The sequence below is a fragment of the Dama dama genome, chromosome 4, assembly GCF_033118175.1.
Source record: "Dama dama isolate Ldn47 chromosome 4, ASM3311817v1, whole genome shotgun sequence".
Taxonomy (NCBI): Eukaryota; Metazoa; Chordata; class Mammalia; order Artiodactyla; family Cervidae; genus Dama; species Dama dama.
The window spans coordinates 30945943-31017623 of NC_083684.1; the positions used below are offsets into that span (position 1 = coordinate 30945943).

Consider the following 71681-nt stretch of genomic DNA (forward strand, 5'->3'; position numbering starts at 1 on the left):
GTAGCTCATCCACAACTGTTTGAATCTAGTTACACTTTCATTCGTCCCAGTTTTTTAAGGTGGGACCAAGGAATGCCCAGAAATGCCTGTGGCTTGTTATTCAAAGCATGTTGTGCTGTGGTAGGAAAATAAGCTCAGAGGGACCCCCTCTCTCTGCTGCTCCCCCTTCTCTCTACTGTCAGCTCCACACACTAAGCACCTCAATTATCTGATCTCTGAACTTCACAAGCTATCAAGGTGGGCACATCAACCGATTGTTTGAATCCTCGGATGTGAAACCCACAGATACAGAGGGTCAACTGTACTGACTTAGGTTGCGGCTTCCTGGTGTTTATAAGCATCTCTAACTATGATTCCCCAACATCTTTTCCAAATAAGTTCTTCCATCTTTATTTTTGTAAAAAACAAAAACAAAGTTACCACCAAGCATAGGGCAACTCAGCAGCAAGGCCTTACTTTCCCTCCCGTCCCAGGTGCCTAATTAACAGCATCAGGGAGGCAGTCAGCATTGATGTTGGTTTCCCCAAAGGGAAAATGACAAACAAGGGCTTGGGAAAGGGAGGGAAACCTGGATCAGGTTTTCATCATTGAGAGTCACTTAAAACTGATTTGTTTTAAATAACTGGTACGTTCAAAGGGCAGGAAAGGAAAACCATGCTGTCAGAATCATAACCCTTTCTACATGTTTCCCTACAAGTGACATGTTGGCTTGGGGGAGGGTCAGACCAGAATTAATGTTTTCAGGAATCAGAATGGTTTCATGAGTTTGCTCAGCTTTCCCAGAACAAAAACTAGGATAAATACTTGCTGCTTGTTAGGCTTATTCTATGGTGGGTCAGGGGCTGCGGGTGTGGAGGTCACTGTTAGTGTATTTAGTGCTGGCGAGAAGGCTAGTTCTCAGCCTTGGACACGAAGTCCTAAGGACAAAGCAAGAGAGTCCCGTATCCCCCATCACCTTCTGAATATGGAGGGCAGAGAGGACAGTCTTGGCTGTTGGCCTCTCTCCAGGCCACATGCCTGCCAGAGGAAGAGTCCTGATTCCTTGGGTGTGTCGGGTGAGCCCGAGGAGCCTGATGAGCAGAGATGAGCAGCGTGGTCCCTTCCAGGCTGACTCTGTACAGGGCGCGCAGACTTCAGGCTTCTGGAGCCACCTGCACTGGGAGCAGACTGTAGCCTTCAGCCCCGCAGTGGCCCATGGCACAGGTGGTTTAGGCATAGCCACCAGCCATTTGACTGGTGGCTGCGTTGCTGCCTACTCCTCGCCAGGCCTGGAAGCTGAGGAAAGTGCTCACTCCATAGGCAATCATCACTAAACACGAAAAGAACTGAAAGAGAAGACACAGAGGTGAGCCTGTCTGAAGCATGGCACGTGGGGCTGGTGGCCACAACAGTGAAACAGAGGGTAGGCACAGACAGGGAAACCAGAGCCCCTCAATTAACCAAATGAGCCACACCAACTCCTGCTTACCCTACTGTCATTTAATGACTATCGGGCTGATGGGTACCAGGTTTTGGGTGCTAACTTTGCATTAACCATGCAGGCAAGGTGTGTCGGACCGATAAGGAAGCCTGGACAATATGCCAAAAGTGACAAAAAGGTAGGAGCTGCTTTAGACACAGCTCCTGGGTCTAGTTTTTTAAAAGGCAACATTCAAAAGCTGCCCTAGGAATATTATGTAATTCACATTCCAGAAATCTCCATGTCTTTTTTCTGGTGACTAAGTTCACAGATTTCAAAATCATCCTCACCGGGAAGAATGAGGAAGCCCAAGTCCGGGTCTAGCCCTACCCGGGGCTCAGTCCAGGTGTATCCCTTTCACCGCTCTGAGCCTCAGTTTCTTGGTCTGTCTGAAGGGTTGGCAGTCCCTCTCCCCACGACCCTCCTGTTTTCACACACACACAGGGAGTGGAAGAACACTCATGGGTGAGGCATGCCAGGTGTGTGGGGTTCTGACACTTTACCCGACATGGATCCCAAGTTTGGGTTGCCTAGGAGAACCTGAGAATCTCCCAGATAGTTTAAACCAAAAGGTTTTTGCCTGTGCCTTTCTCAAAGGTGGATGATAGAGAGCTCCTAACAGACTCCAAGGAGACATACAACCCTAGATCAGTGTGGCACAGCCAAGTTCAACAGGTAGCCCAAGCTACATTTGCCAGCCCGAAGCATTTCCCAAGTATTCTGGCTCCTCGGGGTTTTGCTGTTAATTATGGACACCTGGTGGCTCAGTGGTCAAGAATCCACCTGCCAGTGCAAGAGACACGGGTTCAACCCCTGGATCGGGAAGATACCCAGGGAAGGAAATGGCAACCCAGTCCAGTATTATTGCCTGGGAAATCCCACGGACAGAGGAGCCTGGCGGACTGTGGTCCATGGGGTCGCAAAGAATTGAACCCGACTTAGTGACTAAACAACAACATGGACACCTGTGAGTCCACTGGGAGCTGGAGGGTGATTGAGCATGTGGCAGGTGCCTGGCCTGGGATCTGGAAGCAGTGGGAGTCCAGGGGCATAGACCTCGCTTTGACCCGTCTGCCCTGTAACTGCCGAGGGTGCCCCAGGGAACCATACTCACGGAGGCTGCTGCACGCTGGTTATACGGCCGGCTGCCCTTCAGGGATGTCGGCTCAACCGAAGCAGAGCAGGTGATGAAGGCCGTGATGTAGAGAACAGTGGCACCCACGTTAAATACCATTAACTGGGGGTTGGGAGAGTGGAAAGAACAGGCTTAAGACATGAGACTCTTACAGTAACCATGGAACTTCCTGTTCCCACTGACACACCCTTCAGTAGCCCGAACAGGGACTGGGGCTTGAGGAGGAGGATGGAGACCATGTGGGTTTTTCCTACTAAAAGGGCCTCCAGAGACAGAGGTCTACACAGGGCCAGCCCAGAGGCCCTATGAGCAGAGAACATAAACATATTGAAGGCTGGGAGATGGTGGGGGCCTAAAGTGATCTGGCCAAACATCAACAGTTCCATGTGGTAAAACTCACTTCTGATAGCAAGAGGCCAAACCGAGCCTGTCTCTGAGTGCTCCAGCTAAAGGGCCTGCTCCTCTGCAGTGGCTCCTCGCCAAGCCTGGCCCTTCCTGTGGCCCCTGAGGGCTTGGCGCTGAGGCTGACCCCGGGGGTGGGGGGGCAGTGGGGGACCCTCATGTCCCTACCTCTGCCCCCAGTGGAAGGAACCTATGTCTGCCTTCTGGCCACATCCTAGGCTCTAGGCCCCATATCAAATACCACGGTAAAGACCCTCAGCTGGCTGGCAAGGAAGGGCCCTGGGCTAACAACCAGTTCCAGGCCCCATTTCCCCAGTGCTAGGTCCCTGGAGTCAGTTCTTAGCAGATCTCTTAGCCCAGCCAGACAGCAAACTGATGGCCCTCAGGCATGTTTGGTTCATCTCATATTTTTAAAAAAACAATTACCAACATTCTAAAATTAGATTTCATATAAAAACTAAGATTTCATATAAAATTTTCAATCTTAAAATATCAAGATTTGGCACCTGCATTCCCACTATCAACAGAGCTGAGTAGAGGCGGCTTCCTCTGCACAGACAGGTTCTCCAGGACCCCTCCTGATTTACTTCACTCGTATGTCTCTACTTTAGGGCCTCTTGCCTGGGCCCTAAAGGGGGCTCATGGTCCCCATCCAAGAAAAGCCCGATTTGGCAATCCTAAATCCGCCTTATCTAGGAGTATGAGGAACTGCCCTGCCGTCATGGCCTGGGAAAGGAGCCTCTCCCATCAGCAGCTGTGAGTGGAGCCCCACAGCAGTGCTGAGAGACACCAAGGCCCCTCCATCTCCGGAGATGTCTTTCTTCAAGGCTCCTAGGACACAGGGCAGGGGCTGGACCCTGTCCAGGAAGTCAGGCCGCCCCCTCGTCACCCCAGGATCTTCCCTCCAAGCCCAGTGCCCACTGCAAACACCACCTGGCTCCTATCAGTGATGTCAAGAGCTAACAAACCCAGTCTGTCTTGAGGATGACTCACGTTTCCTCAGCTTCCAAAAGTCATTGAATTGCAAACAATGCTGCCTAGTCCCAGCCTTGCTTGTCTGACAATCATGTGCCTCTCTGCTCGCTGAAAGCCTCAGACCCCAGCTGCAGGGGTTTTCCGGGCTGGAGAAAAAAAAAGCCCCAGCAGCTTTCTCTATGTCTGCCAGGGTACTTCCCATAGACACTCTCAGCTCTGTGTTCTAAGGAGACTGACCTGGGCAAACCGAGGACACCACCCTCTGCCAGGCTGCGGGGGCCTCACCCTGCGCCCAGCCCATCCTGCACACACCAGGCCCGGCCTCAGTGACTCCTGCCAGCTCTCCCCAGCCTGCAGGCCCAGGGCTGCCAGTCTGGGCCCAGCCAGAGCCACAGCACCCACAGAATCAAATCCTGGCTGCCCACCCCCCAAAAAGGAAAAATATTTTCAAGATCCCAAACAGCCCCTCACTTGTACTCCCTCCGTGGGATTAAGTCAAGCCTGAGTCGTCCTGGATTCAAAGCTCTGAGCACTCAGAAAAGCTGGGCACCAGAACCATTCATCCTCCTCCCCCCACCCCCACTCAGTTCTATAGGCCAGCGAGGACTTCAGTCAACCCCCAGCCACCACTTCTCACTTGGGGAAGGTCACGTTGTCACAGCCGGCCCAGAGGCAGAGGGGTCAGCCCAGAGCCACCCCCAGGGCTCCTATCCAGACTCACCACCAGCGGCCAGGGCACCATGTACAGCTTCATGTGTAGCTGAAACAGGTAGAGGACGAAGAAGACGATTGTCACCAGCCAGAGGAAGACAGCGACGAACATCACCCAGCCGTAAGACGGATACAGGTGGTACGGAGTGTCAGCAATCAGGGCCCACACCAGCAGCCCCAGCACCTGGAGGGGATGGGACGGAGCCAGAGTCTCCCAGAGCCCCCAGTGCTCAGGCTAGAGGCCACAGAGCGGAGGCTTCCGGGCCTCCACCGTGGGGCGCCCCCTGCAGGACACATTTCTCATTGGCCCGAGAAATATTTACTTGGCTTCTATCACACGTATACAAAGCCCTGGCCTGGTAACTTAACTCCTCCTTCAGACCCCAGCTGAAATGGTACGTGCTCCAGGGAACGTTCCCTATTCCTCCAGTCTGGGTTCCAGAGCCCTCTTCTGGGCTCACATGGCCCCTCAGGCACCACTCACCCAAGATGAATTGTTTCCTTCCCCAGATCAGAAGCCACAGCAGCACTGCCATCCACTCGGCTGCCTCCAGGGTGAGACCCCTGCAGCCCTGGAGAAGGTGGTCTCCCAGGCTTGCCCAGTTCCCCAAGACAATGACCGTCTCATTCATAAGTGCATGCTGGCACCGAGGACAGAACCCGAGCTCGGCCAGGGGCTTAGGAAAAGCTACTGAAAGAAAGATGAAGTCACCAGCACATCCCTGAGGCAGGGACACAATCACAGAGCCCCAGAGGTACGGTGACATCTGCCTGGAGCCCCACCAAGCCCCCTCCACAGACCTTCTCTGACTCCTAACTGCCCCTCAATACAGGTGCTACCATCCCTGCCTTCCAGGTGAAACTGGGCCTCGGAGAAGCGAAGGGACTAGCACACCATCTGTATGTGGCAAGGGGGGCCCCAACACCCTGTAGTGTGCAGAGTAGCTAACACCACGGCCTCCAGAGCCGACTGCCTGACTTAAAACCCACTCCTCTTGCCGGCTGTGTGACACTGGGCCACCCACAGCCACTCTGTTGCTGTGCTCACATCACCGGTCATGTGAGTATGAAGAGCATACTTACTCTATAAGGTCAGCACCCATGGGCGTTCATGTATATAAGGGAACTATTCCCAGCTGAGGACGCCGTGCTACAGGGAATTCTACATGGGTAGGTTGGCTGACCCACCTCAAGGGCATCGTGGGGAACTTGGCAGAGTGGGACCTTACTTGCTCAGGAGCAAAACCCACCTCTGCCTGCTGGTTTAGAGGACAAAAATTTCCCCAGCTTCCCAGACAAGGGAGAGCTGTCACTCACCCCAGAGCAGCCAGAAAGTGTCCCCTAAAAAGAAAGTCGTTCAGTCATGTGCGACTCTCTGAGACCCCATGGACTGTAGCCCGCCAGGCTCCTCTGTCCATGGGATTCTCCAGGCCAGAGTACTGGTGGGGGCAGCCATTCGCTTCTCCAGGGGATCTTCCCAACCCAGGTCTCCCACATTGCAGGTGCATTCTTTACCATCTGAGCCACCAGGAAAGCCCCCAGAGAGAGTCCCCTGCCAAGGACCAAAAGGGAAGTTTCTGTATCAGTCCCCCTCCACGTGTGGGGCAGGGCAGGGGTGACCCTAGCTGAAGCCCAGAGTCCAGGAGCCCCTTTGACAGCTTTCCTTTCCCCCCACCACCGGAAGTGAGAGGTAGAGCCCTGGGCGTGGCAGTCAGCCGCTGGGCTTTCACCCTGCCTGTGTGGTGGGACGCCAGGCAAGTGCCCCCACCTCTGTGTGGCTCCCCAGGGCACCTCTAGTCCACCCGCTAGAACCCAGGCCCCTGGGTTTGGGGCATCGCTGCATCTCCAGTGCCCTGCAGTGCCAAGCACATAGTACCTGCTCAGTAAACACATGCTCAGGCGCTAACCGGCCTCAGCTTCCTTATCCAGGAAATAGGGGCCAGACACCCTCCCAGCACAGGTGCTGTGTGTTATAGGACGCAGGTCTGAGTCGATAAATGTGCTCCCAGCCTTGCCTCCCTCTACCCAGGGGTGGGAGTGGGAGACTCAGGAAGGCATCCTCTCCCTCTTCTCTCCAGGGGTTTTGCACCCGCCCCTCTTCCTCTCTTGGGGGGGAGGGGTGGGTTCCCAGGGGTGCCCGCCTGGCACTGCACCCCGCCAGCCTTGCTGCCTCACCTCCAGCCTCTACTGCTCTCCTTCAGCCACCACCAGTAGACCAGGTGACCCGTGGGGCCCAGTGTGCGGTGAGGAAGGTGGGACAGGGAGCAGGGCCTTGTGGGCAATCACACCACTGGTGGGGAGTCCTTATCCGTGAGGACCCGGAGTAAGGGTGTCTCAGCCCAGTCCCCCGAGCTTTTACCACTCATCCTTCAGAGAGACACTGTGCCTGAAACAGACACATCAGTGGGGCCAAGAGCCCCCAGACCCGAGGGAGTCACTGCTCGAAAGGAGAACAGACACCCCCAAAGCAGCAAGGCACAGGACCCTTCCAGGGGCAGACAATTATCTCCTTGTGTTTTTTTTTGGCCATGCCACTGGGCATGCAGGATCAAACCCATGCCCCTGCAGTGGGAGCATGGAACCCTAACCACTGGACTTCCAGGCGAAGTCCCTAATTATCTCCTTGCTTTAAAGCAGGGTCCTTATGGGCCTCCATGCCATCGTGTTGCCTGGTTCCAACTATCTGAAAGGAAGTTAGAAAATGCAGTGAATTAAAAATCACGAAGGGAATGATTTGGGTTAATGTACACTTATCAAATGGTGGCATTATCACTCATGGGCTTGGTCACAAATAACCCCATAATGCCCTCCGGCTCATAATGTGCCAAGACTCAGGTAAGCACCTTCCCTTTTATTTCACTGATTTTCCCATAACCCTCTCATTAGTCAGTCTTATTTATTAGCCCCATTTTTCAAACAGGAGCTCAGAGGAAAATGTGCCCATGGTGATCTGTGGTCACCCATGAGTCAAGGACAGGGCAGGGCAGGACTTGAACCCAGATCGACCCTTCCCTGAAACCCGGTCTACTAAGAGTTACTTAGTGATGTACAAAAAATGAGAACACTTGGGCTGGCTCCGCAGGGCGAGGCCCAGCTGGCATCCTGGCTCCCTGGTCTCTGCCTCTCCCTCCTGCTCAGCCCTGATTTCCAAATCAGCAAGTGCAGCCTCTGGGAGACGAAGCTATTGGAATAAGCAGTGAGAGTTTCTGGCATCCCTCTGGCCTTGCCGCCCTGGCCCTGTGCCCAGGGAGCTGCCTCGGTTTCTGCTCTCCGACAGGGAAGGTCCGTGTGAACCTGACAGACTGGTTTTTCCCATCCCCTCACCCCCAGCCCCAAGAATCTGCAGGAGCACCCCAGTCTAGGATAGGGCACCCCCGCACGTGCTGACCCTCTGCTGGGCATGGGAAGCTGGGCCCAGGCCTCATCTCTAGAATGTGCAGGAGCCGCTGGACCCTCCCTCCTGCTGCGGACCCACAGTCCGGCTGGAAGAGGCCAGAAGACTTGTCTTACAGGCCAGTCCAGAACAGTAAACCCCACCGTGCAGGGGAAGCGGGGAAGCGGTAGGCGGAGAGCAAGGCAGACAGCCCTGACTCTGCCACCTGCCCGCTGGGCTTCGTCCAGGTCCTCCTGCGATTCTAACACCCCCTCTCTGAGCACAGGCCCCACCATGTGCCTCCCTCTGGGTTCACTCATTCAACAAGTATCTGTTGTGGGACTTCGGGTGGTCCAGTGGCTAAGACTGTATGCTGCCAATGCAGCAGGGAGCCCAGGTTCGATCCTGGGTCGGGGAACCAGATCCCACACGGCACAACCAAGAGGTCCCATGTCACAACTGAAAATCCTGCATGCTGTGACTAAGACCTGGTGCAGCCAAATAAATAAGTAAAACTTTTTTAAAAATTGTAAAAACCAAACATCTGTTGAGCACTTACCACTGTGTGAGGGGTAAACACGGGAAGCCCTGCTCTCCTGGAGCTCTCACTCTACAGCTGGGTTGGGGGTAGGGGAGTCAGATAAAACCCTAGTACACGAGGGAAGCACAGGAAATGTGTTATGGGGAAAAATTCAGCTGAGAAGGGATAAGAAGGTCAAGAAAGATCGCACTAGGACAAGAGAGCAGGGGTTGGGGGGGTGCGTGGAGTTGGCAAAAGGAGGGAGCCAGGTGAGGAAGAGCAGAACTCTGAGCTTTAACAAACTCTTGAGGTCCCTGTCTCTTGCCCCCATGTTCCTCTGTCCCCATGCTTCTCTACATATACATCTGTTTGTCTTACTCTTTAAAGACTGACACACAGACATACACACACATAAAAACATGCACAGAATGAAACCTCACCCCTTGGCCCTTCCAAACTCTGAGGCCCCTGCCATGCCTCCTCAGGCACCCCCTGCAGATGAACCAAGAGAACTGTCTGGAAATCCTGAAGGAAAAAAAAAAAAATGCCCTTTTCTTCCTGAAAACCTAAAGATTTCAGATGAGGGATTTTGTCTTTAAACAATAGCTCCCCTGGTGGCTCAGATGGTGAAGAATCTGCAGGAGATGGAAGTTCAATCCCTGGGTTAGGAAGATCCCCTGGAGAAGGGCATGGCAACCCACTCCAGTATTCTTGCCTGGAGAATCCCATGGACAGAAGAGCCTGGTGGGCTACAGTCCATGGGGTTGCAGAGTCGGACACGACTGAGTGACTAACACTGTCAAAGCGGTCACGTTCACACATGCTCCAGGACGTTTGCGCTTCCAAAAAAGTTTTCTCAACTGGATAACAGAGATTTCTGTTCAAAGCACCTGCTGAGTCAGAGAGGAAAGGGATTAGTCACAAATGCCTGACCATGAGGCATTTCTCAGTTGAGGGGTGACAATCCAGGGGCTGAGGTTCTTATAAGAGGGAAACTAGACATAGAGACACACACAGAAAGAACACCATGTGAAGACAGAGGCAGAGATCGGAGTGATATGTCTCCAAGGCAAGGAAAACAAAGGATTCCTGGCCGGAAGCATGGGACAGACTCTCCTTCAGGGCCTCCCGAAGGAACCAACCTTGCCAGCACCTTGACTTTAAATTTCTAATACTGTGAGACAATAAATTTCTCTTGTTTTTTAAGTGACCTAGTTCGTGGCAATTATGGCAGCCCTAGGAAATGAGTACCTTTCTTCGCTACTCTTTGAGGCTGTGAATGGCTGTTATGATTTGCTTTACCTGGGAGATGTTGGCATTAACTGATGAAAAGCTGGTCTGTTGACTCCCTGGGTTCAAGCTCTGGCCCTGCCAACTTACAAGCTGTGTGACCTCCAGCAAGTTGCTGAACCTCTCTGTACCTCCATATGCTCATCTTCAAAATGTGCCGACCTTACAAGCGTAGATGTAAATGAAGTAATGCACTCAGACCAACACCCAACAGTCTTGACACTCAGTACATGCCCTAATGTCATCACTTGGAGAGGTTAGAACCTGGGTTTTCCAGTCTGTTCTCTGTGCCTGGTTTCCTGCAGTAGATAGGGTAGGAATAGCATGTGCAGTTCCTAGGAGTGTGAGGCTTGATGAGATGAATGTATTTAACCTTAAGCACCAAGCATAGTTCTGGCAGATAAGGGTCACCTCCCCACCCCACCCCACCCCCACCCATCAGTGCGGCCCCGCCCACCTTTCAGATAAGGCAGCTGGGCTTATCCAAAGGTGATGGAGGTGCGGAGGTGAAGAGGAGCAGAATGCAACCCAACCCCACCCTAGGACTCCTCCTGCAGCTACACTCCCTCCACTCCTCACAGGCTAAGGGCCCCAGGGCAGAACCTTCACCTGTTTAGACTTCAGTCTTCCCCTCTGTACAGCAGAAGCAGGGAGGTCTGCTCAGCAGTCTCCAAGGCTCCTCTCAGTCTGAGGCCTGACACTCCTCAACTCAGGCCTCCTCCAGGGCTACCCACAGCCTCTCCTCCCTCATACTGACGGAAGGGACTCTACCAACCCCAGGAGCACTCACTAACTCCTCTCCTGCCCCAAGACAGTCACTCAACTCTCCTTTTAATACTCTCCATTCCCTGGGCCGAGTAGCCCTTGAGATTTGTTGGGTGACCTTATTGCTGTTGTTCAGTCGCCAAGTCATGTCCGACTATGCGACCCCATGGACTGCAGCGTGCCAGGCTTCCGTGTTCTTCACTATCTCCCAGAGTTTGCTCAAACTTATGTACATTGAGTCGGTGATACCATTCAACTATCTCATCCTCTGTCGCCTCCTGCCCTCAATCTTTCCCAGCATCAGGATCTTTTCCAATGAGTTGGCTCTTCACCTCAGGTGGCCACAGTATTGGAGCTTCCAATGAATATTCAGGGTTAATTTCCTTTAGGATTGACTGGTTTGGTTAGGTAGTTAGAATAGGGAAAACGAGTCCAGAATGGCGGTGGCTAAAAGACCTGGAAGGGAAAAGCCGGCGAAAATAGAACAAAGGAAGGTCTGAGGACCGGAGTGAGAACCTCAGGTAAAACAAACAACACTCCTGCCTGGCCCAATTTCCATAAGACAGGCCCAGAGACAGAAAAATATATAAAAAGAGGAGCCAAAGCCCTCTTCTCTTTCTCTCTCCCGCGTGACGGGGCGCTCTTCTATTCGAGTCTTTGGATCGACGTGCCCTCACGCCTCGAAGATGGGTTTTCCTGCTATTATCTAAATAAATTGAGCTGTAACACTGATTTATTTAAGATCTATAAAACGGTCTGTCCTCCGAGAGCTGTGACCCGCCAAGGGGCTTTAAAGTCCGTCACTCCAAATTTTTGTTGTGACGAGACAAAGAACCGAGGAGCATATACTCGCCTGACAGTTTGATCTCCTTGCAGTCCAAGGGACTCTCAAGAGTCTTCTCCAATACCCCAGTTCAAAAGCATCAATTCTTTGGCGCTCGGCCTTCTTTATGGTCCATCTCTCATGCCCGTACATGACTACTGAAAAAACCATAGCTTTGACTTTGACTATACAGACCTTTGTCGGCAAAGTGAAAGCTCTGCCTTTTGATACACTGTCTAGGTTCATCATAGAGTCACCTAACCTTTTTGGCTTGTTTTTTCATCTGACACATAAGAAGGTTGGGAACATACCCCTATGCTGGTCACCTTGTTAGGGGAAACACACCGGCTAAAACCAGCCACCCTGGTCAGGCACCGCAGTGTCCGTGTGTGGGAGTTATTTTACAACAGGAGGTCCTGGTAAGGAACACAGGACTAACAAGCCACCACTAACCAGAATTTGGGAAGGGTCAAAAGCAGATGTCACCTCTCAGTGTCCTACCACCTCCCAGAATCCTTCTCGCTGGCACCCATCCTGGCTGAGCAGTGCATGCACCACCAGAAAGGACCCTGAATCAAGAGTGATTGGCCAGAGACAACGAATTGGCCTAGAAACGAAACCCGTCACCATCAAACCCAAGACTGCAAGCCACGTGGCAGAGCAGTTCTGGGTCCCCTTACCCTCCTGCTCTCCTCTCGGGCACCCCTTCGCAATAAAGTCTCTTGCTTTGTCCACACGTGTGTCTCTTCGGACAATTCATTTCTGAGTGTTAGACAGGAGCCCACTCTTGGGCCATGGAAGGGATCCCCCTTCCTGCAACCACCTCATAGGTATGTCATACAGGAAAAATAAAGCAAAGGAAAAAGTGAACAGTTGTAGAGGTTGTGAGTAGCTAGGAAGGCTGTTAGACAGCCTGGGGCTTAGAGGGAGTAAACCCTAGAGTTGGGGGGTGGGTGGAATGAGGGGGGACATTGTGCCCCAGAGCTAACATTGTGCTTTCAAACTCAGCAGCCCGCTATGGAAAACAGTGTGGAGATTTCTTAAAAAACTGGAAATAGAACTGCCATATGACCCAGCAATCCCACTTCTGGGCATACACACTGAGGAAACCAGATCTGAAAGAGACACGTGTACCCCAATGTTCATCGCAGCACTGTTTATAATAGCCAGGACATGGAAGCAACCTAGATGCCCATCAGCAGATGAATGGATAAGGAAGCTGTGGTACATATACACCATGGAATATTACTCAGCCATGAAAAAGAATTCATTTGAACCAGTCCTAATGAGATGGATGAAGCTGGAGCCCATTATACAGAGTGAAGTAAGCCAGAAAGAGAAAGAACATTACAGCATACTGACACATGTATATGGAATTTAGAAAGGTGATAACGATAACCCTATATGCAGAACAGAAAAAGAGACACAGAAATACAGAACAGACTTTTGAACTTTGTGGGAGAATGTGAGGGTGGGATATTTCAAAAGAACAGCATGTATACTATCTATGGTGAAACAGATCACCAGCCCAGGTGGGATGCACGAGACAAGTGCTCCGGCCTGGTGCACTGGGAAGACCCAGAGGAATCGGGTGGAGAGGGAGGTGGGAGGGGGGATCGGGATTGGGAATACATGTAAATCCATGGCTGATTCATATCAATGTATGACAAAATCCACTGGAAAAAAAAATAATAATAATAAAAATTAAAAAAAAATAATAATAAAAAAAAATAAAATGGATTGCTACTTAAAAAAAAAAACAAAAAAAAACTCAGCAGCCACCAAGACAGGCAGGTCACAGAAATGACTAAGGTGGGCCAGGGGAGGTCTATGGAGCTGAGAGCAACCAGCTGATGTCTGGGGGAACGCAGGCCTGGGATAGCCAGAACTTACTTTTTTTTTTGGATTGCACCCACCACACAATATGCAGGATCTTAGTTCCCCAAACAGGGATCAAACCCATGCCCCCTACAGTGGAAGCACAGATCCTTAACCACTGGACCACCAGGGAAGTCCCAAGAACTTCTAATTTTTAAAGAGACATTAGAAATCCAAACTTCTACATGAAATCTTCAGTTTTTAAACATTAGTAATAAACCAAATGCTTTGGGAACAATTTGAGGGCAGGGCCCATCCAACAGCCCCCAGGACTCTCTTCTCCCCATTGCACCTTCCAGAAAACTGAGGTCCGGGGGACCACGTGAGCCCTTCCCGGGGTTCCCCCACACAGGGACACATCTGGGCAGCTCAGGACACTCAGAACTTGGCCTGGCCCAGCCCGGCCTCCACCCCCGCTCTGGCCCTTCTCCCTGTGGTGAAAGGGACTTTATGGGGACAAAAAGCCACCCATTGTGTCACAGGAGACAAAGGCGCAGGGGACAGAGGCGCCGGGCGGCGGGATGCCACAAGTCCACACCCCACCTCCTCCCCGTGCAGAGGGTAAGGCTCCTTGGAATTCCCACTGTGTATCTGCAGGCCACGCCAGGGCAGGTTCATAACCCAGCCTGGAGCCAACTGACCGGGTCTGGGCTGGAATCTTAACTCCGCCAAACCTCCCTTTTGTCACCTGAAAAGCAGGCATGTGAGTTACCACATCGAGTCACTGAACAAACTCTCCCCCAAGGGCCTGCTCTGTGCCAGGCGCTGTTACAGGCTTCAGGGAGTGCGGGGTGGGGGGAGCCAGGCAGCCGGGGTCCCCACCCACAAGCATGCAGCTCCCAGCCTGGGTTGCCAAGGAGGAGGGGGAGGAGGGGAACACTGGGTCACCTCCAGGGCTTTCCAAACAGAGCCTTTATCACATTGCTTCTTATTCCTGAGTCCTGAGTTACAGAATTAAAGAGGAAAGAGACTTCTACACCCCTACCCTCACGGCCCTGCCACCCCTAGAGTCCCCTAACGGGGACCTCCAGCCCCTGTGTGCAGACAATGTCAAAGAGCCCACTGCCACCATCTTCCTCTGGGGTCTCTCTCGGGGTTCTAGAAAAACCTCCTCAACCCGAAGCTCAAGCAGCACTCTGGGGCCAGAGACTAAGCAGGTCCCCTCCACAGACAGCCCCAGGTGTGTGGAGGCAGGTGGGGACCCCCTGAGACATCCCCAAGGCCTTCCCTGGCTCCCAGAGGCAGCAGCAACACAGCCCCTCAGTGAGGTTCCAGAAATTTAGACCCTACCTGCCTGCCTTCCCACCCTCCTCCCCTCCCTCCATTGGGGTCTCCTTGTCTCCCCAGAAGGCCAATCTGTGCCTTCTCCCCAGCACAAAGACCCTAACAGCCATACAGAGCTACCCCAGGAAGGCCTTAGGCCCCTTGAAAGCCCAGGTCAAGTGCAACTCATCTCCAACCCCTCCCCCCACCCTGCCCCAGTGCTTCACTCCCAAGAAGCCCAACTCTTTACATAAAGCATGTGGCCCATTTCACAGAGGAGGAAACCAAGTCACTTGGAAAAGATGAACCTCGCCCAAGGTTATGTACAGTTAATGGTGGGGCCAGTTCTGTGACTCAGCAGATAGAACAGGGGGAACAGAATTCCAAATCCCAGAAGGTAGAGACACTCCCTGGAGACTAATTGGGAGAGAAAATCAGTGCCCTGGAGGTAGAAGCAGAGAAGGGGCAGGGGCGGTCCTTGAACCCTGAGGGGATGACAGAAGCAATGTTTTAAACACCCTAGGCTGGTCCCTGCCATTGGCCCTCCAGAGACAGCTGGCTGCGGGGGTCACATGCACTTCATTAGCCCCATGAGACCTGGCCTCTCTGCCTGCTGGGAATAGGGTTGGGGTGAAACCATTTACCAGACTGGGACTTGAACCCCTGTGCTGGAACTCAAACCCAGCCAAAACCCAGCTTGGGACTTGAACCCACATGGCTGGGACAAGGGACGAGGGAGGCTCCTTGTTTTAGTCTACAAGGGCTGAACTCCCCACATAGCCATCTTGATGTAGAACTGCTGTAACTTGTTCCTTAGCCTTCCTATGTATCTTCTGGATGATGAAGCATTTTTTGAACCATCACCAGTGTACATAAATATGTATAAATGACAAAAGACTCAAAAGGCAGGGACAAACATCTGTTTACAGTGTACGATAAAGTTGGTCATGATAACCAGAATTACAAATGATCACATTTAACATAACATACCAAATAACCCTAGTTAAATATTTCTCTTTGAGATAACAAAGGAGCCCTCTAAAACATCCCAAAGTTAGTTTTTAGTTAGATAAGATCATAAGTCACAGGGAGACAATACTTTTTCCCTAACCTAAAGGTTTTTTTCCCTAAAGATCTCAAAAGTGAATACAAATCACTTATAGGCAAAGAAACTCATCTCAAGCTGTTTGTCAAAAGAAGCATTTCAAGAATACTTTGGAGGGAGAAATCAAATCCAGTCTTATTTTATTTTAGCCCATTCCTAACAAAATTCATTTACCCAACTAAATGTAATTCAGTCTTAGAAAATCCTGATCATGTGTAACTCTTTGCCTATATTAGTCAAATCAAAAAAGCTTAAACCACTTCCAATACCAGATATCAGTTTTGTCCCGAGTATTTTTCAGATAACATGAGACTGAAATTAATTCTGGCTGGATTATTTTGTATTTTTGAGTATTTATGTGAGTATTTAATTTGTCAATTAAATAGAGTTCTTTTGTGAGTTAACTTTTGGCAATATTATACATCTAGAACACACATATAGATGCATGTGAACACACACACACAGAGACCTCATAGTTTCTGTTTCAGAATTTTAGTCATGATCTTGAGAACCCAAACCATTTTCCCAAAATAATTCCTAAATCTGGGAGAGGTTCCTTATCATTTTGTATATACTGAGGTAATCTGAGGTGGGATTATCTTTTTAATCAAATTCTTTGTGGCTCTTTCAGTCCATGTGGGAAAATTCTCTAGCCATTCAGTGAATGTGTCTACCAAATACTTGTTTCTTCTGGACTTGGGCATCTGAGTAAAATCAATTTACCAGTTCTCCTTGGTGTTGAATGGGTCTAAATAATGGAGGCTGCTGCTGCTGCTAAGTCACTTCAGTTTTGTCTGACTCTGGGCGACCCCATAGACAGCAGCCCACCAGGCTCCCCCATCCCTGGGATTCTCCAGGCAAGAACACTGGAGTGGGTTGCCACTTCCTTCTCCAAAGCAGGAAAGTGAAAAGTGAAAGTGAAGTCGTTCAGTCGTCCCACTCTTCACGACCCCATAGACTGCAGCCTATCAGGCTCCTCCACCCATGGGATTTTCCAGGCAAGAGTACTGGAGTGGGTCGCCATTGCCTTCTCCAATAATAGAGGAGGGGGTGGCATTTTTCTAGGATTATTTTGTAAACATGTGTCACATGATTTGGTAATCTTGGGCCACCACCATTTTCAATTCTTTACCCACAAGCAATCTTTGTAGTAAATTCCAAAGAGCTTCACATCCATAGTGGGTAGTTTCATATAAAACCTTGATTACCTTCCATTGCTGAGCTTGTGGAATCACAGTATTTTCATCTAACATATACCATCCCCTTTGACTTATTAACCCCCTATTTTTAGCCCAATTTTTCCCCTTGGTATAGCAAGGTTGTGGCAGTTCCTCTATCAAGCCTAGGACTTTCAAAATTGCCTGTGTATTATCTGTTGGTGTGTAAGCTAAGGTTTCCAATCCTTTGGGTTAAGGCTGAGAAGGTTGCACCAGTGTCTATAAGAAATTCTACCAAGCCACATCAATGATCACCTGAGGCTTGACATTAGTTATATAGATGGTATCTCTAGGCAGAGCCTTGGGTCCCATCGGTTTTCTGATTGCAAAACCATCAATGGTTGTGGGGCCTCTGCTCTCTGGTGTCTGGGGCATTCCCTCTGCCAATGCCTGGCTACTTGCAAAGGACACATCGACCGCAGTGCTTCCTCTAGTGTCCCTTTTGTCCACACAGGCTACACTGGCCTTGTATGGATACCCATGGGTCTTGTGGTCCACCAGGACCAGATTGGCCAAGAAAGCGCATCCTCCTAGTTGGTGGTCTTTGAGCAGACAAAGCCACTGCAATCATTTGGGTCTCTTGCATATTTCTCTGGGTGCATTCAGTCTTTTCAACCATATCCCCACTATTGAAATTCAAATAAGCCAATTGGAACAAATCATTCACTGGAGTCTGAGGACCAGCAGTTGCTTTCTAAATTTTGTGCCTGATGTCTGGGGCAGACTGGGCTATGAAATGCATGGCCAAAAGGGACCATCCCTCAGAGGAGGAGGGATATACTCCTAAAAGCTTAGGTATCCTTCCTAAAATCTTCCACTAATCTCCTTTGGAAGACTGCAGGTTTTTCATCCTATCCCTGTTGGACCTCTTTTCATATTTAACAGGTTTTACTGTACTCCTCATACCCTCTATTAAACAGTTAATCATATGGTCTCATCTATCTATTATCAATAAAATTCAGCTGGTAATTCCATTGCAGATTTGCCTCAGGGACAGCATCATTCCCCACCCAGTGCACTGCATGGCCCTGTTGGCTTGGGCTGCCAGTCAGCCTTCATGGGCTCTGGCTGCCAGTATTATATCCTGCTTTTCCTCAGGAGTGCAGCAAAGGGATAGTAAAATCTGTTAAGTCCCCCCAGGTGAGATCAAAAGATCTTACTAGTGGGGTAAATTCTTTTGTAAAGAGTTCAGGATCCTCAGAAAAACTTCCCAACTTGTCCTCTGCCATACTTAGATCAGACCTTGAGAAAGGTACATAGACACATATTGTTCCTCAATTTCCATCAGGAACTTCTCTCAGAGGCAAAACTGTAGGGGCAGTTGGTTATATCATTGACAGTGCCAGTAGAAAAGGCCAGTTTTCATTCCAATCCCAAAGAAAGGCAGTGCCAAAGAATGTTCAAACTACTGCATAATTGCACTCATCTCATATACTAGCAAAGTAATGCTCAAAATTCTCCAAGTGAGGTTTCAACAGTACATGAACTGAGAAGTTCCAGATGTTAAAGCTGGATTTAGAAAAGGCAGAGGAACCAAAGATCAAATTGCCAAAATCCGCTGGATCATAGAAAAAGCAAGTGAGTTCCAGAAAAAATCTACTTCTGCTTTATTGACTACACCAAAGCCTTTGACTATATGGATCACAACAAACAACAAATTGTAGAAAATTCTTCAAGACATGGGACTACCAGACACTTAACCTGCCTCCTGAGAAATCTGTATGCAGGTCAAGAAGAAACAGTTAGAACCAGACATAGAACAATGGGCTGGTTACAATTTGGAAAAGGAGTATGTCAAGGATGTATACTGTCACCCTGCTTATTTAACTTAAATGCAGAGTCCATAATGCAAAATGCTGGAATGGATGAAGCACAAGCTGGAATCAAGACTGCCAGGAGAAATATTAATAACCTCAGATATACAGATGACACCACCCTTACGGCAGAAAGTAAAAAGGAACTGAGGAGCCTCTTGATGAAAGAGGAGAGTGAAAAATCTGACCTGAAACTCAACATTCAAAAAACGAAGATCATGGCATCTGGTCCTATCACTTTATGGCAAATAGATGGGGAAATAATGGAACCAGTGAGAGACTATTTTCTTGGGCTCCAAAATCACTGCAGATGGTGACTGCAGCCATGAAATTAAAAGATGCTTGTTCCTTGGAAGAAAAGCTATGACAAACCTATAAAAAACCTATGACAATTGTATAAAAAAGCAGAGACATTACTTTGCCAACAAAGGTCTAGCCAAAGCTATGATTTTTCTAGTAGTCATGTATGGATGTGAGAGTTGGACCATAAAGAAGGCTGAGCACCAAAGAATTGTTGCTTTTGAACCGTGGTGTTGGAGTAGACTCTTGAGAGTCCCTTGGACTGCAAGGAGATCCAACCAGTCCATTCTAAAGGAAATCAGTCCTGAATATTCATTGGAAGGACTGATGCTGAAGCTGAAACTCTAATACTTTGGTCATCTGATGCAAAGAACTGACTCACTGGAAAAGACCCTGATGCTGGGAAAGATTGAAGGCAGGAGGAGCAGGGGTCGACAGAGGATGAGATGGTTGGATGGCATCACCAACTCAATGGACATGAGTTTGAGTAGGCTTGGGGAGTTGGTGATGGACATGGAAGCCTGGTGTGCTGCAGTCCATGGGGTTGCAAGGAGTCAGACATGACTGAGTGACTGAACTGAACTTGGGTAACTCAGGGTACAAAGAAGTTCCTGAATATGAGTGGGGCCTCTTTTCACCCCTAGTTGTGTCTTCTCCTGAGGTAATGGTTCCTCCCAGCAGGCAAGGAGTAGCTCTGGCTCCTCCTTAAATCCTCCAGAGGACTTAACCTTTGGATGGCTCCACAGGGTAGGTCAGTTAAAATGTCTTCTGTCTCCTTACTAGAATGATCTTTCGGAAATATATACACAGTAAATTCCTTTTGGGTCTCACTGTCTAAATACATGGCCATGAAAATTTGAACATATGGAAGCTCACTCCATTTAAATTTCCTTCTACAATATAAATCTAGCTGCAATATAGTATCATAACTCAGAGACCCATTTAATGGCCATTTTTCTTGGCTTCTGGCTCAGACAGTAAAGTGTCTGCCTACAATGCGGGAGACCCGGGTTCAATCTCTGGGTCGGGGAGATCTCCTGGAGAAGGAAATGGAAACCCACTCCAGTATTCTTGCCTGGGAAATCACACAGACAGAGGAGCCTGTTAGGCTATAGTCCATGGGGTCGCAAAGAGTCGGACATGACTGAGTGACTTCACTTTCACTTTTTTCACTTTTCTTGGCTTCCTAGCTCATATCGTGACCAAATATGATTATATAGCCTAACAAGTTTCTTTGTTTTTAATCCCAGTAGTCTGAATCTTTCCCAATCCTGGAGGATAAGACTCAGGGGGTATTGGTAGGGACTAATGCCTCCTGACCCATTTCAGACCCAAACTGAGATAATGTCTCTAACTCCCATTCTATCCAAAATTTTATCCTTAAGTTAAAATCCACCACACAATTTGGTCAAGATTTACACTTAGAATTTTAGATGCCATTCCTTCCAAGATAGTCTCCCAAATGGCTGTAGTGCCCAAAAGCTGTTGCAAAGAAACGGCACAAATGTCCTCAATGGTGTTGAGGATGAGCTGGAGTTGGTCCAGTTATAAGTTGAGAATAAAGGGTCAGCACTTGTAAGGGTTAGAGGGAGGAGAATAAAAGTAATCTCCTGGGATGGTCTGCCAGTGGCTTGGGTGAGATTATTCACTGTAACAGAGCGTGGAACAGCAAGAGTGGAAAACCAAGTGTCTGTCAACAGAGGGACAGGCCACACAACTCACACCACAGCGGCACGATGGGCGGCTCCAGAAGCCTCAAGAGAGGTGATCAGGGTTCACACACTGAGACAAAAAGACCTTCACGACAGGGACTTCCCTGTTGGTCCACGGGTTAAGAATGCCCCTTGCAAAGCATGGACAAGGGTTCGACCCCTGGTTGGGAACTAAGATCCCATGTGCAACAGAGGAATTAAGCCTTCACTCTGGTGCCTGCACAACAACTAAGACCCAATGCAGCCAAATAAATAGAGGTTTGAAGGGGCAGGGAGTAGTGGGGGAGAAAGAAAAGACCTCCATGACATTTTTAAGTGAAAAAAGGAAAGCGCAGAAAAGTGGACTGGATAGACTGTGTGTATGTGCTCAGTTGCTTAGTTGTGTCAGACTCTGTGACCCCATGAACTGAGCCTGACAGGCTCCTCTGTCCATGGGATTTCCCAGGCAAGAGTCCTGGAGCCAGATTGCCATTTCCTTCTCCAGGGATCGAATCCAAGTCTCCTGCAGTGGCTGGCAGACTCTTTACCACTGTGCCACCTGGTTAGATGACAGCCCTGGGGTGAAGTGGGGAGAGCTTGGGGTACACACAGGAAATGGAGTAGGCATGGAGGAGGTCAGCTCTAACCACAGGGGACAGAGATTGCTCGTGCTGCTCTTTCCCATTCTACTTTATTCTGGACTGTTGTAAATATATTATCTGTTAAAGAAATTAAGAAAAGAAAGGATTAAAAAAAGAAAGGCACATGTAGTTCTCTGTGCAATGATACAGGACATCCCTAGGTATATTGCCAGGAGCAAAAGACTGGAAGGGAACAGGTGTGGTGTACCTGTGTTTTGTGTAAATAACCCACTGACTCACCCTGGAATGTCACACCCATAATGCCTCAGGTGAGGGCCAGGGATGGGGGTGTGGGCAGTGACCCAACCAGGATGGGAGGTTATATATTCATTGATAACTCTTTGTATTCATTAATAGCCCTTTGGACTGCTGAAATGTTTTTGCTATATGTCTGTGTATATTTTTAAAAGAATAAAAGCATTTTTAAAAAAATGGGCCCATCTGGAGAAGGAAATGGCAACCTACTCCAGTATTCCTGCCTGGGAAATCCCATGGACAGAGGAGCCTGGGGCTACAATCCAAAAGTTAGCCAAGAGTGACACAACTGAGTGACTAAACAACAACAAAAAATGAAAAGTAAGTGAAATTTTATATTCTTTAATGTGTGTATTTTAAGTCATTTATTAGTTCCTCTTCTATTAGTAAAAATACAGAAGTAATGCATTTGCACCGAAACCAATGGAACAATGCCAATAATAAAAAAAAACTTAGTATTTCTGCTTCTCTCCATTCCTCACTGCCTCCTTCTGTGTCCATTTCCTTTTGAGTAATGTCTGCACCTCGTGTATCTCCCCCGTATATTTCTTCATGCTTAAACATTAACACAAATTATTTTAGTATATTTTTTGCCCAAAAAGTGGATGATACTTTATACATTTCTCTGTAATTTTCTTTTTTACATACAACTGTACATTTTGGATTTTCTTTTGAGTCAGTAAATGAAGACTGAACTTAACTGTTTTAATGGTTGGAGTATATGCCACACTCTGTTTGTACTGATAACCTATTCAACTACAGTATTTCCCCAGTTGTGATATTTCAGACTGTCTCTTTTCCATTTAAAATTTGTGCTGCAATAAACAGTCACATATTTAAAAAAAATGGGCCCATCAACATTTACACAGTGCTACATATAAAATGGATAACCAACAAGAACCTACTATATAGCACTGTTATGCCATATCAATGTCATACGGCAGTGGGAGGGGACTTTGGGGGAGAATGGATACATGTGTATGTGTGGCTGAGTCCCTTTGCTGTTCACCTGGAACTATCACAACATTGTTAATTGGCTACACCCCAAACAAAATTAAAAGTTTTAAAAAAACAAAGAATAAAAAAATAAAGTGAAGTGAAAGTCGCTCAGTTGCGTCTGACGCTTTGCGACTCCACGGACTATACAGTCCATGGAATTCTCTAGGCTAGAATACTGGAGTGGGTAGCCTTTCCCTTCTCCAGGGGATCTTCCCAACCCAGGGATCAAACCCAGGTCTACCGCATTGCAGGCGGATTCTTTACCAGCTGAGTCACAAGGGAAGCCCAAAATAAATAAAAAACAAAACAAAAACCAGGCCCATCAATAGAGAAATAGCTAAATGAACTAGGGTCCAACCAGTGACATTCTGGAATAGCCTGAATGGTTAAGAAGGAGGGAGACAGCTTGAAGAGATGCAGGTGCCCTGGGTATAATACAAGCAACTGAACAAAGGATACAGAATTAAGCCATCAGTGTTTTTTTTTAATGCATGGCGAAAAGAAACAGAAACACTCCAATACAGCAGTTCCCTTGGGGAGACAGGCAGGGGATCCAAGGATAATTTTAGTCTTATCTGTAATAAGTTTTTGCTTTTTAAGGAGAACGTGTCCATATATTGGTTATATAATTACAAATTGACTCCAAACATTCAAGAATCCCACAACCACAAGTGGGGCGTGTAGGCGGAGCTAACAATACAGGAACTGGTCTGCTCCATACAGTGGAGCATGGAGGAAGGTGGGGAGGACGCAGCATCAGGAATGCTGCCCTAGGGAGATGGAACCCACAAAATCAAAGCTAAGGAAAACCCTGTGAGTCCCGAACACTGCGATCCCAATATGGCCAACCTCTCTCGCACCTCTCAGACCTCAACAACATTGTCTTAGCAGGCTAAAGAGCTGACTTTCCGGTTCTGTCCTGCCTCCAACCTGGAGAGGAGCTGCCATGCCTTGCGGGGCTGAAGAGAGATCCAGGATTACCAAGAGGAAGAACTTTCTCATACTCCCAGGTGCACAAGGAGGTAGCAGGTATTCTTTAGAGAGACTGGGCTCCCTGTCCTTGGAAGCATACAAGCTCTTGTTGAGGAGACACCCGGGGACCTTTGAGAGCAAGCGTAAGAGCCTTAGATTTCTATGACCCTGTGAATCCTAATAATTTCCCTTCATTCTAACACCCACTGTGCTAAGCCCTCTGCAGGCATCAGCTTCCACCTCCCCCACAATCTCACCATCACCATTTCACAGATAAGGAAAGTGAGCCTTAGGGATATTAGGGAACTTGTCCAAGGTCACAGAGCCAGGATTTGAAATCAAGCTTCTCTGCTTCCTCCAGTCCTCTCACTACTGCCCATGGATCACTGTGATCAAGTGGCAAGTGAAGCTTCCAATCTGTTTGTTCACTTGCTAACTGGGAATTGTGTGTGTGTGTGTGTGTGTTCACTCAGTCATGTCCCATTCTTCATGTTACCCTATGAACTGTAGGCCGCCAGGCCCTTCTGTCCATGGGATTCTCTGGGCAAGAATATTGGAGAGGATTGCCATTTCCTCCTCCAGGGGACCTTCCCAACCCAGGGATTGAACCCACGTCTCCTGCATCTCCGCATTGCAGGTGGATTCTTTACCGCTGAGTCACTGGGGAAGCCCCAAGGATAGGATAGAAGCTTCTAAACACAAATGGCCCTACTGTCATAGACCATTCATAGGGCTTCTATTTCCCAAGCCTTCTGACTGCTGGGCCTTTATATGAGATATTCCAAGGTTTGTCTGCTCTGTACTTCCTTCTTACTACCCCTTTCACATAACTAAACCTTTCAGAGCCCATTTCTATCAGGAGGCCTTCCCTGGTGGCCCTGGCCTCTGATGAGTTTCCCATGCTGAATTTCCTCTTCTTCTCCTCCAAGGCACCCCATTTCCCACCAAAAAACAAAACAAAATCCCAAAAACAAAACAAAAGGAAGCACAGCTAGAGCCAAGCTTTGGATTCTCAGACCTGAGTGCAAATCACAGCTTGGCCACTCTACCCCATGTGTCCTTGTACGAGTCCCTCAACCTCTCTAAGTCTGTTCCTTCATCTGTAAACCCACATGAGGCTTCCCAGGTGGCACCAGTGATAAAGAACCTGACTGCCAATGCAGGAGACATAAAAGACATGGGTTCGATTGCTAGGTCAGGAAGATCTCCTGGAGGAGGAAATCATAACCCACTCCAGTATTCTTGCCTGGAGAATCCCATAGACAGAAGAGCCTGGTGGGCTACAGTTCATAGGGTTGCAAAAGTTAGACACGGCTGAAACAATTTAGCATACATGCATGCAAACCCAAGAGATCACCTTTCTCCCCCGGGCTGGAGGAAGATTAAAAAAAATGAAGAAATGTGCACTTCACTTTATACTTACTCTGTGTAAGTCTCTGGGATCAGCCAAGTTAACCACAGCTTCCACAAAGTTCCTCCACCTACTAGCCAAAGATCTACAGCATCAAAGCTTCCAGGTTTTTAAGACCAAGGGTTATCTCTAGACCAGGCATGCCTGCTTCCTTTTTTATTTTATTTTTCTTTCTTTTGAGATGCTATCTGCATAAATTCATGCTTCCCTTTTTGCCTAGGCTGCTAGGAAACTCCACAAAGAATCAACAGCCTTAAATTTGTGACAGAGTCTAGATTCTTTTCAACTCTCTTTAAGTCAGCCCCTGCCCCATCTCCACTCACACACACACTACCAACTTTAAAAAATATATTACTTTAACTCTTCTGTCATATGTGACTTAATATCATATCCCATCTCATATTATTTCTGGAGCTAGATGGCGTAGGGGAAGTGGCAAGTCAGTGAACACTGAGGTTGGTTCTTCAGGACACATTTAATACTGAGCAAAGAACACATCTCCTTCTCAAGAAGCTGAGGCCTTCCTACCCAGCCCCTCTTCCTCCTCCCACATCTGGAACCCTTCACCAGATCTTGGGAAACATGGATGTCTGATACCTTCCCATGTACTGCCTCCTCCAGGCAGCCCACCTGATCCCTCCATAGGAAGTTCATCCTTTGAGCACCTCCCTCAGAGACCAAGAGTTCCAGAGAGCAGGCATTGGACCTGGGGTCTCCATTGCTCCCACAACAGCACCACACCCAGTGCCCAGCTGAGGAGGAGCCCAGCTGAGTGTGATAACAAAGTGCAGATCAGAAAAGTCAGGCCACTGGGGGCTTCGATCCCAGCTCTAACACTCTATGAGCTCTTGGGCCAAGAACTGACCTCTGAGCCTCAGTTTCCTCACCTGTAAAGTGGAGGAATATACGAAAATATGAAGCTCTTAGCAAAGAGCCTGGAGCCTAGTTGGCATCTGAGTGGTGGGAGCCACACTGGCTGCCCAGCAGACGTGGTGCCTGTTGAGTGGAGCCCCCTTTGTCTCATACCCCATGGAACTGTCCATTGCCAGAGAAACAGCTCAGGAAGCAGCTTCTCCCACAAGCCAATTGGTGAAGTCACGAAAAGGTGCAGGTCTTCAGCACTCCAATGGGAGACTCTCATCGTCCCACCCTGGGCTCCAAAATCACTGCAGGGAGGGTAAAGGAAGGCCATCCCACTCACAGCCCGTCCCTGGAGTCTAAGTGCCAAGCTCCCCCACAGCTCTCTGGGCCAGTCCTACATTCCATGGACATCTCTGTCTACATCTGTGTGCAATGGGAGCCAGATGCTCAGGACTTGGCTGCTAAGCCCACAGGGACCCCCAAATCAAGAGACACTGCCTCCTCCAGCGGAAGCTACTCCAGTTCTTGGAGACAGAGCAGGACCCTCCTCTAGTTCCTGGAGACACAGCAGGACCCTCCTCTAGTTCCCCTTATTCTAAGTCTCATTGTTCAAATGCAAAAGGGGCTGATGCTCAGGTCCTGTCTACCAACAGTGAACCCTGGGGGACCCACTCCACGGCCTCCCCGTCCTCAGCCCAGCTTAGAGGCCCCTGCGGTTCCAACCCCCCTAAGGCTGCGAAAAGAAAACCGTCATCACTTATCTCCCTTGGCTTCTGGCTACCCAGAAACAAGTGCTTCAACTTTGGTGTAGGGGAGCAAAATTTACCATCCCCAAACTCATCTTTCTGGCGTATCAATTTTAAGCTGGTTATTTGCTAAGAAAAGCAGGCAAGGGAAAAGCTGAAAACCAAGGCTCCTTATGCTTTTGTAAGAAATACTTACATTTGTAAGGATGTCTCCCTCACAGTACCAGGGAGAGGAGGTTGACCAAATCTCTAGAAACACATCCATGGAAAAAGCAACTACTTAAATCTGCACCACAACCTTACCCTTGTTTCTTGTGCTTTCCCCAGTCACATCCCATAACTGACCTCACATCCTCAACATCCTCTTTTTCTTTAGCTGAAGATGTGATCTAAGGGGAGGCCTTTGGCCATTTTTTGAGTTTCTCAGTTTTTCTGGGTCTCTCCCATGTGTACATAGCATTAAACCTTGTTTGATTTTTCTCATGTTCATCTCTTTCAGTGGCTCAGACAGTAAAGTGTCTGCCTACAATGCAGGAGGCCTGGGTTTGATCCCTGGGTCAGGAAGATCCCCTGGAGAAGGAAATGGCAACCCACTCCAGTACTCTTGCCTGGAAAATCCCATGGATGAAGGAACCTGGTAGTCCTTGGGGTTGCAAAGAGTCTGACAGGACTAAGCGACTTCACTTTCACTTTCATCTCCTTCATGTCAATTTAACTCTTAGACCAGCCAGAAGAACTCGATGGGTAGAGGAAAACTTCTTAAACTTCTTCCTCCCCTCCACGGGCTAAATCAACCTGCTGGCTACTCTCCCCACGTGTGTATGTGTGTTCAATCACTCAGTCATGTGCGACTATTTGCGACCCTATGGACTGTAGCCCACAGAGCTCCTCTGTCCATGGGATCTCCCAGGCAAGAATACTGGAGTGGGTTGCCATTCCCTTCTCCAGGAGATCTTCCTGACCCAGGGATCAAACCCGGGTCTCCACCATTGCAGGCAGATTCTTTACCATCTGAGTCACCAGGGAAGCCTGCTCTCCACTTCTCTTCCACTTCCCTAGCCCCAAGCCTTGGCCTGCATGGTCACCTGACCTTTTAGTACCCTTCCCCTACTTCTGCCTCAGATATCAGTGAAGTGAAGTGAAAGTCGCTCAGTCGTGTCCAACTCTTTGTGAACCCATGGACTATACAGGCCAGAATACTGAAGTGGGTAGCCTTTTCCTTCTCCAAAGGATCTTTCCAACTCAGGGATTGAACCCAGCAGGTTCTTTACCAGCTAAGCTGCAAGGGAAGCCCAAAGGGCAATGTCAAAAGCCACCTTTCTTCCACAAGCCTTCCTGAACTCAGAACTGATTCTCTGTCTCTTCTGTGCTTCCACACCCTTGGGTCGGGGACTTCCTTCGTACTTGGCAACTGCTCCCTTCACAAGCGGCCAGAAGCCTAGCACTCAGCATCGCTCCAGACAGGCCCTTCCTACCAGCAGATTTAAATTTGGGGGAACCTCTGCTCCTCCCCCTCCCTTCCCAGAGAATCTGCCAGACAACTCAGAGGAGTTTAAAATGCAGATTTCTGGGCTGTAGTGACTGAGATTCCAATTCCACATTTTTTCTTGGGGTGGGGACCAACACCTACAAGCTCCTCCAAGAGAGCCTGAGGGTGAGGTTGGGGACAGGGCTCACAGGAAGAGATCTGAGGAATTCTCAAAGAGATAGCAATAAGGAGTTCACGATCTCAGCCACAGTCAGCTCCCGGTCTTGTGGTCTTGTTTTTGCTGACGGGATAGAGCTTCTCCATCTTTAGGAAAACCACTAGATCATTCAGGTATGACCTAAATCAAATCCCTTACGAAGATACAGTGGAAGTGACAAATAGATTCAAGAGATTAGATCTGATAGAGTGCCTGAAGAACTATGGATGGAGGTTCGTGACATTGTATAGGAGGCAGTGATCAAGACCATCTCCAAGAAAAGGAAATGCAAAAAGGCAAAATGGTTGTCTGATGAGGGCTTCCAAATAGCTGAGAAAAGAAGAGAAACTAAAGGCAAAGGAGAAAAGGAAAGATATACCCATCTGAATGCAGAGTTCCAAAGAATAGCAAGGAGAGATAAGAAAGCCTTCCTCAGTGATCAATGAAAAGAAATAGAGGAAAATAATAGAATGGGAAAGACTAAAGATCTCAACAAGAAAATTAGAGATACCAAGGGAGATTTTCATGCAAAGATGGGCACAATAAAAGACAGAAATTGTATGGACCTAACAGAAGCAGAAGATATTAAGAAGAGGTGGCAAGAATACACAGAAGAACTATACAAAAAGATCTTCATGACCCAGATAACCATGTTGGTGTGATCACTCACCTAGAGCCAAACATCCTGGAGTCCAAAGTTAAGTGGGACTTAGGAAGCATCACTATGAAAAAAACTAGTGGAGGTAATAGAATTCCAGCTGAGCAATTTCAAATCCTAAAAGATGATGTTAAAGTGCTGCACTCAATATGCCAGCAAATTTGGAAAACTCAGCAGTGGCCATAGTACTGGAAAAGGTCAGTGTTCATTCCAATCCCAAAGAAGGGCAATGCCAAAGAATGTTCAAACTACAAATCAATCGCACTCATCGCACACACTTGCACAGTAGTGCTGAAAATTCTCCAAGGGAGGTTTCAACAGTATGTGAACCAAGAACTTCCAGATACTCAAGCTGGATTTAGAAAAGGCAGAGGAACCAGAGATCAAATTGTCAACATCCATTGGATCACAGAAAAAGCAAAAGAATTCCAGAAAAACATCTACTTCAGCTTTACTGACAACGCCAAAGTCTTTGTCTGTGTGGGTTACAACAAACTGTGGAAAATTCTTCAAGAGATGGGAATACCAGACCACCTGGCTGCCTCTTGAGAAATCTGTATCCAGGTCAAGAAGCAACAGTTAGAACCGGGCATGGGACTGCAGACTGGTTCCAAATTGGGAAAGGAGTACATCAAGGCTGTATATTTTCATCCTGCTCATTTAACTTCTATGCAGAGTACATCATGCTAAATGCTGACTGGATGAAGCACAAGCAGGAATCAAGATTTCTGGGAGAAATATCAAGAACCTCAGATATGCAGATGAAACCACCCTTATAGCAGAAAGTGAAGAACTAAAGAACTTCTTGATGAAAGTGAAAGAGGAGAGTGAAAAATTTGGCTTAAAATTCAACATTCAGAAAACAAAGATCATGGCATCTGGTCCCATCACTTCATGGCAAATTGATGGGGAAACAGTGGAAACAGTGACAGACTTTATTTTTGGGGGCTCCAAAATCACTACAGATGGTGACTGCAGCCATGAAACTAAAAGACTCTTGGTCCTTGGAAGCAAAGCTATGACCAACCTAGACAGCATATTAAAAAGCAGAGACATTATTTTGCTGACAAAGGTCCATTTAGTCAACAGTATGGTGTTTCCTGTAGTCATGTATGGATGTGAGAGTTGGACCATAAAGAAAGCTGAGCGCCCAAGAATTGACGCTTTTGAATTGTGGTGTTGGAGAAGACACTTGAGAGTCCCTTGGACTGCAAGGAGATCAAACCAGTCAATCCTAAAGGAAATCAGTCCTGAATATTCATTGGAAAGACTGACGCTGAAGCTGAAAACTCCAATACTTTGGCCACTTGATATGAACAACTGACTCATTTGAAAAGACCCTGATGCTGGGAAAAATTGAAGTCAGGAGGAGAAGGGGATGACAGAGGATGAGATGGTTGGATGGCTTCCAACCATCCAACCTACTCGATGGACCTGAGTTTGAGCAGGCTCGGAGTTGATGACGGACAGGGACGCCTGGGTGCTTCAGTCCATGGGATCGCAAATAGTCGGACACGACAGAGCGACTGAACTGAACTGAAAGAGATAGCACTGGTCTAGGAGGAAGTGTGATCACCTGGGTAAAGAGGGAAGCTTGATCTGGGCCCCTGCCTTCTGTGCTGACCCCTGGCATTCTTGCTAGGACCCAGCAGTGGGACAGCAGGAGGAGCCCTAACAGGAAAATGGATCTTGACCCGCTTCCATCTTCCCGCTAGTCCCCTGAAAACGCAACAAGCCCCTCCCACAGGGCAGCCACCCAGCTCCCAGACTGGCACCAGAGGGTACCGCGGGACGGGGCGGGGGTGGGCGGGAAGCTAACACCTCCACGCCGGAAACTGGTGCAGAAGAGGGTGTGCCCACCTATCCGTCTCGGCAGGGATCTACAGAGGGTATTGGATACAGGATTCCTGCCTCTGCCCTCCCACCAAACCCTCCCCCAACGCTGGGCGTGGTATCTTGGCCCCCAGGGGCCAAACCGGCCCGAAAGCGGCAGGTTACCCAGTGGAAGCTAGATGGGTCGGGCTCCCTCGCAGGGGTCCGTAGGGCCCGCTGAAGAGCCTGTGTTGCCCCCGGATGTGCCCGCTCGATTAGACGAGGCGTGTTCTGGGGTGCTGCCACCGGGAGCAGCTCGGAGCTCGGCAGAGGATCAGCTGAGATTCGACTTTGCCTCAGACTGGGTGCTGGAGGCCTGAGGGCATAGTCCCGGCAAAGCGAGAGCCAGAGTCCGGGAGAAACAGTCGCGCGCAGTGGTTGTGCGTTTGTGACCGCTTCTGTGGATGACCTCTTGGTGACCAGCGGGGACGGAATGATGGGGCGCTAGTGATGGGCACTCTGACATTGGTACACCTTACGTGCAATCTAAGAGACGGCAACTAGGGTGAGAGGGTACCAAGGAGATCTCGGGAGCGTCAGTCCTACAAGCGTCCCCCGAGGAAGGCAAGGCGCACTGGGGCGCATGTGAGCCTAGGTTGGGGGTGTGCGGGGAGCAAAGAAAAAGGGCAGCTCCGGAGTCCCCGACCCCTCCAGGCCCGGCCGGGACCCCCCCTACACCACCACCCTAACCCGGTCCCGGGGCCCAGGCCCCGCGAGCGCGCTCACCAACTGCAGGAGCATGAGCGCACCGAGGCTGGAGCGCACGAAGCCCAAGTCGGGGCTCAGCGTCGACACCGCGGCGCCGCCTCCCTGCGCCGGGCTGCTGGTCCGCGTGTTCACTTTGGACGGGAACTCGGCCATGGCGCCTCCGCTCGCCTCCCGAGGTTGCTCCGGCCGTCGTCGCCGCCCCTCCCGCGGCAGGTGCCGGCTCCTGCGCGGCTCCTCCCCGGGGGGCTCCGGCTGGCGCTGCGGCTCCCAGAGCTACGCGCGGCGTCTGGGCGGGGAGGCTGGAGCCGCCAGGTGCTACGGGAATCCCGGCCCGGCCCTCCTCACGAGACCCGCCCCTTTAACCCTTCGCTCACCGCCGGCCGGTCCAGCTCCGAGCCGCACACGAGGTCGCCAATTCTTTACAGACGCGGAAACTGAGGCTGCGGTCAATGAGATGGTCCCACCAGAACAAGCCTAGACAGCTGCACCTGTCTCTCCCCGGAAAGCCGCCTGCTGGCAATTTCCCCCGCATTCGGGGCGGCTTTGATCGCCCCGCGCCCTCCTCGCCGTTGGCTTCCGAGCCTCGGGATAAACTGCTGGCCGCTTGCAAAACTACCCACATCCCTCCTGGATGTCTCCCTAGCGCTGTGTGCTCTTGGGCGAGCCCCTGCACCTCTCTGATGTCTCCCCTTAAAGCGGGATCGTCATCGCCGTGTCGAGACTCCCAAGGAGTCCCAGATGACCGAGCATCCTTGAGGGGAGGGTCTGGGTGAAATGCGGGAGTGCGTGGAAGGAGGAGATCCTTTTATGACTCAATTGATCTGGTCTTCTCTTCTGAAATGATGGGGCGGTAACTTAGAAGATCGCTGAGCTTCAGTTTCCTCGTCTGTAATACAGGGAGAGGAATGAATCTCACTTCACAGAGCCTCCGGCAGAATAAATGAAATATTGCACGGAAAGTTTTTGCCATTGGGTGCGGGGCGGGGAGTTTGTCAGAAAGCGGGAGATGATGTTGGAGTTACAGTTTCTTTGCTCCACTTGCACCCTGAAACTCACTTGGCGCGCACACACACACACCTCTCAGGCTATAGAGACCTGCACAGACAATTATTTCGTTTATTCATCAACCAGAGATTGTTGAGACCTTACTATATTGTCAGACCCTATCCCACCCAGGCCATGTGAATATAGCAAGCAAAAAAACCACACAAGGCCTTCTCGGATCCCACTTCCTACTGGAGGTGACAAGTATAAACTGGAGAGAAAAAATAACTTCAGATAGTGACAAGTGCTATAGCTAAAAACAAACAAACAAAAACCCAGGAATTCCTTGGCGGTCTAGTGTTTAGGACTTAGGGCTCTTACAGCTGGGATGGGTTCTATCCCTGGTCAGGGAAATCAGATATCACGTGGTGTGGCCCATAAATAAATATATAAGTAAAACAGGAGTGTGACAGAGATGAGGAGGTAACTTTTAGACCGAGTAGTCAAAGACGACCTCTCAGAGATTTCCCTGATGGTCCAGTGGCTCAGACTCCATGCTCCCAGTGCAGGGGGCATGGGTTTGATTTCTGGTCAGGAAGCTAGATCCCACAACTACAGACTCCACAGGCCACAAGGAAGATCGAATATCCCACCTGCTGCAGCTAAGACCTGGCGTACCCAAATGAATAAATAGATATTTTAAAAACAAAAAGAAATCAAAGATAATCTCTCAGAGAAGGTGACACTTGATATTTACTCAACTGGATATTCAACCCCACCCCACCCACTTCCCAATGCACCTGGGACCCTCTTTTCCACCCCATGCAGGCAGTAGATACTCAGGGAATGAGAAATGCTTCTTGGTAACGGCAAAATCGTTACCCAGAGCCCAGCCTCTCTGCAGACTGCTCAAGGCCAAGTGCAGAACAAAGCTGTCGAGCAAACCCTTGATTTTAGGATGACACAGAAAACAGTAAGACAATTGTTTCTGAGGCAGATTCTAAAACAGTAGAGTATTTTTGTTTTGGTTTTGGTTTGGATTCTGTGTTTTTGCTTAGTCCCACTTTCATTCCTTTCAAATGGCAACAAGCAAGACTCAATCACTGTACTGTTTTTTTTTTTTCCTTCGACCTTTTCTTCCAAACCAATTTCACTCGCCTCCGGTCAGAAAAAGTGGGAAGGAACCTGTCCCCAGGCTGGAACGTGACGCCCACCCAGAGCCCCCACTTTTGCCAAGAAAGCCCTGGGTTCTTGGGACAGGGGGACAGAGAGCCAGCTGAGGTTGTAGAGGAGAGGGTCTCTCTGTTCCCAGGGTGAGTTCCCCTCCTGTCCAAACAGGCTGCCTCCACACATCATCTGGAGCACCTGTCTCATCTTTTGCATGCTTAGTTGTGTCCAACTCTTTGCAGCCCCATGGACTGTAACCCCCCAGACTCCTCTGTCCATGGAATTTCTCAGGCAAGAATATTGGAGTGGGTTGCCATTTCCTACTCCAGGGGATCTCCTCAACCCAGGGATAGCACTCACATCTCCTGCGTCTTTTACACTGGCAGGCAGATTCTTTACCATTGAGCCACCAGGGAAGTTCTCCTTAATTCTACAAAGTCTCCCTAATCTGATCAAGCCCCTACTGTGTGCAGGGCCAGTTGTCCATGGGGTGGGGATGGAGCATAATTGGAGAGGCTGTGGGGATTCCAGCACTGAGCAGATGTTTGGTGTGCACTAGGCAGAGACATTACTTTGCCAACAGAGGTCCATCTAGTCAACAGTATGGTTTTTCCAGTAGTCATGTATGGATGTGAGTTGGACCATAAAAAAGGCTGAGTGCCCAAGAATTGATGCTTCTGAACTGTCTTGGAGAAGACTCTTGAGGGTCCCTTGGACTGCAAGGAGACCAAACCAGTCAATCCTAAAGGAAGTCAATCCTGAATATTCACTGGAAGGACTGATGCTGAAGCTGAAGCTCCAATATTTGGCCACCTATTGTGAAGAACTGATTCATTAGAAAAGACCTGGATATTGGCAAAGACTGAAGGCAGGAGAAGGGGACAACAGGGGGGCGAGATGGGTGGATGGCATCACTGACTCAACGGACATGAGTTTGAACAAGCTCCAGGAGATGGTGAAGGACAGGGAAGCCTAGCATGCTGCAATCCATGGGGTCGCAAAGAGTCAGACATGACCGAGCTACTGAACAACAACAGGCAGTGGGAATAGCTGCTGTGAGCCATCCAAGCAGAGACCCTACCCTCAGGGAATGTAATGGGAGAGACAGTCTCGAGATATACAAATCCACAGATATATAGATAATTTGATGATGTTACTACAAGAGAAATCAAGATGCCATGGGAAAGAATAATAGAGATTAATAAATAACTGGGTCAAGGAAAGTGTAAGCACTTAGGCAGAGACTTGAAGAATGCATAAAAATCGGACAGGAAAAGAGCATTCCAGGCTAAGAAAACTACCATAGGTGCAAAGGTCCTGAGGCAGGAAAGACTTTGGTGTCTTTGAGGAGGGACATAAATTTATAAAATGAAGGGATTGGGGAGAGGTGAAGTTCAAGAGGCAGTCAAAAGCCAAGTCAGTGGTGGTGCTCAATTGTGTTCACCTCTTTGCGACCCCCTGACCCCACCAGGCTCCTCTGTCCATGGGATTTCCCAGGTAAGAATACTTTTGCCAAGAAAGCCCTGGCTTCTTGGGACAGGGGGACAGAGAGCCAGCTGAGGTTGTAGAGGAGAGGGTCTCTCTGTTCCCAGGGTGAGTTCCCCTCCTGTCCAAACAGGCTGCCTCCACACATCATCTGGAGCACCTGTCTCATCTTTTGCATGCTTAGTTGTGTCCAACTCTTTGCAGTCCCATGGACTGTAACCCCCCAGACTCCTCTGTCCATGGAATTTCCCAGGCAAGAATATTGGAGTGGGTTGCCATTTCCTTCTCCAGGGTATCTTCCAATGCAGAGATCAAATCTGTGTCTCTTGCGACTTCTGCTTGGCAGGTGGATTATTTACCACCTGGGAAGCCTGGAGCCAGGTCACCTGGGTCCTAAATCCTTGCTAAGAGAGTGTTTGGGCTGTGCCCTGTGGCATTCGGGATCTTAGTTCCCAGAGCAGGGATTGAACCCGTGCCTCATGAAGTGGGTGCACAGAGTCTTAACCACTGTACCATTAGAGTATTCCTGGATTTTATTATTAAAAAACAGACCATTAGAGGGCAGTTACACCATCTGATTTCCAATTTTTTTTCAAAAATTCACAGAAAGATTCCTCTGTCGGGGTGGGGGGGGTGGCGGTCATCCAACAAAATCCAGAAGCCAGCTTTGGGAGGTTGCTGATTAAAATCAGCCAATATTGACTGAACACTTTTCCAGCTGGCCCTGTGCTTGGGGCTGTGGGGGTGGTTAGTTTCGGTTTATTTTTCATTGCACAATTATTTCCTTAGTTTGTTTCACTGCACGTCATACACACATCTCCAAATCTGGACCCTCACCTTTAGTTAATCACTGAGAAGAATTTGGAGTATCCCATCAGATCTTTCTTTTTCTTATTTTTTTTCACTACCATATAATATGTGGAAACATACAGGCTTGCTTTGTGTATAGCTTTAAAAATTTTTTTACCAAGCAATGGGAATAGACTGTATACATTGAAACTTGATATTTTTTTTTTCACTTAACATGTCTTGGAAATTTCTCCACAACAACACACAAAGATTGACTTAATTCTTTTTACATGTCATATAATATTTGATGAATAATCTGCCTGCAATTCGGGAAAACCAGATTTGATCCCTGGTTTGGGAAGATCCCCTGAAGAAAGTAATGGCTATCCACTCTAGTATTCTTGCCTGGAAAATTCCATGGACAGAGGAGCCTGGCAGGCTACAGGCCATGGGGTTGAAAAGAGTCAGATACACCTGAGTGATTAACACAACAATAATATTTGATAGGATGGCTGTTACAGTATCCTTTCCCTTATTGGTAGACAGTTAAGTAGTTTCTAATAGTTCCTCATTACAAGTTATACTGAAACAGGAGGGAAGGGGGCAGAGCATAACCTTTAAAGAATGACATAGCCATTGAGGATATTATGCCCCAGAAGGTGGAAGATTCAACTTTCAGTAGACCCTGACCCTCACTATACTTTGTTTTTGTTGCTCAGTTGCTGAGTCGTGTCTGACTCTTCGACCCCAAGGATTGCACAGTCCTCCCTGTCCTCCACTATCTCCTGGACTTTGCTCAGATTCGTGTGCGTTGAGTCAGTGATGCTATCTAACCATCTCATCCTCAGCTGCCCCCTTCTCCTTTTGCCTTCAATCTTTCCCAGCATTATACACTTGTTATAATGCAATGGCATATGCTAAATGACATACCCACAGGCTCTAGGACAGTCCTGAGGCTAAGCATGTACATATGTGTGTCCGGCTCTTTGCGACCCCATGGACTGCAGCATGCCAGGCCTCCCTGTTCATCACCAGCTCCCGGAATTTACTCAAACTCATGTCCATTGAGTTGGTGATGCCATCAAACCATCTCATCCTCTGTCGTCCTCTTCTCCTCCTGCTTTCAATCTTTCCCAGAATCAGGGTCTTTTCCAATGTGTCAGCTCTTCGCATCAGGTGGCCAAAGTATTGGAGTTTTAGCTTCAACGTCAGTCCTTCCAATGAATATTCAGGACTGATTTCCTTTAGGATTGACTGGTTGGATCTCCTTGCAGTCCAAGGGACTCTCAAGAGTCTACTCCAGCACCACAGTTCAAAAGCATCAATTCTTCGGCACTCAGCTTTCTTTATAGTCCAACTCTCACATCCATATATGACTACTGGAAAAAACCATAGCCTGAACTACACGGACCTTTGTGTGCAAAGTAATGTCTCTGCTTTTTAATATGCCGCCTAGGTTGGTCATAACTTTTCTTCCAAGGAGTAAATGTCTTTTAATATCATGGCTGCAGTCACCATCTACAGTGATTTTGGAGCCCCCCCAAAATAAAGTCTGTCACTGTTTGCATTGTTTCTCCATCTGTTTGCCATGATGTGATGGGCCTGGATGCCATGATCTTCGTTTTCTGAATGTTGAGCTTTAAGCCATCTTTTTCACTCTCCTCTCTCACTTTCATCAAGAGGCTCTTTAGTTCTTCACTTTCTGCCATAAGGGTTGTATCATCTGCGTATCTGAGGTTATTGCTATTTCTCCCAGCAGGCTTGAATCCAGTTTGTGTTTCATCCAGCTGGCATTTAGCATGATGTACTCTCATAGAAGTTAAATAAGCAGGGTGAAAATATACAGCCTTGACATACTCCTTTCCTAATTTGGAACCAATCCTCTGTCCCATGTCCAGTTCTAACTGTTGTTTCTTGACCTGCATACAGATTTCTCAGGAGGCAGGTAAGGTGGTCTGGTAGTCCCATCTTTTGAAGAATTTTTCACAGTTTATTGTGATCCACACAGTCAAAGGCTTTGGTGTGGTCAGTAAAGCAGAAATAGATGTTTTTCTGGAATTCTCTTGCTTTTTCGATGACCCAGCAGATGTTGGCAATTTGATCTCTGGTTCCTCTGCCTTTTCTAAAACCAGCTTGAACATCTGGAAGTTCTTGGTTCACATATTGTTAAAGCCTGGCTTGGAGAATTTTGAGCATTACTTTACTATCGTGTGAAATGAGTGCAATTGTGCGGTAGTTTGAGCATTCTTTGGCATTGCCTTTCTTAGGGATTGGAATGAAAACTGACCTTTTCCAGTCCTGTGGCCACTGCTGAGTTTTCCAAATTTGCTGGCATGTTGAGTGCAGCACTTTCACAGCATCATCTTTTAGGACTTGAAATAGCTCAACTGGAATTCCATCACCTCCACTAGCTTTGTTCATAGTGATGCTTTCTAAGGCCCACTTGACTTCACATTCCAAGCTGTCTGGCTCTAGGTGAGTGATCACACCATCGTGATTATCTGGGTTGTGAAGATCTTTTTTGTACAGTTCTTCTGTGTATTCTTGTCACATCTTCTTAATATCTTCTGCTGTTATGTCCATACCATTTCTGTCCTTTATGGAGCCCATCTTTGCATGAAAAGTTCCCTTGGTATCTCTAATTTTCTTGAAGAGATCTCTAGTCTTTCCCATTCTATTGTTTTTCTCTATTTCTTTGCACTGATCACTGAGGAAGGCTTTCTTATCTCTCCTTGCTATTCTTTGGAACTCTGCATTCAGATGGTTATATCTTTCCTTTTCTCCTTTGCTTTTTGCTTCTCTTCTTTTCACAGCTATTTGTAATGCCTCCTCAGACAGCCATTTTGCCTTTTTGAATTTCTTTTTCTTGGGGATGGTCTTGATCCCTGTCACCTAAACAATGTCACGAACTTCCATCCATAGTTCATCAGTCACTCTGTCAGACCTAGTCCCTTAAATCTATTTCTCACTTCCACTGTATAATCATAAGAGATTTGATTTAGGTCATACCTGAATGGTCTAGTGGTTTTCCCTACTTTCTTCAATTTAAGTCTGAGTTTGGCAATAACGAGTTCATGATCTGAGCCACATTCAGCTCACAGTCTTATTTTTACTGACTGTATAGAGCTTCTCCATCTCTGGCTGCAAAGAATATAATCAATCTGATTTTGGTGTTGACCATCTGGTGATGTCCATGTGTAGAGTGTTCTCTTGTGTTGTTGGAAGAGGGAAGCCCGAGGCTAAGCATAAAAGGGCAAAAAGTGGGCAGTGGCTCAAATCCTGGAAATCCCCGCCCCCTTCTCCAAAATAGTTGGAATAACCCTCCCACTTATTGGCGTATGAAATTACCCAGCCCATAAAACTAACCACCTCATATTTTGGGGCTGCTATCCCCTTTCAAGACACCACATTCTCTTTATGAAATATGTATGTCTGTAAATAAATCCGCTTCTTACCTATCACTGCTTCTTGCTGAATTCCTTCTGTGCTGCGACATAAAGAACCTGAGCTTCATTAAGTCCTGAAACTAGGTTTATGATCCCAATTAAAAGATAACAGTTCTGAGTCCTGGCCTGTGTGTTCAAGTTCCAATCTGAGGAGTTTTCTTTCTTTAAAAGTGTTTTCATTTAGTTTTGGCTGCTCTGGGTCTTTGTTGCTGTGTGGACTTTAGTTGCAGAGAGTGGAGGCTACCCTCTAGTTGTGACATGTGGGCTTCTCATCGCAGTGGCCTTTCTTGTTGCAGAACAGAGGCTCTAGACATTCAGGCTTCAGCAGTTGTGGTGCATGGGCTTAGTTGGCCTTCAACATGTGGCATCTTCCTAGGCCAGGGATCAAACCCTTGTCCCCTGCATTGGCAGGTGAATTCTCAACCACTGGGCCACCAGGGAAGTCCCTGATCTGGCTGGGTTTGAATCCCATCTGAGTTATGTAGTTTCAATATTATTTAAGCCTCTTATTTACATTTTTGCACACATATGAATCCAGTCTTCAAAACAGAACAACTGGATTGAGGGTATTTGTGGTTTTTTAAAATAGATACTGCCAAATTGCTCCAAAAGTCCCTATTAGTTAACACCCACATTAAGAGTAGGTGAACTTAACTATTTGCCCATTCCATGCCTGAAAAGGGGCTTCCCTGATGGCTCAATGGTAAAGAATCTGCCTGACAATGCAGGAGATGCAAGAGACCCAGGTTTGATCCCTGGGTTGGGAAGATCCCCTGGAGAAGGAAATGGCAACCCACACCAGTGTTCTTGCCTGAGAAATCCCATGGCCAGAGGAGCCTATAGTCCATGGGGTTGCAAAGAGTCGGATGTGATTCAGCAGGCAGGTGGCTGAAAAGTGAAAGTTGCTCGGTCATATCCAACTCTTTGCAACCCCACCCCATGGACTGAATTCTCCAGGCCAGAATTCTGGAGTAGGTAGCCATTCTATTCTCCAGGGGATCTACCCAACCCAGCAGTCGAACCCAGGTCTCCCTCATTGCAGGTGGATTATTTACCACCAGAGTCCCATGGCTAATTGTTGTTTAATTGCTAAGTCATGTATGACTCTTTTGGGACCCCATGGACTGTAGCCTGCCTGGCTCCTCAGTCAATGGAATTTCCCAAGCAAGAATACTAGAGTGGGTTGCCTTTCCTTTTCCAGGAGATCTTCCTGACCCAGGGATTAAACCTGTGTCTCCTTCATTGCAGGTGGATTCTTTACTGCTGAGCTACCTGGGAAGCCCACATGGCTATGTGTGGTAAGCTTTTTTTTTTTTTAAGGAGAAGTCTCTTTGTTTCCATGTGTATTTTCTAATATTTAGCTGGTTGTGACAAGTATTGGCCATTCATATTTCCTTTTCTGTGAACTTAAGGTTTGATTCATTTGCCTTCTGTGTAGTAAAGAATTGAAAATTAGGCCAAAGAGTGGTCTGGCCATTTTTCCTCAGTTTCTGAGAAGTAATCTCCCTTGAAATGTCATGCCTCTGTAGAGTAGGGTCTGCTCACACCAGATAGTCTAACAGTGTGGTTTGGGGTGGAGGCACAGGCTGTCTGTTCAAGCAGCTCCACCTGGAGGAGTTGGAAACTGAGCTCGATGATGTGAGCCGTCAACCTGTAGCTGGGTGATGAAATCCCCATAAAGGCTGTGGCTCCCCAGGTGGTAGGTGAGTTTACCTAATTGGCAGTACTCCATATGGACCATCACACATCAGTGCTGGGTAAGGAATGCCTGAAGTGCATGACTCCTTGGGGAGAGGACAATGGATGTTCCACTTTTGGAAGTCAAAAGTCACCCTTTTAAAATGTACATGATTCAGTGATTTTAGTGTATTCACTGTCATGAACTATCATAACCACTAATTCCAGAACATCTCCATCACCCCACCTCTGATTGTAATCTGTGTACTTTAGCTGTAACAAACTGTAACAATGAATATAAGAGCTTGCAGTACAGTCTGTGAGGCCTTGTAGCTAATGAACTATTGAATCACCTGAGGGTGGTTTGGAGTACCCCCTGAACCTTGCAGAAGTGACAACAGTCTTGGGGAGTTCTGTGCTCCCTCCAACATTGCAACCTGGTTTGTAGATTTTTTTTTTTTAGGAGCTCCTTTTATATTTTGGATCCCCCCTCCCCACGGTCACTTTTCTATGTTGCTATTGAAGCCCCAGGCTGAGCAGCTGAGTCTGTCCCCTGTGGAAAGATACTCCAACATAAATATAATGGTAGGAACAAGGAAGAGCTGAATCCTGCTTGGATGAAAGATAGAGACCACATATTTCTCATTCATGAGGTCAAGAAGACCTTCCAAACTACACATTTGCAGAAAGGCTTCTTGGTGATGCCACCCCATAATAGGTGGTGTCGACCTTCCCAGAGGCTCCTGTGCTGGATTCCGTCTTGGCTAAGACATGTGTACCCCAAACAGGGGAGGACACTAAGTTATACCAAATATAGAGTCTGTTGCTGCTGCTGTTTAGTCGCTAAGTCATGTCCAACTCTGCAACCCCCATGGACTGTAGCCCGCCAGTCTCCTCTTTCCTGGGATTATCCAGCCGGAATACTGGAGTGAGTTGCCATTTCCTTCTCCAGGGTATCTTCCTGACCCAGGGATTGAACCCATTCTCCTGAAGCTCCTGCATTGGCAGGCAGATGGAAGGGTGGAGTCTTCACCACTGGTACACCAAGAAAGTTCCTCACCACCAAAATTAAAATCTAGAACATTTTGATTACTCCAAGAAGGTCCTTCATGACCTCCACTCTGGCTCCAGGCAACCACTGATCTATTTTCTGTCATTGTTGCCTTGCTTTTCCCAGAAAGTCGTATAAATGGAGTCTTATATGACATAGTTGTGGCAAGCTGAACAATGCCCACTCTACCAAGATGTTCCCTCTTAATCCCTGGAACCTGGGAATGTTACCTCTTCTAGCAATAGGGATTCTGCAGGTGTGATTAAGGACTTTAAAATGAGATTATTCAGGATTATGTATTTGTGCTGTGCTGTGCTATGCTCAGTCATGTCCGACTCTTTACAACCCCATGGACTGTAGCCCACCAGGCTCTTCTGTCCATGGAATTTTCCAGGCAGGCATACTGGAGTGGTTTGCCATTTCCTTCTCCAGCAGATCTTCCCAACCCGGGGATCAAGCCCAAGTCTCTTGTGTCTCTTGAGTAAGCCAGATTCCTTACCTGTTGAGCTATTACATTTAGAATGGATAAACAATAAGGTCTTGCTGCATAGCACAGGGAACTATATTCAATATCCTGTGAGAAACCATAATGGAAAAGAATATATAAATATGTATCAGTATTTATGTGCATAACTGAGTCACAGTGCTATACAGCAGAGATTGGCACACTACTGTGAACCAACTATGCATCAATAAATAAAATTATTTTTAAAATCATGGAAGCAACCCAAGTGTCTATGGACAGATGCATGGATAAATGTAAATACATGTAAAAAGCAAAATGTAGTATAGATGCACAATGGAATATTATTCAGCCTTTAAAAGGAAGGAATTTCTGACACATGCTATGAATACACTTTGAAGTTTGTTGTTGTTTAGTCACTTATTCATGTCCACTGACTCTTTGCAACCCCATAGACTATAGCCCGCCAGGCTCCTCTGTCTGTGGGATTTCCCATTCAAGAGTACTGGGGTGGGTTGCCATTTCCTTCTCCAGGGGCTCTTCCTGACCCAGGGATTGAACCCATGTTTCCTGCAGTGCAGACAGATTCTTCACCACTGAGTCACCTAGGAAGAACCAAACCTTGAAGACATTATCATAAATGAAACGGGTCAGTCACAAAAGGAGAAATATTACATGATTCTACTTATATGAGCTATCTAGAATAGTCAAATTAATAAAGACAGAAAATAGAATGGTGGTTGGGAGAGGAGGGAATGGAAAGTTATTGTTTGATGGGTATAGAGTCTCAGCTTTGCAAGATGAGAAGAGTACTGAAGTTGGATGGTGGTGAAGTTTGTTTAGTGTAAGTATGTACACACACACACATACATGTACATATCTGTCACAATCAGCAATGCTAAAGTGAATTTGCTCATAGATGCAGAACTGGCTTCTACCAAGGGTGGAATCAATTTCATTTTATAGATAAGATTTGTTTGCAAATTTATCAACTAAATTTTAAACAATTAAAACTGTATGATGAATGGATAAAGAAGTTGTGGTACATATGTACAAAGGAATATTACTCAGCCATAAAAAGAACACATTTGAGTCAGTTCTAATGAGGTAGATGAAATGAGAGCCTATTATACAGAGTGAAGTCAGAAAGAAAAAAACCCACATATATAAGGAATCTAGAAAGGTGGCACTGATGAACCTATTTGCAGGGCAGCAATGGAGACACAGACGTAGAAAACAGACTTGTGGACACAGTGGAAGAAGGAGAAGGTGGGATGAATTGAGAGAGTAGCATGGAAACACATACATTATCATATGTAAAATTGATAGCTGGTGGTAAGTTACAAACCTGGTGCTCTATGACAACAGAGAAGGGTGGTATGGGGTGGGAATTGGGAGGGAGATTCAAAAGAAAGGGGACATATGTATACCTATGGCTGATGCATGTTGATGTATGGCAGAAACCAACACAATATTATAAAGCAATGATCCTCCAATTAAAATAAATCAATTTTAAAAATTAAAAAACAAGCCACACTCACTCTCTGCAATGGCCCCAACTGTCTGTGGAGTGTGCCTCTCTCTGTATCTGGATAAATCCACTTCTTACCTAAAAAAAAAAAAAAAAAAGAAAAAAATTAAAAAATAAGAAGTCACAGAGGAGCACACGCAAAAAACCTGAATACATGTGACTCCCCCCAAAATATACCTTATTTAACCCAATATATTAAAACTATTATTATTTGAACATGTAGCCAAAAGATTTCTCTGGTGGGCCAATGGCTATGCTCCCTTGGGGCCCAGGTTCTAATCTGTGGTCAGAGATCCTACAAGTTGTCAGACTCAGGAAAAAAAGAGAGAAAAAAAACACCTCAAAAGCCGTGTAATCAATATAAACATTTTTATTGAGAAACTTTGCATTCCTTTTTTTGCATTAAGATGACAACACATCCCAAGTGCTCTGTAGCTACATGTGATTAGTGGCTTCTGTAATAGATAGAACAGCTGTAGACACCACCTAATATTCCTCTGACAGCACATCCAGGAATCTTTTTGTCTTTTTCAAATTCTTCTCCAATTTTCCTAACAGTTAAAACTTTTTTCTTTTAATTAATTAATTTTTATGTTTTGACTGCTGGGTGTTCGTTGCTGGATGGGCTTTCTCTAGTTGCAGAGACTGGGGGCTACTCTCTAGTTTTGGTGAGTGGACTTCTCATTGTAATGGCTTCTCTTATAGCAGAGCACAGGCTCTAGGTGTTTGGGCTTCAGTAGTTTAGGCAGGAGGGCTCCATGGTTGCAATTCCTTGGCTCTAGAGCACAGGCTCAATAACTGTGGTGCCTGGGCTTTGCTGCTCCAAGGTCTGTGGGATCTTCTTGGATCAGGGATCGAATGGGTGTCTCCTGCATTGGCAGGAGGATTCTTTTCCACTGAGCCACGAGGAAAGTCCTCCTGACAGTTTTTTTAATTAAAAAAGAATTACCCAAATAATCCATGTTCAAAATATAAATATCACATGCAGGTAACCAATGAGAAAAAATATCACAACAAATGCTACCACCCAGGGATAATTACAGGTCCTGATGTTTCTATGGCCTCTGAGACTTTAATAGAAACATTTTATTATGCACATATATTTTAAATAAATAATCTTTGTAATAAAACTGAGTTCCCCTGAAATCAAGTTCCTCAGCCAAGTTGATGAGTGATCACTCTATTTAACACCTGTGACCATCAAGATAGAGGCGTATCAAAGAAAAGGAGGAATTGAAACTGTAGAACCCTGTGGGCCCCTCCCCAGATGCAAGGGCCTTTCTTTGCCCCCCGCATTTCTCTCTTTTCTCCCGCTTGTTTCTTGTTTGTAGGAAAAAGGTTTCAGCCTCCAAGACCTTCTCTGATTCAAACACTAATTAGAGTGAGGGAATGCAGAAAGAAACCACAGCACAGCCTCGGGGTGCGCTGTTGGCTCCTCCTGGTGGGGATGTAACAACCTGACACACATCTCTGAGTTCTATGGGAACTAAGAGCCCAACACAGGTGGAGGATGGTAATTTCAAGCTGAGCACCACTGGCTGGCTGGAACCAGAATGCTAATGACTGAGGTTCTTAGAACACCACCTGTCTCCTCACCACCAACCAATCAGAGGAAGGTTACACACCCTGCAGCCCTCCCTACCCTTCATGTGTCTGTATAAACTTCTTCCCTGGATCCCTTTCAGGAGTTTGGACCTTCTGAGCATGACCTGCCTCTTCTCCTTGCATGGCCCTTGCCATCAATCTTTCCCTGCTCCAAACTGACCTTCAGGTGTGTTTGGCCTCGCTGTGCTCTGGGCACCCACACTTGCTTTAGGTGACAAAAAGAGGTTAGACAGGAGGGTCAGGGGCACAGAAGGCATCCTGAAGACAGAAGCAGACAGTGGAGTGATGTGAAGGTATAAGCCAAAGAATGTGGGTGGAAAAGGAAAGGAAATGGATATTTTTTACAGCAGGGGTCTCCAGCCTGTGGGAGCTAATACCTGACAATCTGAGGTGGAGCTGATGTAATAATAATAGAAATAAAGTGCACAGTAAATGTAATATGCTTGAATCATTATGAAACCATCCTCCACCCCTGGTCGGTAGAAAATTTTTCTTGCATGAAACCGGTCCCTGGTGCCAAAAAGGTTGGGGACCACTGCTCTAGAGCCACCAGAAGAGGCACAGTTTTGACCTCTAGAACCATGAGATAATAAATGATGTGGTTTTAAGCCACTAAATTAGTGGCAGTTTGTTACAGCAGCAATAAGAAACTAATATGGGGACTGTCGAATGCCCTCACCAGCTTTCCTGCCAGTGACTGTCCAGCCTTGTCTTGAATGCCTCCTGTGATGGGGATGTCACTGTCTACACAGGTGGCTTATTTTCTTTTCAGCAAGCTATTTCTTTTGTGGAAAACTTCCTCTGTGGTAACTACCCACCCATTGCACGTCCATATCAAGCCTCAGTTCTTGGAGCAGGTATCAACAGGCACAATTCCAATCCCTTAAACACATCAGGCTTTTGTAAACAGATAAATGGGCTCTTCTCCAAGTTTAACATTCTCTAGCTTTTCCTTCATTCAGTTTATTAAAAAGGTATAAAAGCCAACTTTCTCTTTCTTGATGAGGCTTCACCTAATCCTGTGCGGAATGGAATCCCATTTCCCATGGCTTCAATCCATTGAGGAGTCCATGCAAATTCCATAATACTCTGTTCCAAAAAGAATCCTCCAAACCTCCTCTCACTTCCTCCCAGGGGCCCAACAATAGTCTAGACCCATTCAGGTAATTTTAGTCATTAAAAATAATGTCAAAACTTAGTCACAGCGTTGGCAAGTGACTAGAATTCAATAATATAGTTTCATTTCCATTGTTATTTATTTTTAAAGTTATTTCCTGTTGATGGCAAGATAAACTAATTTTCCATTTCTGTGTAGGCTACAAAGTTTCCTTTAAAACATGTAAGTAATAAAAAGTCTCCAGAAAGCAGGAATAGAAGGAACATACCTCAACATAATAAAAGTTATACGTGACAAACCCACAGCAAACATTATCCTCAATGGTGAAAAATTGAAAGCATTTCCCCTAAAGTCAGGAACAAGATAAGGGTGCCCACTCTCACCACTACTATTCAACATAGTTTTGGAAGTTTTGGCCACAGCAATTAGAGCAGAAAAAGAAATAAAAGGAATCCAGATAGGAAAAGAATAAGTAAAACTCTCACTGTTTGCAGATGACATGATCCTCTGCATAGAAAACCCTAAAGACTCTATCAGAAAATTACTATAGCTAATCAATGAATATAGTAAAGTTGCAGGATATAAAATTAACACACAGAAATCCCTTGCATTCCTATACACTAACAATGAGAAAACAGAAAGAGAAATTAAGGAAACAATACCATTCACCATTGCAACAAAAAGAATAAAATACTTAGGAGTATATCTACCTAGAGAAACAAAAGACCTATACATAGAAAACTATAAACCACTGATGAAAGAAATCAAAGAGAAAAAAAAAAAGAAATCAAAGAGGACACAAATAGATGGAGAAATATACCGTGTTCATGGATTGGAAGAATCAATATTGTGAAAATGAGTATACTACCCAAAGCAATCTATATATTCAATGCAATCCCTATCAAGCTACCAATGGTATTTTTCACATTACTAGAACAAATAATTTCACAATTTGTATGGAAATACAAAAAACCTCGAATAGCCAAAACAATCTTGAGAAAGAAGAATGGAACTGGAGGAATCAACCTGCCTGACTTCAGACTCTACTACAAAGCCACAGTCATCAAGACAGTATGGTACTGGCACAAAGACAGAAATATAGATCAATGGAACAAAATAGAAAGCCCAGAGATAAATCCATGTACGTATGGACACCTTATCTTCGACAAAGGAGGCAAGAATACACAATGGAAAAAAGACAACCTCTTTAACAAGTGGTGCTGGGAAAACTGGTCAACCACTTGTAAAAGAATGAAACTGGAACACTTTCTAACACCATACACAAAAATAAACTCAAAATGGATTAAAGGTCTGAATGTAAAACCAGAAACTATAAAACTCCTAGAGGAGAACATAGGCAAAACACTCTCTGACATAAATCACAGCAAGATCCTCTATGACCCACCTCCCAGAATATTGGAAATAAAAGCAAAAATAAACAAATGGGACCTAATGAAACTTAAAAGCTTTTGCACAACAAAGGAAACTATAAGCAAGGTGAAAAGACAGCCTTCAGAATGGGAGAAAATAATAGCAAATGAAGGAACAGACAAAAGATTAATCTCAAAAATATACAAGCAACTCCTGCAGCTCAATTCCAGAAAAATAAATGACCCAATAAAAAAAATGGGCCAAAGAACTAAACAGACATTTCTCCAAAGGAGACATACAGATGGCTAACAAACACATGAAAAGATGCTCAACATCACTCATTATCAGAGAAACACAAATCAAAACCACAATGAGGTACTGCTACACGCCAGTCAGAATGGCTGCTATCCAAAAGTCTACAAGCAGTAAATGCTGGAGAGGGTGTGGAGAAAAGGGAACCCTCTTACACTGTTGGTGAGAATGCAAACTAGCACAGCCACTATGGAGAACAGTGTGGAGATTCCTTAAAAAACTGGAAATAGAACTGCCATATGACCCGGCAATCCCACTCCTGGGCATACACACTGAGGAAACCAGATCTGAAAGAGACATGTGTATCCCAATGTTCATCGCAGCACTGTTTATAAAAGCCAGGACATAGAAGCAACCTAAATGCCCATCAGCAGATGAATGGATAAGGAAGCTATGGTACATATACACAATGGAATATCACTCAGCCATTAAAAAGAATACATTTGAATCAGCTCTAATGAGATGGATGAAACTGGAGCCCATTATACAGAGTGAAATAAGCCAGAAAAGTAAACACCAATACAGTATACTAACACAAACATATGGAATTTTAAAAGATGGTAACAATAACCCTATATACAGGACAGAAAAAGAGACACAGATGTATAGAACAGACTTTTGGACTCTGTGGGAGAAGGCGAGGGTGGGATGATCTGAGAGAATAGCATTGAAACATGTATATTATCAAGTGTGAAACAGATTGCCAGCCCAGCCTTGGACATGGATGCATGTCCAAGTGCTCAGGGCTGGTGCACTGGGAAGACCCAAAGGGATGGGATGGGGAGGGACGTGGGAGGGGGCATCAGGATGGGGAACACATGTAAATCCATGGCTGATTCATATCAATGTATGGCAAAAACCACTACAATATTGTAATTAGCCTCCAACTAATAAAAATAAATGAAAAAAAATAAAACATGTAAGCAGTAAAAAAGACTGAACTAATTTAAGGGTAACGATAAGTCTTGGCAGTATGGTGGTTATTGATTGTGGATGACGAGGTCCTGTGTGGCTGGATCTCGAGCTGTGAAAGACCTCAGAATTATCTGAATAATACCCAAGCCACGTCGCACCAACAGTAACTTAAATAGAATTCCACGAACACCCTTCCACAGGAAGTCAGGATGGCCGAGCGGTCTAAGGCGCTGCGTTCAGGTCGCAGTCTCCCCTGGAGGCGTGGGTTCGAATCCCACTTCTGACAGTGTCCCAGGTTTTTTGCCTTCTCACTTCAAATGACTGAAGAATGGCTCATTGTGGTTTCAGAGGACTCTTTTTACATTTCAAAGTAAGTCAACAGGAAATAACATGTCATAAGTAAAAAATACTTGTTTTGTAAAAAGATTAATATCCACAGGGCATAGTATCTATATTTCAAACATCGCCATTCGTGAAAAACGAAAAAAAAAAAAACTTACGTTTGTCAGAAGTGGGATTCGAACCCACGCCTCCAGGGGAGACTGCGACCTGAACGCAGCGCCTTAGACCGCTCGGCCATCCTGACTACCGATAGGGGTTCTTTGCAAGCGATCCCCTTCGAAATAGTTCCAGTGTGCGCATGCGTGGCGAACGTCAGGAGCTGCGGTTTTGTTCTCCGCCCAGCGTTAGGAGGAGCTAGATACAAGTTTTTGCTGCAACTGCAGGAGCGAAATGCGACGAGAAGGTACAGAAACCCGTCTGGGCAGCAGCAGAGGGCGCGCGCGGTGTGCTGGAGAGTCTGAAAGGCGAAGAAAGAGAGGACTCCCACCTGCGTGCATTCGTGCTGCCGACAGGCTTTCATTCTGCACTCATGTCTTTACTGTTCACATCAGCTTTGATTTGCATGTCTGTATACATTTACATTTCTGTATACATGCCCTCATGCCTTTACGGCACAAAGCAGACAAATCCGCACACTCGCTTTGGCTTATAGGTCTCTGAATCAGGGGTATCGCAAGTTAAATGAAATCAGGGGTAGCACAAGGCCTCCGGGCAAGCGTACCGCGCGTTCTCCTTCCTAACATTCGTCAAAACGCCAGCTTCACCTCTATATGTGTGTTTAACTCATTCACTCAGACTCCAGGTTACACCGAGTCCTGCAGCGCGCAAAGCCATCAGATCCATCTTTTTCCTGACCGTGTTCCTAGCGCCTCAACCTTGCTTGACCCACAGTAGGCGGGCAGGGAATGTCCGTGGATTAATCCCTCCCGCGCCGCCTCCTTTCCGCATTCGGCTTCTTCCCTAGGCCCCCGCAGCACCTTCCACCCCCTCCTTCCCTAACCCAACCAGACTTACCCACGCACTCGCTCTGTCCAGAAGAGCCCAGGTCGCGAGAGTGACTTTCTCCACGGGATTTCCTAGAGGCCTGTATACTAAACAGAATTTCTGCCCTCAAGACATATTCAAACCTGGGGTAAAGGGAGAGAGCTAAGAAATAGGTGAAAGGCAAAATGGCGAAAAAAAAAAAAAAGTTAAGCTGCTGCTAAGTGCAAGAAAGAGGATGTCAGGAAACTTGCAAGAGACCTTGATATAGGCCAAGACAAATAACTGTGTGTCCTGTCTAGGACACTAGTCCTATTTGATTCTAGGGCCTGCACCTTTCATTACTACAACATACAAATGAGTCTTAGTCATGGAAATGCAAGTGGATTTTGTTGGAGTGGAATGCAATTAACTATTGCCCTGTGGACACTGGCCATTTTTACAACTGTATTATAAATCCAGTCTATCATTTCTGATTGTCAGTGTATATGTGTGTCTTTTGAATCAGTTGTAACATCTTGCTGTGTTTTTTTTTTTTTTAATAAATTGCTGAGTTAAATGAAATCTTTGACTTGTGTTCTTTTTATATTTACATGAGAATCATAATTTTACCTTTAAAAAAGCCTCTTTTACCAATGATCAAGAGTGACTAGAGGCTCTCATAGGAAGGGTGGTCAGGGAGGGCCCCTCTCAGAAGACAGTGAGTTCTGAAGGGAGAGACAAGTATAGTCAAAGCCAGGAACTGCAGTGTTCCCTGGGGCAGGGGGAGGGGGGGTGAGGGGAGGGGGGCATAGCCTGTGCAAAGGTCCTGGGGCAGAGAGGGGTTGTGGTCTGTTGGAGAGGCAGCAAGGCCAATGGGACAAGGTTAAGTGTGGGAGGAGGCTGAAGTCCATATCACACAGGGCTGGGGTGCCAGGAAGAGGAATTTGGATTTTCTTCTGTGTGTGTTGGAGTCACTGGAGTGTTTAAAGCAGGGGAGTGACAAGATTCAGTTGGCCTTTCAAAATGATCCTTTTGGCTGATCTACAGAGAATGGATGTGAGAGGCAAGAGGAGAATCAAAAGCCTAGGGAGATGGACAGGGAAAGGAGGATGAGAGATGGTGGTGACTGAGCCAGGGAAGTGGAGATTGCAAAGAGTGGTCAAGTTCAAGATTCAAGGTATGTTTTGGAGGTATAACTAATTAGCCCGGCTGGCTGGCTGGTGTGTGTGTGTGTGCCTATACACGAGACGGTGGAGAGAGGGGGATGCAACAGAAAGTCACCAAGATCAGAGGGGTTATCAGACACTCACAACTTCCCTCTGAGGCCAGTGCTCGGGCAGGAACCATTAGCTCTGTCCTCCTGCCCCATTTTGCACACCAGAGAGCTCAGGCTCACACAGGCTGAGTCATTCACCAAAGTCCTCTTTGGGGCAGAAGCCTTGTGCTCATGACCTCTGGAACCCTCCCCTCATGCCTTCTACCACCAACCTTTCTAAATGTGTATCATTTTGGAGATAAGAAAACAATGGCAAACCCAGAGGCACAGCCCAAGTCAGTCCCACTCTTCCTGCTCCCCTCCTGGCCTGGCTGGGAGAAAGTGCTGATTTGATGAGGGTCAGTGCTGCGGCCCCACTCAGACCTACCTCCTGCGTTCGGGTGGGTGGTTAGCTGTCCTCCCTGACACCTTTCAGTTACTAGATTTGTAGCGTGGAAGAAGCCATTTAAAAACCCCATTCCAGTCCCAGATCTCCAAAAATGGCAAAGGGTCATTACTCCTGTTTATTCCATTGTCCCCTTATCAGCAGCCCAGACACCAACGATTAATCCTTGAGGGACCAGCCTCACTCATTTTCTACTCTCAGAAGTTATCCAGCTGGGGAGAGGAAAGTCCCCTGAGCTCACCCTGGAAAGTCTACTAGCAGCTGGGGAAGTCCCAGATGACTATGCTCACCTCTACTAGGGACAGAAGGAGTCAGTCCCCGAGTGGGAACCTGGTGCTCAGCCAACCGAGGGGCCTGAAAATTCCAGGGATTTTAGCATCCCTGGAACCTTGGCACATATACCCACCTTTGCCAGGGAAAAGAATGGCAGGAAACTGAATTTTAGTGAATGTCTCCTTTACATCCATTATTTTGCTGAACATTCATAGCATTACCACAACACAGAGTAGCATTACCTCCATTTACAGATGAGGTAAATCAGCCTCAGAGACGCAAAGTAATTTACCCAGAGTCACACAGATAGACGGAGCTTGATTTTTCTGGCTTAATACTCCTCCTTGAGAACTATTCTGAGCCTCTAACTGTGATTTGTTGTTGTTTAGTTGCTCAGTCTTGCCTGACTCTTTGCAACCCCATGGACTGCAGCACGCCAGGCCTCCCTGTCCATCACCAACTCCCTGAGCTTGCTCAAACTCATGTCCATTGTTGAGTGTTGCCATCCAACCATCTCATCCTCTGTCATCCCCTTCTCCTCCTGCCTTCACTCTTTCCCAGCGTCAGGGTCTTTTCTAACGAGTAGGCTCTTCGCATCAGGTGGCCAAGGTATTTGGAGCTTCAGCTTCAGCATCAGTCCTTCCAATGAATATTCCTGGTTGATATCCTTTAGGATTGACTGGTTGGATCTCTTTGCAGTCCAAGAGACTCTCAAAAGTCTTCTCCAACACCACAGTTTGAAAACATCAGTTCTTCAGTGCTCAGCTTTCTCTACAGTCCAACTCTCACATCCATACATGACTACTGGAAAAACCATAGCTTTGACTAGACCCTTGTTGGCAAAGTAATGCCTGCTTTTTAATATGCTGTCCAGGTTGGTCATCACTTTTCTTTCAAGGAGCAAGTGTCTTTTAAATTCATGGCTGCAGTCACCATCTGCAGTGATTTTGCAGCCCCCAAAAATAAAGTCTCTCACTGTTTCCATTGTTACCCCACGTATTTGCCATGAAGTGATGGGCCTGGATGCTATGATCTTCGTTTTTTGAATGTTGAGTTTTATGTCAGCTTTTTCACTCTCCTCTTTCACTTTCATCAAAAGGCTCTTTAGTTCCTCTTCACTTTCTGCCATAAGGATGGTGTCATCTGCATATCTGAGGTTATTGATATTTCTTCCGGCAAACTTGATTCCAACTGTGCTTCATTCAGCCGGCATTTTGCATGATGAACTCTGCCTAGAAGTTAAATAAGCAGGGTGACAATATACAGCCTTGACGTGCTCTTTTTCCAATTTGGAACCAGTCCATTGTTTCATGTCCAGTTTTAACTGTTGTTTCTTGACCTGCGTACAGATTTCTCAGGAGGCAGGTCAGGTGGTCTGGTATTCCCATCTCTTTAAGGATTTTCCACAGTTTGTTGTGATCCACACAGTCAAAGGCTTTGGCATAGTCAATAAAGCAGAAGTAGATGTTTCTCTTGGAGAAGGAAATGGCAAGCCACTCCAGTATTCTTGCCTGGAGAATCCCAGGGACAGAGGAGCCTAGTGGGCTGCCGTCTATGGGGTCACACTGAGTCGGACACGACTGAAGTGACTTAGCAGCAGCAGCAACAGCAGATGTTTCTCTGGTATTCTCTTGCTTTTTCTATGATCCAACGGTTGTTGGCAATTTGATCTCTGGTTTCTCTGTCTTCTCTAAATCCAGCTTGAACATCTGGAAGTTCATGGTTCATGTACTGTTGAAGCCTCACTTGGAGAATTTTGAGCTTTACTTTGCTAGCTTGTGAGATGAGTGCAGTTGTGTGGTAGTTTGAACATTCTTTGGTATTGCATTTCTTTGGGATTGGAATGCAAACTGAAGTTTTCCAGTCCTATGGCCACTGCTGAGTTTTTCAAATTTGCTGGCATATCGAATGCAGCACTTTCACAGCATCATCTTTTAGGATTTGAAATAGCTCAGCTGGAATTTTATTACCACCACTAGCTTTGTTCATAGTGATGCTTCCTAAGGCCCACTTGACTGGACTCCAGGATGTCTGGCTCTAGGTAAGTGATCACACCATCATGGTTATCTGGGCCATGAAGATCTTTTTTGTATAGTTCTTCTGTGTATTCTTGACACCTCTTCATTAATATCTTCTGCTCCTGTTAGGTTCATAACGTTTTTGTCTTTTATTGTGCCCATCTTTGCATTAAATGTTCCCTTGGTATCTCTAATTTTCTTGAAGAGATCTCTAGTCTTTCCCATTCTATTGTTGTTTTCCTCTGTCTCTTTGCATTGATCACTTAGGAAGGCTTAATCTCTCCTTGCTATTTTTTTGGAACTCTGGATTCAGATAGGTATATCTTCCTTTTCTCCTTTGCCTTTTGCTTCTCTTCTCAGCTATTTGTAAGGCCTCCTCAGACAACCATTCTGCCTTTTTGCACTTCTTTTTTTTGGAGGATGGTTTTGATCACCACCTCCTGTGCAATGTTGTGAACCTCCGTCCATAGTTCTTCAGGCACTCTGTCTATCAGATCTAATCCCTGGAATCTATTTGTTACTTCCACTGTATAATTGTAAGGGATTTGATTTAGGTCATATCTGTGATAAGTGCTTTATTTATATTGTTTCTTTTTAGAAAGGAAACCAGTAAGAAAGCCATGGGGGCTTGCAAACTAAGGTGGCAGGCTCAACTTGGAGACATTATTTTTAGTCCTGTTTTCATTATAGGAGGAGATTTAAAAGAAAGGGTAAGCTTTTCCCAGCAAGCCAGTCCAAGTGGCAAGGCCAAGTTTTTTGTTTCAGGCTCTGGTTTCTTCAGCCAAGATTTGGCACCAGTAGTGAATCCCTGCCAAGCCTGGTTTGGGCATCTTGGCCCACTTAGCCAGGAGCTCAGGGGTGCAGTAGATGAAGCAGGTATGGATCTCTGATGGGGTGGGATAGGAACTGCTCAGTCTCTCTGGAGCCAGAGTCAAAGACCCCAGGTTCCCCCTTGGTGTGGAGAGTTGGGCAACCCAGTTCCCCGAATTTGAATGAATCATATGGACAGTGGTGACCAGAATGCACCAAAGACCAGGAGCTCACTTCCAAGTTCTGTAGACTGCTTATCAGGTCCCCAAAGCCTTCAGTCTCCCTAGAAAGAGAACCCCAGGAATGGGGAGACTCTGTGGCATAGCACTCTAATAAGCAAGGGTTGCAGCACGTATGTGCTTGCGGAGCCAATTTTAAATCAAAGGAGCATGACTGAAAGTGTCAGCATGTGGATTCTGGAACCTCCTGAGTTCAAATCCTGCTTCTGCTAGTTCTATGATCCGGGAGAGTTATTTAGCCTCTCTGTCCCTCAGTTTTCCAATCTGCAAAATAGATTTAGGAATAGTGTCTGCCTCAAAGAGTTGCATAGACTGAAGGATTAATATGTGCTGGACATTTAGAGTTCATGAAATAGAATAAATGCTTTCAGTGTTAGCCCAGAAAAATAAACCAATGTACCACTTCTTCTGCCCTGCTCCAAAACTGCCAAAGTTTTAGTGTTTAATAGTACAACTGACCAAGGTCCAAGATATGAAGTTACCATGTTCAGGAAACTTGGACGATAGGGGAGGGAAATCACTCTATAAACTAACTCTGTAGTATGTGGTAAGAGGAGGGCACACTTGATAATATAAATCCTGTCTACTCATAGTAGTTAGTTGCAAAAAGCCATCCATCTTCCATCTTCTCTTGGCTTGTGAAAAGGATGCTGCAGAATCCAGTTCAGATGAGCAAACTTCAGCTCCTCTGTGGGGTAGGGATCTTGTTTTCACCATCCAGCTCTTCCACCCCAGCCTGTGTCACGAGGTCTGTGGTGTTTTTGTCCAGGTCACCAATGCGACTATTAGAACTCACTTGCTTTTTCAATGATCCAACGGATGTTGACAATTTGATCTCTGGTTCCTCTGCCTTTTCTAAATCCAGCTTGAACATCTGGAAGTTCACAGTTCACATACTGTTGAGGCCTGACTTGGAGAATTTTGAGCATTACTTTGCTAGTGTGTGAGATGAGTACAATTGTGCAGTAGTTTGAACATTCTTTGGCATTGCCTTTCTTAGGGATTGGAATGAAAACTGACCTTTTCCAGTCCTGTGGCCACTGCTGGTTTGATCTCTGGTTTTCTGGTTCCTGAGAGAGAGAACCAGAGATCAAATTGCCAACATCCGTTGGATCATTGAAAAAGCAAGAGAGTTCCAGAAAAACATCTATTTCTGCTTTATTGACTATGCCAAAGCCTTTGACTGTGTGGACCACAACAAACTCTGGAAAATTCTTAAAGAGATGGGAATACCAGACTACCTGACCTGTCTCCTGAGAAATCTATATGCAGATCAGGAAGCAACAGTTAGAACTGGATATGGAGCAACAGACTGGTTCCAAATTGGGAAAGGAGTACATCAAGGCTGTATATTGTCACCCTGCTTATTTAACTTATCTGCAGAGTACATCATGAGAAACGCTGGGCTGGAGGAAGCACAAGCTAGAATCAAGATTGCTGGGAGAAATATCAAGAACCTCAGATATGCAGATGACACCACCCTTATGGCAGAAAGCAAAGAAGAACTAAAGAGCTTCTTGATGAAAGTGAAAGAGGAGAGTGCAAAAGCTGGCTTAAAACTCAACATTCAGAAAACTAGGATCATGGCATCTGGCCCCATCACTTCATGGCAAATAGATGGGGAAACAATGAGAGACTTTATTTTTGGGGGCTCCAAAATCACTGCAGATGGTGACTGCAGCCATGAAATTAAAAGACACTTGCTCCTTGAAAGAAAAGTGATGACCAACCTAGACAGCATATTAAAAAGCAGAGACATTGCTTTGTCAACAAAGGTCTGTCTAGTCAAAGCTATGGTTTTTCCAGTAGTCATGTATGGATGTGAGACCTGGACAATAAAGAAAGCTGGGCACCGAAGAACTGATGCTTGGAGCTGTGGTGTTGGAGAAGATTCTTGAGAGTCCTGTGGACTGCAAGGAGATCCAATCAGTCCATCCTAAAGGAAATCAGTCCTGAATATTCATTGGAAGGACTGATGCTGAAGCTGAAACTCCAATACCTTGGCCACCTGATGCAAAGAACTGACTCATTGGAAAAGACCCTGATGTTGGGAAAGATTGAAGGTAGGAGGAGAAGGGGATGACAGAGGATGAGATGATTGGATGGCATCACTGACTCAGTGGACATGAGTTTGAGCAGGCCCAGGGAGTTGGTGATGGACAGGGAGGCCTGGCGTGCTGCAGTCCATGGGGTTGCAAAGAGTCAGACACGACTGAGCGACTGATCTGTATTGAACTGACAGCTGGTGAGTTTTCCAAATTTGCTGGCATATCGAGTGCAGCACTTTTACAGCATAATCTTTTAGGATTTGAAGTGGCTCAACTCGAATTCCCTCACCTCCACTAATTTTTTTTAGTGGTAGTCAGGATGGCCGAGTGGTCTAAGGCACTGCGTTCATGTTACAGTCTCCCCTGGAGGTGTGGGTTTGAATCCCAGTTCTGACAAAGCTGGAAGATGTTATACAAGTCATTACCATCTTAAATATTTCTGCAGGGCTACATTATGACTTTCGTGTTTGACCTGATCCTCAGCTACTCTTTGCGAGCCCTTATTGATTCAGTCCCACCCCTACTTTGGCCACCTCCCACTTCCACGACTTATCTCTCCCCACCCAGGTCTTCTGATACCAGTCCCCTGATTTTCCATTGGGAAACAATCTCTCACCCACTCTCTGTCGTGGCACATCACATAAGCTGACTCTAGTCTCCTACTATGTGACGGGTAAATGGGCTTGTGACTCTGGTCTGACCAATCAGCCAGTTCCATTCACCTAGCTACACAGGGATTGGTTCTGAAATGAGCACATGGTTCCAGTTGGTCCGATGGGAGTCTGGTGAGGGGGAACGCTTGGAGAAGAGAAACTGGGTGTGGGCATCAGGTGGCTGAGCTGGTAGAGGAAAGTCTGAGGCTGGTGGTGGCTGTCATTGCTATGCCATCCAGAGCCTGCTTGGGAAGGGCTGGAAAAGGTTCTGACAGAAAGTCAGAACTCTGGTGACAGCAATATTATTGGAACACCTGAATCTAGTTGTACCTGTTACCATCTGCCCCTGGTCTTTTCAGTTTCATGAGCCAATGTCCTTTTCCACTTAAGTCAGTTTAATGTGAACTTCTGTTACCTGTAACACAAAGACTAATATGGCCTTGATCTGTGCTGGCTAGCATGGTAGTCACGAGCTAACTATTGAGCATTTGAAATGTGGCTGCACTGAATTGAGCAGACCATACACGCAATATACAAACTAGATTTCAAAGAAAATTTGAAAATAAACATCTAAGCGACAATTGACCTTAAACAATAAGGGTTCGAACTGTGTGGTCCACTTACCCTTGCGTTTTCTCTTTTTTAAATTCTGTGAGTTTTTTCAACAGTAAACACTATAATACTACACAGTCTGCAGTTGGCTGAATCTATTCATGAATGCAGAGCTACAGATAGGGAGAAACCGTGGATGCATAGGGACCTCAGGTGCCAGAGGGAAGACTGTAAGTTATACACAGATTTTTGACCATGCAGAGGGTCAGCACTCCTAACCTCTATGTCGTTCAAGGGTCAACCCTATTTTATTATTAATTTTTACTGTTGATATGTTAAAGTGATAATTCTTTGGCTGTAATATGTTAAACAGGTTATTAAAAATGAATGTCATCTATTTCTATTTACTTTTTCAAAGTTGCTACCGGAAAATTTTCATTGTGTGTGACTTGCGTTATGTTTCTACTGGCCAGTTGCCAGCCTTCATCACTTACCTGTGAAATATCAGGAAGCCAGAGATCAGAGCCTACTCAAATAATGATACAGCCCCACTGGAAAAGAACTCCAAAGATGCCAAGGAGGAGAAGGCTTGCTGGAGAAGGTGGGCACAAAAGGACAGGTTGGCTTTGTAGGGGTGGCGGGGGAGGGATAGGGGAGACAGCGAGAGCAAAGGCCTGAGCTTGGGACTAGCAGGACAGGGTCTGAGGAGCAACGGGGGTGAAATGGGGGAGCTGGAGGGTTCAGACGGGCCATGGATTTCTTCACAGAAGCCGAGGACCTTAGGGAGGGTCCGGTTCAAAAGGACAAACGTTCCATGTTCCCTTCAGCCAACACATTTTCTGTGTGTGTCATGAGGCCCAGGGCAGGTGCTGCCACTTCCCCATGTATCCAGAGTCGGATTCCACAACCACCCCCACCCGGCCTCTGGCCCCTGCCCTAAGATGTCAGAACCCAGCAGGCTATGTTACATGCCCGAGCCCATCAAAGTGGGGTTTCCAAGGACGGAAAGAAAGGCCCTAATTCTGGGGAGGGACGGGAGCCAGCATCTGCAGGACTTTCCTACTAGCTCAGAGCCACTCAGTTTTATCATTTCCTTTGGAAATTCTCTCATCCTCAAATAGCTCCCAGTTTCCCTCTGATCTTTTGATATGCCTAATGCTTTGTGTTTTCTCTTGGCCTGTTTCCCGCAGTCCCTTTCTGATGCTGCTAGGTATGTCATAGAAAATGTACCTGTGACCTTGTACCACAATAGAGGACATGCCAGCAGGGGCCTGGACAGGTGGACTCACTGAGACCCAGTAAGGCATCACCAAGTAGTGAAAAATCAGGGTGTTTGCACCCCCCCACCCCAGCCAGAGATGTTCTGGGGGAGCCCCATCCTCCACAATTCACTGCTTTTGCACTGCAAAAGAAGAAAAGCCATGAAAATTACTTTTCATTCTAAAAAAAACAAAAACAAAAAACATTACTGACATCTTAGTTCTCCAAAGGTTTCCACAGATCTATAGAGCATGTGTCTTGGTTGATCAAGCACCCTGCAAAAATGAGACAGTCTGATGCAATGTTTTTCTAGGTCAGGCAGTCTCAAAAAGTCTCAGCACTGCTGAAGGGCCTCAGTGCTTTTATATCCCTCAGCTGTCCACTGGACACCCCAGCTGGCCTCCAGCCTGAATCAGCTCCCCTGTCTGAACCAGAGTGCCCAGCATGGGTGTGTGTGTGTGAGAGAGAGAGAGAGAGAGATTCTCAGGCCACATGTACCCTCCACTTCAGGTGAGCAGGGCCTGACTGGACCCTTCATTCACCCCTGATCTCCAGCACCTGGCATCTTGTAGGTAGGCACTCAGGAACAGTCATTAACTGAGCAAATGAATAAATCCTACATTCAGAGTCTGTCCCCCCAGATATTTACAGCATCCCAACTAAGGACCTCAGTCCTCATACTCTCATCCTCAGGATTACATTTCAGAGGAAGCTAGTTTCTCCTAGTTATCGTCCGGCTACAGAACAAAGGAACCTTCCTCTCCACCTACTTACCACCTGGTGGAATGCCCACTCTGCCTCCACCCTGGGAACCCCACGTAGGTGTGGAGACAGGAGTGTGTTTTCATGAGGTTCCTGCTATGTCTCCAGGCATCAAGGAGCCACATTTTTAGGAGAACCTCAAGTCAGACTAAATGTATTTGTTACTGAGTCTTAGATCATCATTCCCCTGCCACACGACAGGCCAGTAAATGGGGAGATGAGCCGTTGGGGCAAGGAATAGCAACTTTATTCAGAAAGCCAGCAGTCTGAGATGGTGGACTAGCATCCCAAAGAACCGTCTTCTTCCAGTTATTAATGGAATCCAGGATTCTTTTATACTCAAAGGGGAGAGGGTAAAGTCCTGGTTCCAGCCAGACTCCAGAGGGACTGTCTTAATTTCTCCTTCCCTGTAGTCATTCATAGGTGGGCCTGGTCAGGATGTTTCCTGCTAGCTAAACAAAGGTATTTTAGCTTAACGCATAATTATTACCTGGGAGGCAGGGTTCCCAGAGATGTGCCATTATGTATAACTGAAGTTTATAAGCAACATGCCTTTAATGATTAACTTTTTTTTTTTTTTGGCTGAGGGGCAGCATGTGGGATCCTAGGTCTGTGACCATGGATCGAAGTCTCGCCCCCTGCAGTAGAAGCACAGAGTTTTAACCACTGGACTGCTGGGGAAGTCCCTAGCGACTAACTTAGAATACAGAGGTTCTTCCCTATTACATGAGGACTACTAGGGGAAACTGAGGCAAGGGATTCAGAAACATTTCACAAACAGGAGCAATTGGAGAAGATGAAGTCACGGGATTAGAGGGAGGGTTAGGGATGGGCTTCCACCTAGGGTTGGGGTTTTGTTAGGGGAAATTAAATAGTCTTGTTTAGGCTTCAGAGACAAAGCAGAGCAGACCTTTGACCTTGCTTCTAACCTGCCTGGACACTTCTAACCTGCCCTGACTGTGAGTGACTGCCTTCTGTGAGTGCAAGACTTGCAGCACCGTATATAAGATGGGGGAGGAAGCTTGAGATTGTTGAGCCCTTAGAGGGGCTCTGGCCAACCAAGCCCCAGGCTTAACAACATCCCAAGTTTTGCAAGACAAAGCAAACATCATTAACTTGAACCAGGCTTCCAATTTGCTCACAGACTGATGATGATACCAGTTTGCATCTCTGGGAATATAAGCAGGAACCCCCAAATGCAATCTTTGAAGTCTCACCCACAGAGCATCCATGCTGCCTGGGACCTTTTCCCAATTGGGATCCCGGTGCTGTATAAATCTGGATGTTGGTCAAAACCCAATTTGGTGATATATTCTCTGCTCTTTCTATTTCTCTTTTCTTTTAATGTTAGTATATTGAAAGTAAGCTAGATAATTCTCTAATAAATATCTGTATCATTTATTTGTGTATAATGAGTGGCTTATTTTGTGAACAAATCATTTGAACCTGAGATGAAAGTGAAAACTTTTGGCAAAACAGGTTTTTATCTCCCAGCTGAGGTCCTCTCCAAGATACCTATTCATAGAAACCTTAGAAGGTGGGAGTGATGAACCTCAAGATTCTTCACCAAAATTCCATGAGGTACCAGGGCTATGGATCTTCCCAGATGGCTCAGATGGTAAAGAATCCACCTGCCAATGGAGGAGATGTGATTTCAATCCCTGGGTTGGGAAGATCCCTTTGAGTAGGAAATGGCAACCCTCTCTAGTATTCTTGCCTGGGAAATCCCATGGACAGAGGAGCCTGGTAGGCTACAGTCCATGGGATCACAAAGTGTTGAATATGCCTGAGCAACTGAGCATGCATACATACACCAGGGCTGCTAAGGGGAGAACAGGAGCCTTAGATTTCTGCTGCCTTAGAATCTTGGCTGGGAGGGGAAGGGCGTGGAAATAGGGGGCCCAGCCGTGGCTGGGGCAGGTGGCATCTGCTGGCATGATCACTGGTCTAGAAGACAGCAGCTGGAACTGGAGTGGGCAGAGAGGGCAGGGTCTCTGTGGACAGCATGGCCAAGAGGGGGATTGTGGCCCCTCTGAGGGGTAGGCTCTGACAGAAGGAATGAGGGAGAGTTGAGTGGGGACAGGGCACGTCCCAATGTCTGTCCCACACTGTCCAACGCTGTCCCAGCATGTGTAGAAGTGTTTGTCTCTGGGAGTGGTAACATGTGTATGTCTGAAGTGTATTTATACACACTGCACATGTGTGATTGTGTGAGAGTGTGTATCTTGGTTTAGAGATGGATGTGTCTATGGGGGTAAGGGGACCCCACTGGGCCCATGTGTGTGTATGTATTGGTACATTTTTGTGTGACTGAGTTAGTCATGTGTGTGTGTTGTGTTGTGTGTGTCTGTGTTCTGTGTGTATTCCTTGGAAAAGGGATGTGGCAAAGTTCTATAAACTTGGGATGGAGCCATTCAGAGCTTACACAGTAGTAGACTTGTGAACAGGAGAGTCAAGTTCAAATCCCAGCTTTGCCACATTTCAGCTGTATGTCTCACTAATCTCTCCTTCTTTCCAAGCTTCAGTTTCCTCATCTATAGAATGGGCATTGCTACCCTCACTGCCTCCCAGGGCTGACCTATAGACCACTTTGGGAGGATGCCCAAAAAACCTTGTTGGTAGCTCAGTTCCCTCTAGGGAGAGGAAATGAGAAAAGAGTTCCCATTCTCTGTGCTCTTGGAATTTCTTACCATGAGCATGTATAATTTTTGTGGTGGAGATGTTAGGAAACCTTTACCACCTTTCTCAGTCCAGCTGGGGAAACGCTTACAGATGACCATGATAGATACGGCTAGGTATGAGATTCTTTGCCAGGGTCACATGCTCAGGCTAGGCAAGCTCTCTGTGGCCTCCTTCTCCCCAAGAACCAGCTAGGGATGTCACTGCCTAACTTGGAGAAGACAGGAATGCTGCTTCTAGGAAGCCTCCTGGCTTGCATTCTTGGCCAAGAAGAATCAGGCTCAGCTGGTGCCCAGAGACACAGGACAAAAATCATGTGCAGAAACAGACTTAAGGGTTCCCAAGCTTAAGCAACTTGCCTTTCACAATGGAAAGTCAAGTTATTAAATGGAAACTTGCCTTTCACAGAGCCTGTTTTGTTTTCCTTTCTTTTCATTGTTTTAGATTCCCCTCAGCCTGGCAAGGAATCTCAAAAAGCTATTTTAAATCAGAGGTTATCTCTGGGGAAGGAAAGAGAAGAAGTATTTCACTTTTCCTTTGTACCTTTCAAAATCAAGTTTAAATTTTTGAACTGTATCCTTTCTTCCTCTTTGTGCTCCAGCCTCCTCCCCCGCTGGTATTAGGAAATCTCTGGCCAAAGAGTCTGCCCATCGGGGCTTTTCTTATTTGAGCCTCAGTGTGTGAAAAAAGAAACAAAAATTGCAGTCATTGTTATATAATTTTAAAAAGTACTAAAATGCTGCCTTCCAAAACTTTATCTTTTTTGTATTATATATTAAAAAAAAATTTTTTTTTAACAGGCATTACATTGGCAAGGAGTCAGACATGACTTAGCAACTGAACAACAACAACAAACATTGACATAATTTGACTTTCAAAAGGTACAAAAGAATACACAGTGAAACACTTTTCTTTCATTCCCTTACCCCAGTTTCCTGCCCTAGAGGCCACCCCTGTTACTAATTCCTCATGCAGCCCTCCAGGGCATCTCTGCATGTATAAGCAGATACTTAGCAGTCTTTCTCCTTCTTCTCCTCCTAATATTGTAGTTTCCTATAGACTCTGCTCTGTTCCTCCCCAAATCTGCAGAGCAGGAGGTGAGTGGCAGGTGAACAAACACAGCTTCATCTTCTGCTTCCCATCACTTGCCATCACTGGCATTACCACCTAAACCATCTCTTCCCCTCCTCCCCCACCCCTACCCCCATCCATGGAAAAAGTATATCCCACAAAACAGGTTCCTCGTGCCAAAAACGTTGGGGACTGCTGGCCTATATAGAATCTGGTCATTTTCATATATACAGTACTGTTGCAGGAAGAGGGGGAGGTCTCCTTGCTTGCAACAAATGGTGACTCTGCTGGGACTCTTCTTCATTGTGACTGACATCCTGACCACTTGGGTACTCAGGCACCAGCTTGCCCACTGATGGACCAGACCCACTGGCAGCAACTGGGACCCTTTTGTCCCTGGTCTCCCCCTGATGCAAACAACTGGTTAGAGTGCCCCCACTGGGTAAGGAGCAAGAGACTTTATTGACCTCTCTCCCCTTCCCTCTTTCTTTCCTCTTCTTAATGCCTCCTATCCTACCTCTTTTTTTCTAGTCCTCTGGTCCTGGATGCAGAAATCTGGCTGAAGGGCCTCAGCCTGAGCTTAGGATTGGAGGCTGATCACCTCCTCTTGGCAGAGAACTTGAATTCTGGTTCTAGTCTGGTTTCTGGTTTAAATTCTGGTTCCAGTCTGGTCTGATCTGGTTTCTGGTAGGGCCGAGTTCCAGTCCTCCCTTCTCTGGAGGCCCAGGGTAAAGTCCAGTAATGCCCAGTTATCTGCAAGTGGCAGGAGACATCTGTAAGGCCACCCCTTTTGCCTGCCTTCCCCACCTCCTACCCTCTTTTCTTTCAACCTGGCTTCCTTTCCTCTCTGAAATTTTTGAAGACCTGAGATATTTTCATTTACTCTGTTAGTATTTGGATCTGAAGTTCTGTGTCTCTATAGGATGTTTTCTGAGAGCCTGTAATCTTGTATTTAAGGGAGTGTCTGATTAGGACTGCCAGGTCTATGTGTGTGCTTTACACTCTGTGTTCTGTGTTGGGATTTGTGATGGCCATTTTGCTCTGTGTGGACACCATTTAGTTTTGACCTGCTGCCATTTGCTTAGAACTTGATTTTCTTTTCCTGTGCCTTGAGACCGGGGCTCTCAAGAACACTTATCTAGACTATCTCTAATTCCTGAAACTGAAGAAAAACAGGAAGAAGCCTTTAAAATTTTTATTTATTCCAATTGTTATTTATAAGCTAGTAAATTTTATATATTGTAAAATTCATGACTAAGTTTAGAAAATGAAGCTAGATCTCACACTGTGTCTGTCTGAATATGTGTATGTCTCAGTATGTCTTTGTCTCTGGATAATATTTTTGAGATTAATTTGTAAATGAGCTCTATTTAGTTGGTTTAAAGAAAAGAAAATACTTTCAAATCAAACAATTCTAAATGAAGCTAAATGAATTCAGGTTCATGTGAACTGGGACATATTCAGTATGAAATTAATACCTGGTGACATAGACACATCTTTAGAACTGTCTGGAGAATGTCTAATTTCCTCAGTTCTGTCTCACCACAACAGAGATTTGAAATGGTGGACCAGTGTTACAGCTCTGTTACAGCACAGGGTTTTATTCGGTAAACAAAGGATCGTACACCCTCAAGGCATGAGGGCAGGCTAACCCCAAAGGAGAGGCCCCAACCCCATCTTGGCTCCTTCTTTTTATACATTTTGTTTCCTCCCCCTGAGTCTGCTCTATGTAAATTAGGGCTACCCAGGAAGCGGGCATGTTTCTTTCACCTTAGGTTCTTACTCTGGACCGTGGATTTTCCTTTGTTCCCCTTTCCCCGGCTTTTCCCCTTTGTCTTTTAGCCACCACCATTTTGGATTCCTCTTTCCTATTTCAACTACCTAACAGAACCATCAACAAGTATAATACGTCTATTGTAACTAGGTTTACTAGAGGTCAAATAAGACTGTATTCTGTTACAAATCTGTCAACCAGAAATGTACCTCATCGTGGAAAATACTTTAGGGAAAAAAATGGACATGAGTTTGAGTAAGCTCCGGGAGTTGGTGATGGACAGGGAAGCCTGGCCTACTGTAGTCCATGGGGTCGCAAAGAGTTAGACGTGACTGAGCGACTGAACTGGACTGAATTGAAGATGTGTTTTCAGTAAAAGGTATGAAAAAAAATACTGAAAAAAGTTATGTACAATCAGAATTTTCTAAAATTGAATTACAATTACTTGGATAAATGGATTTTGTTAGGAACCTGACACAGCCAAAGGAAAACTGGTTAGAGCTAACTAGGTCCAAGATGGCGGAATTTACTTTCACTAGACCTTGAACCTCAGTATATATGCACTTTGACATATGAGCAAGCTAAGTGCTACACCCACCATCATTGGCTAAATCTGAATGTTCTAAACATTTTTGACTGATTATTTTTGACAAAACTTCCTAAATCAAATTCTCTTGAAGTTCTTTGAACCTCTAGCTAACTTTGGGATGCTTCAGAGGGCCCCCAAAACACCCCAAAGAGAGATATTAAACTAATTGTGTTTGTTTGGTTGGATAAGTTACATAGGAAATATTATCAAATGAATAATAAATCCTCTCCAGTTATATTGATGGTAAATATTAGTAATTTAGATATCCTAGAAATTATATGGAGTTCTTAACATTCTGATATGTCCTGGTATTCTAATGGGAAACCTGATGACTTCACAAAGGTTAACAAAAGGACTGAATGGGCCAGTGAATATGCTTATAACTTTTATGGTTTCTATCTAAAAAAATTACAGGTTTTATTCTGTGTTTTCCAGGAGTAGGGAAAACCTTCCCCTCAAACTAATTATGATAGTAATTTGGTAAAACTATATGTTATAAACAAATTGAAACAATTATATTTTCTCTCTATATGACTCCTCCAGACATTGGAAACTCTTAGGTTTCCATTAACTTTATCAGATAAGTGAGGAAGGTTATCTCACTAATGGTACAGAAATCACAAGGAATTTTTGAGACCTTGAAAAGGGAAGAATTCACCTATATTTGCTAGGCAAAATCTGTGCTAAGTCTTTGGCATGACTTTCCCAGCCCTGAAAGGTTTTATTTTAAAAGTTTAGTCTGAGAGTCTATAAAAGTTTCAGGAAAGCAAAAAGTCTATGATCAATTATGGTTCTATAAATCATCAGGCCAAATTTCTTGAGAGCAGACCTATTTTGCAAGCACACTAGCCCTAATTTGGTTATATTTGGTAAAATGAGGTTAATTTTAGGGAGATTAAGATATTTCAATAAATGTTAAATCCCAGTTTATTAATGGAGGTTTGTATCTAATAGGACTCATTTCCTGGATAGTTCTTTGCTATTATGCATTATTAATGTAAAATTTAATTGAACTATTAAAGAATATCTTAAGTTTGTTTCTGAAGCTTATCTCAGTAATCTATCTTTGAATGAATATCAGATGCCTCACAACCTGCAACCAGGACTGGAAAAAGACATAATTTACGGGACTGTCTCTAACCTGGTTGGAAGGACATTTTTATCAGGTACTTTTAACTAGCTTATGCACAGTGAACTTGAAGGGAAATTGACTCTTAAATTAATTCCTACTTCCAAAAACCTCTAAACGGGACTACTCTATAGAGAGGACTGCTGACCTGAACTTACCTTAAAACAATGCTCAGAGGAAACTGCACTATACTAGGATGAGAAGCAGAGAAGGCAATGGCAACCCACTCCAGTACTCTTGCCTGGAAAATCCCATGGACGGAGGAGCCTGGTAGGCTACAGTCCATGGGGTTGAGAAGAGTCAGACATGACTGAGTGACTTCACTTTCACTTTTCACATTCGTACACTGGAGAAGGAAATGGCAACCCACTCCAGTGTTCTTGCCTGGAGAATCCCAGGGACAGAGAAGCCTGGTGGGCTGCCGTCTATGGGGTTGCACAGAGTCGGACACGACTGACACAAGTTAGCAGCGGCAGCAGCAGCAGCAGCAGCAGGATGAGAAGAAGACGACATCAGAAGTAGACGACTTGCCCAAGATGCTGGACCTGATTTGTATGATCATTTGTAGTGTTTTCTTGACTTCTTGGACCTTTGCATATAAATCAATGTTTTTCTATTATAGGCATGATCCTATGCTAGTTTTAGAAATCAATTGTTGGGTTTGTGGCCAATTACCTGTGTCTAGTTCTGGGTTACCTTGGTGAATTTCTCTACCCCAAGGCCCTAATTGGTTGGCCCTGAAAAAATTTACTTTGAAAGAAAAATTATGGCCATATTTGGGTCACTATTGATATTACTAGATGAGATTCCCTCACCTGGCCAATTAATAATGCCTGCTCTGACCCTGGCCATAAATTTGAGTTTTCTTGCATTACTCAGGCTCAATCAGAGCAACAAGCAAAGTTTTAGCAAAGGAAAAAATCTCCCAGAATTATGGGATGGATTTGTATAGATAATACCAGACTACGGTAATTTAGGTTTAAAGTCTCCTCTATGTTGGAAACAATTAAATCATACTAAGGATAATCAGTCTAATAACACTAGGAAACTGGGCTATGTGCCTTGTAGACAATGCCAACATATAAATTCCCTGGAAGATAAGGATTTGTACAGAATAGACTAAGTCAGACCACCTGGAATATACTGGGCTACATTTAATGAAAGCTCTTAGCTTAAGTCTTACTTATGACTTTACTAATACTGCTGGCTATGTTATTTGTATTTCCCCTGTTTTGCAAAATTGCTGTTTCTTACACTGCCAAATGTGTGACTGAGCCTCTGATAAAATAATATATAGTTCCATATGAGACCAATGATGGTAACAGTGTAACTCTAGATTTGGGAAGAAGCAACAAAAGGGAATGTTTTCATGGATGAAGAGGTTAGTAAGACAGGTGGTCCAGAGAAAATAGCCCATTGAGTCGCCTGTCAACAAAATCTTTGCCAGACCTGAGAATGAACATTCTCAGCACCATGGGATGAAATGGTCATGAAATACTGCCCCCTCCCCCCAATCATGTTCAATTTTATGACCAAGAAAGGGCCCTGCCAACTGGAAACTAACCCTTGCCATCTACCTCTACAAAGATTAAATCATGGTCATGGCTGCTGCTGACCTTCAACACTGCTGAAGAGTTCAGGGTGGAAATCAGGAATGAGGCACTCTGTGCTCTGGGAAAAACTGGCAGAACAGGCCTTTAGATAGTTAGATTTTTTTCAGGAGAAGATTTTATGAGTCCCAATTCTTGCATCTTCTCATACCTAGAGAAACACTGTCATCATTAATGGTGATGTCTACTTTGGCTACTAAGGAGAATATTACAATTAAAAGTCAAAATAGAGTAGCTATGGTTCAGACATCCAAGGAAATAACTCGGTGACACTATGGATGTAATTTCAGACTAGTCCTTGTTTTGCTGAAAAACTTGAGTTTTCTGAGTCGTGTCAGGCTTGGATGCCACTCAAAACAATGTCTGCTGGCAGCTAGTAACTGCAAGCTTACTTTTTATAAAACTAGGCAACTGGCTGCAAGTCTCCCCAAAGTGTCAGGTCTAGACTGCATTTCAGGCCTCTTCTTCTGAAAAGAAATGAGATTTATTTTGTCTATTAAAATTCCAGTTGTCACTCCTCCAACTACTTCTAATTGGGTCTGCTACATAAATGGTAGACCAAGGGACTGAGATTTTAATCATACAAGACTCAGATCTAGAACTTGGAACTCAGAAATACTTCCAATTCAGTGTCTACTCTCCAAACTGAGGCAGTCCTATACCGCATTTTGACAGGAGGATATCAGAGTAATAGTTGCCCAGTTCCCTGGATTAAAACTGAGCAGGACTCCATGGGGCTCTGGAGTACAGATCCTTTCTGTGTTTCCCATTTCTTATTTGTAGGATATAGACTTCATTCAGCCTCCTTAACCTTCCCTGAGTTTCAAAGGGCAGATCCAAACAGTTGCTGATCAGAGAAGGGAGGGGATACAGAAACAGAGGAGGAAATGGTGGTACAGCCTTGGGAAAAAAATCCTGGTTCCTACTCAAGGAATATGCATAACAATATCTTAGACTTCTTCTACAGGACTGGGGCCCCCACCCAGGTGGAGCATGGTAACTTTAGGCTGAGCACAAAATTCCTGGAGCACCTCCTTGTTGCCTCACTACCAAACCAATCAGAAGAAAGTTACATGTATTGCAGCCCTCACCCCAAATTTTACCTTCCTTTTCTGAGGACCAGTGGTGACCATCCTGTTAGGTCTCCTGTTTGGCCCCTGTCTGTTTCATCTCTTGACAGGGTCCAACAGTTTCAGGCTAAATTGCTGTTACTACAAGGATGGAAGCCTGTTTCAGATACAGAATACCTCAGCTAAGATCAGGTAGAGAGAGAGAAAGACTTCTACTCTGTTAGGTAGGACTATGCCCATGCACAGTAGGAAGAAGTTACAGAAGAGACCTCTGCCCCAATTCCCAAGAAGTATGTTGAATATGAATTCTCTCAATGGGGAGTTGTTTGGGGAGGCACACTGACTGAAACCTCCCACCCTGGCCATGCACCCTGGCAACCATTTGCATAAGTTGTTTTATGACAGGAAGTCCTGGTAAGGAACACAGAACTAATAAGCCACAACCAACTGGAAGAGTGTGGGAAAGGTCAAAAGGAGATGCTATGTGTCCGACCACCTCCCAGAATCCTTCTCGCTGGCATCCATATTGTCTGAGCAATGTGTGTGCCACCAGGAGTCAGAATGATTGGCCAGAGACAACCTGGAAACTAAGCCCATCACCATAAAACCCGAGACTGTGAAGCAGGTGACAGAGCTGTTCTCCTGGGTTCCCTTACCCTCCTGCTCTGCCTGGGCACCCCTTCCCAATAAAATCTCTTGCTTTGTCAGCACATGTATCTCCTTGGACAAGTCATTT

At 46.2% G+C, this 71681-nt stretch overlaps 1 protein-coding gene, 1 long non-coding RNA gene and 2 other non-coding genes across 4 annotated transcripts; 1 reads left to right on the plus strand and 3 right to left on the minus strand.

The window, feature by feature from the left end:
• Nucleotides 1–365: 365 nt before the first annotated feature.
• On the minus strand, nucleotides 366–31813 carry PLLP (plasmolipin). Its single transcript, XM_061138576.1, has 4 exons — nucleotides 31548–31813; nucleotides 4693–4866; nucleotides 2574–2696; nucleotides 366–1325 (listed from the first exon to the last, which is right to left on the minus strand). The coding sequence occupies exons 1-4, from the start codon at nucleotides 31680–31682 to the stop codon at nucleotides 1209–1211; spliced, it is 549 nt and encodes a 182-aa protein (XP_060994559.1). The 5' UTR covers nucleotides 31683–31813; the 3' UTR covers nucleotides 366–1208.
• A 227-nt stretch (nucleotides 31814–32040) lies between these two features.
• On the minus strand, nucleotides 32041–50027 carry LOC133054012 (uncharacterized). Its single transcript, XR_009692367.1, has 3 exons — nucleotides 49943–50027; nucleotides 44133–44200; nucleotides 32041–32415 (listed from the first exon to the last, which is right to left on the minus strand). It is a non-coding gene; the product is annotated as an uncharacterized LOC133054012 (long non-coding RNA).
• Nucleotides 49646–49728, plus strand: TRNAL-CAG (transfer RNA leucine (anticodon CAG)). Its single transcript has one exon. It is a non-coding gene; the product is annotated as a tRNA-Leu (tRNA).
• Nucleotides 49946–50028, minus strand: TRNAL-CAG (transfer RNA leucine (anticodon CAG)). Its single transcript has one exon. It is a non-coding gene; the product is annotated as a tRNA-Leu (tRNA).
• Between the last annotated feature and the right edge of the window lie 21653 nt (nucleotides 50029–71681).

What these genes read in the sequence shown, in the direction of transcription:
- PLLP (XM_061138576.1), bottom strand. Translation starts at nt 31,682, where the DNA reads ATGGCCGAGTTCCCGTCCAAAGTGAACACGCGGACCAGCAGCCCGGCG. An exon ending in CGCTCATGCTCCTGCAGTTG is followed by an intron (nt 4,867 to 31,547) that starts GTGAGCGCGCTC and finishes CATCCCCTCCAG; the next exon opens with GTGCTGGGGCTGCTGGTGTG. An exon ending in ACCAGCGTGCAGCAGCCTCC is followed by an intron (nt 1,326 to 2,573) that starts GTGAGTATGGTT and finishes CTTCTCTTTCAG; the next exon opens with TTCTTTTCGTGTTTAGTGAT.